General features: G+C 35.1%; 2 protein-coding genes across 2 annotated transcripts; one reads left to right on the forward strand and one right to left on the reverse strand.

Moving 5' to 3' along the window:
- Positions 1–11231: 11231 nt before the first annotated feature.
- Positions 11232–13281, forward strand: LOC145679329 (zinc finger MYM-type protein 1-like). Its single transcript, XM_081749913.1, has 2 exons — positions 11232–12242; positions 12583–13281. Exons 1-2 carry the CDS (start codon positions 11232–11234, stop codon positions 13279–13281), a joined length of 1710 nt encoding a protein of 569 aa, XP_081606039.1.
- A 3186-nt stretch (positions 13282–16467) lies between these two features.
- LOC145679330 (uncharacterized) lies at positions 16468–43043 on the reverse strand. The gene is made up of 4 exons (XM_081749914.1): positions 42769–43043; positions 40926–42396; positions 19704–19749; positions 16468–16474 (listed from the first exon to the last, which is right to left on the reverse strand). The coding sequence occupies exons 2-4, from the start codon at positions 42394–42396 to the stop codon at positions 16468–16470; spliced, it is 1524 nt and encodes a 507-aa protein (XP_081606040.1). The 5' UTR covers positions 42769–43043.
- Positions 43044–72089: the final 29046 nt, after the last annotated feature.

The raw sequence follows: 72089 nt of genomic DNA on the forward strand, positions 1-72089 counted from the left end.
TCCAATGACTACCAATGTAAAGCATCAAGCAAGTTGATGCAATTTGATACATTGGTTGTAGACAAAGTTCTATTTAGATGTATTGTAAAGCCAATGTCGAGACGTAATGTTATTTTAATTTAATAAATAATACAAAACGATAACAAAAATACATATTTTTTTATCACATTGAACCAAATAATTTACAATTACAATATTAATTTAATATTGAATTTTTGTACTGTAATTGAAGGGTTCTGACTCGAATCAAAACTCCCTTTCTTGTATAAGTGACTAATGCACATTTTTTTCTATACTCATGTACTTGCGTTCGATTCCCGGTGGGATACTTCATACATAAATTTGGATAATAATTCGAATCCTATTCAAAATGACATCACAAAGCCATAGCTTGAGATGGATATTATGTTCCAAGATTCATTTTGTAACTGTTCAGCTTTTTTCCGCAAGGTGGTCAGAAACAACAGAAAACGTCTATTTAAATATGATGAAATAAATTAGAAAGTATGTATGGCAAACACAAAGCCTAACAGAGACATTGATAAACAAATATTGATAGATAAGTAATTTACTCTTGTTGAATAAATATATATGAAATGACACAATAGTGATACTCTTAAACTTTCATGAAAATGAAAAAATAATTCATTAACGTTTTCTTTTGTCCACCACCAGTTTATCAGAATTGCCGTAATGATTTCATATGTCGTAGCTTGCGGAAAGAAAGCCTCACTCCAAATAAATTTCAATACTTTTACTATAAGAATTATATTTCTTAAGCAAGATACTAGTAATTTGATATTATTTATCAGATTTTCAACAGTGACTAAATAAACCTTAAACTGATATTTTAGCTCATTTTTCAATTGTTAAACATAATAGTGATGTAATAACTTCAATGTATAGAATAGTACTTCTTGCACAGATATTTCATGAAAGCTGAATTACAGGGTCAAAAGCCTTAGTAATAAATCGGGACAATGAACACTATTTATTCGAAATAACAAAAATAGTATGAATATATAATCACAACAATGCGATTTTTGCCTAATAGACAAATAAATTTAATAAATAAGCATAACCTATTCCAGCAGAATTACAACTATGAACTGTATCTGATTACTAATATTATACATTTTTAAATTTATGTTAAATAAATTATAATACAAGACATTTAATTACAGATGTTTTACAACAATGCACATCATCATGAAATTAGAACTACAATATTATTTTCAACAAACAAATCACAATCTATCTATATAACTACCAGACAAACTAATACACTTTTCTTTAGACTGATGCTACAGATTCTACTTTCTTCAAGTTGTCTTCAGGTTCTCTTTATGCCAGGTTAAAGTGTTCTATCTAAGGTAAAAGATTTCTTCAAGCTTATGGGAAGAAGGGAAGGAACTCAAAATACTGACAGCATTGCCTTTTTGTATGGCTATGCTTATACGTTGCAGCAAAAATTGATAGCTTCTAGGGTCTCCTGTTTTTGCTGTCAGACTTACTCCTAGTTCTTTCAAAAAATCCATTGCTTCTTTGCTGAAGACACCTGTTGTTTCGGTAGCAAAGGCTATAAAATGATGGTCTTCTTTAAGTTTAGAGTATTTTGAGTGTTTGCGTGAACAAGCCGCTTCCGCTGCACTCCCTGCTTTTATACTTGTGGATTGTAGATAAGATGGAGCAAACGTATCCACACATGTGACATCCCAGACTACTCTTAGACCCTTTTTCCACGGAATTAATGTTATTCCGTCTGGCCGTTTACCATCGTTCCTGAACATTCCTGGAGGTTCTAATATACTCGGAAAGTCGATGCTTGCAAGAGTTCTTTTGCTTATGTTGTTTAATTCGCTATGACGTGTAAATCTTCCTCCACTTTTGTTGCAGCTCAAGGCCTTTCTTGTCCATCTTGTTGTTGCGGCAAATATTCAGGCCTAAGCGCAATCCTATGCAGATTTCGAAAAAGTTGTCATTCAAGAATGCCCCTATGTTTATAGATGGTGTTGACTGTAACCATGCTCCTGATTCCTTCTCTCTTAAAGCTTTGATGCGTGCACTTACAATGTTGTTTTCAGCGACTATTTCGTGTTCAATTACCTCGTTTAGAATAATTTGATTGCATTGTTTCTGTGACTCTTTTAAAACCGGGGTTTTTCCACCGTAAATGCCTTTCCAAATTTCCAAAGCCTCTGCCAAATGGCTTATTCCCACTTCGTCAACTGGATAATTTATAATTTTGAAAACGAGTGGCAACGCTCCGTGGCAAGAGGAAATGAAGGCAGGAAGGCATAGGTCTGAAGCCTTTCTTATGCCTAAACCACCAACTCTGATGGGAAGGCTTGCTTGAGTCCATTGCGTTTCGTTGATATTAAAGTTTATTGTTAATTGTAACGCTTCCTTCAGTATGTGATCCATTTGTAGAAGTCTGGAGGGATTGACCCATGTTGGAACTGTTCGAAGAAAGTAGGTTTGTTTAGGAATGCCGAAGCAATTTTTGAACAAAAAGAAAGCAATGTGGGCTGGTAAACTTTCTAATCGGAATGATATTCTTTTGAGGTCATTCAGGTGTTTCTCGAAATTATATTCGATTCCTTCTTCGTGTAGTAGTGAACCCAACAATGAGATCTCATTATTTTTCACTATTCGTATTCCGGGTAATATGTCTGAAAATTCAGATACAATTTTAGGATCGCTTTTTTCCGAATTGAAGAAAAGTTCACATTTTTGTGGGTTTATTTGTAGACCTATTTTCTCTGAATTTGTAATCAACTTCTTTATATCTTCCAACACGGTTTGCGGTGATCCTCCAAGAGTTCTGTCATCAAGGTAGAAGACATTTAGCTCTGAAGAAAGAGAAAGGGCAATTGGATGTATTGCTAGACTAAATAACATCGGGCCTGCTGGATCGCCTTGCTGAACTCCTACACATGAGGATATTTTCCTTTCTTTGTAAAATAACGTTTGCATAGTTTTGCCAAAAATATGAGTAATATTGAGGAATGATTTTTTAACTTCCTTTAAAATGATGTCTCGTTCAACTGAATTAAATGCATTTTTGTAATCAATTTTTAGAATGACTTTGTTCGAATTTTTATTTGCATGTATAAATGTTCGAGTGGCGTGAATGATAGCTTCACTGCCTTTTGGTGTTGCAAATCCCAGTTGATGAGGCTGTAGATACTATGAGAACATTGATTGTAGACTGAGGACACTACTAACTTTGATGCCAAACGTCTGAAAACACTGCCGATGGCAATAGGTCTGATTCCCCCGACCTTCTTCTTTAGGACGCAGAGGTTAGCTCCAAACAAGTATGGACACACCTCTTGATTTACTCTTCCATTAAGGATGAGATTCATCAATTTCGTGATCTGACTCAAAAGAAAAGATCCTGCTTTACCGGCAGATCTCGAGATTAAGTCTTTATGATGTTGAGGGGAAATCCAATCTATCCCAGACGCTGAGCCGGACGCAAAATTATTTATGGCTTTCTGAACCATTTCTTCATTTACGTATACAGATGAATCTTGATTAGATGGGGGGTCCGGCATTTCAAGGGCTCTAGATGGAGCCGGGTGCTTGTTCACCAGACAGTGAAATGTTTCTTCATTGGAAGGTGCCAACGTATCTTCAGAAGTTAATAATCTTAAGGCGCCTCTTGTATCAAAGTCTGATATTTTAGATATTATCCTTTTAGCCAAATCAAACTTTGGTTTCGGCCTTTTGGCTGTAACAGGAGGTGTTTCGGGCGCATGCAAATCATTAAGGTTATTTTTGATAATGTTAGTGATTGAAGTTGCAGCAAGCTTTTATTGAAATTTTAAAGTGGTAGAAAGCGAAAATGAAGAGTTTCTTCCAAGTGCTGAGATCGTTTTGGTCTACACAATCAACGATGGTTGAGGCAAGTTTGTTCGCTACAGCGCTTCTGGCTCCTCTAGGTATTCTCTTTATTATCCATGTATTAGATTTTAATAGTGTTAATTCTTCAGAGAAATCGTTCGAATTATTATTTAGCTCCTATGTAGAATGCTTCCTCGATTTGTGTATATTTAAACCCTTTCTTGTAGGAAATGTTTTGTTACAGTGAGAGCAATCAAAATATTCGTAATCATTGGGATCCAGGTCTTTCTGAGATTGTAGAAGGATTTTCGTTGAAATATTTTTGTCCATTTGTTTGTTGGAGAAATTTGAATTATTCTTCATTGATCTTTTTAATTGTTGGATTATTTAAACTTATACTTAAAAGATATTGTTATTGTTGAAGAATTCGATATTTTTTTTAACTGACATGCAATTTAACGAATAATAACTGACATTCATTTTGCACTATGAAACAAAACACGAAAACAGCACAAAATGAAAAAAAACATTCTGTTCCCTCAATCACCCACACAGGGCCAAGCACTGCACAAAGAAGACTGCTTCAATTACACAAAAATGCAATGAACGACAAAAGGAAGATGACACCAAACACCAGACTCACTCCCAGTGCCTATCAGTGCCTGCAAATCATGCAATGTTCTCAGAGTCATCGGAACATGTTAAATGTTAAATCAAAACACTCTCCTCACCAATAAACACACTTTCCCACTCAAAATGAAGCAAATTCACGGAGCGGTTCTAAAGCACGTCTATAACGTTTAACAATCAGATATTTATTCGAAATATTATTTTTATGAAATGAAGACTTTTGATCAGGCCTCGAAATGGACCGCAGCAGATCGGGACGGCGTTCCTGTTCGTGAGTATTCGGAACCTTCCCTTCTGCTTAGTAGCGTTCCTGTTCGTAAATTCTTTTCGATACAGTATTTCACTACACTTTCGTTTTCAGTATGGACTCAATTGTGACTTAATACTTTTAAATATTATTATAACATTCATATAAGCATATAAGCAAATTATGAAAGTTGTAAGAAGAAATGGTTAGTATTTGATCTATTTTTCTAAAGTACACATATTTTGTCACTCTGATCATGTCTCATGAATGCCTTCTGTATGTAGAAACTGACTTCAGTGGAAACATGCAGTGTTAGATTTGGTCAGAGGAAGTATAGTTAACTGTTCACACTCATCAGATGGTATTGGAATTCAAACATTCACCCAGCGTCGTGAGGAAAACTGGAAGCCTGTTTGAAAGAAGGAAGTAGCGAACTCCGGTCTACAGAACTAGCATTATCGGCGAGTAAGCAAAAGCACTGACCACACCTAACCACAAGGCATGAGTGTCATGAGGCTATTATGATTTGACTTCTAATGTATCTTGTGTTAGTAGTTTCGTTTAGTTTATACAGAAACTGACCTGCTTTAACTTCTTGGTAATTGGTTTACTCAACAAAATTCTAGTCATCTGCAATCATCTTCTTCCGCGGTGATTTCTAAAGAGAATATAGCTTCCAACCTGAAAGCGGTGTTTTCCACCAGTATTTCGAGTCCCATTGTTATGCGCCTGAAGTGAATCAATAGAGGAAAAGTATATTTATTTCCCTGGTAAAGGTTATTTTAAATGAAATACTCGGCAATCAAAGTGTAATATAGTCGTCATTCTTTTTGTTGTTGTTATGTTTAGAATATGACTTTACAACTTTTAACCAAAGATGTACTTTGCGAGTTTTGTATCCAGTTTCATTTGTCTGACGACTGGCCAGGAGTTTCCACTAAATTGTTCTGTCTTATTTAACTATGAAAATTCTTAGGGCGGCAAGTGCGGTAGGCAGGAGGAGGGAATTCAGATTCCAGATGTTTAATCATTATATACTCTTCGATAATTCGAGTTTTCGTGTAGCTTGCTATTTATTTAGTTCGGGGGACTTTTAAATAGATTTCCAGTGGATAATAGTAACACAAATTGATTTTTAATTAAAGAAGTAACCCACATTGAATGTTGGAAAAAGAAAAGTAAATAGTAATTCTGTTTTATTCTGGAGGGAAGTTCAGAAATATACACATCCGGCATTAATGAATAGTACTAGAGCAAATAAAATGAATTACGATGTCTTCGTTGTGTTTGGACCAAAAATTAACAATAATTCATTAAATACATTCCAGATCTTCGGTTGGTTTTACAAGTAAAATCTACTCAAAATATTTATTGTCAACTAGTGAGTGCATTAAAGTGATAATTTGCTTATTGAGAAAATAACTGGCATATTTCCATAGAACGAAAATAGGCATGCGAATGAGAAGTATTATATCCTTTAGTCAACCCTTGTATCGATTTTTGTACCATTATGGCCTATTAGAATTCCAAACTATGCTATATATAAATGTCGGAAGTCTTATAGAGCGGGATTGTCCGTCCATCTGTGGACAGATGTCAGAGCAGAAACAGTAACAGATATCGAGACACTATTTTTTGCAATCGACTCAACGTCTCTAAATTGGTTCCATCTCCTCTGTTAATTCTCTGGTCAGACCGCAATTGGTTCCAATTAGTCGTTTACGGTTTCTACGTTTATTGCCATAGAACAAAAATGGTAACAGATAGCAAAGAGTGTTTTTAAAAGCGATTCAGAGTCTCAAGACAGCATTGACTATCCACAATATTTTATCAAAATCAGAAGTGGTTCAAATTTACTACTGTTTTCAGTTTCAATACCTGTTTCAACGTCTATCGCCATAGAAAGTAAATGGTAACAGGTAGTGAGAAGCAATTTATTCTAAACAACCCGACGTTTCAAGACAACATACCATGATTACTCACAACACTTTACGAAGACCGGAAGTAGTTCAAATTTACTATTATTTCATGTTTTAATGCTAATATCCGTAGAGCAAGAACGTTAAATACTATTAAGATTCAGATTTTACAATCGATTCAGTCTTGTAACGATAGGTCCCACCTCTTTCATTAACTCTTTATTCAAACCAGAAGTGGTTCAGATTAGTAATTTCCCGTTTCAACGTTTATAATAACCACATAACGAAGTTAGTAAGTGATAACGAAATACGTTGTCTTTGTAAACGATTCAACGTCTCAAGACAATATATCATGATTATCCATAACACTCTACCGAAACCGAAAGTGGTTCAAATTTATTATTACTTTCGGTTTCGATACTGATTTTTGTAGAGTAAATAGGGAAATCCTATCAAGATACGATTTTTCTTTGTTTTTTTAAATCTAATCAGCGTTCAAAGAACAGGTTTAATCTCATCCGTTGAAACTATTAAAACCAGAAATGGTTAAAATTATCCACTACCGTTTCAATGTTTATAGTCACATAAAAGAGTTGGTAATTGATAGGGAGAGGTGTTTTCTTTGCAAACAATTCAGCGTCTTAAAAATCCATCGAAACCGAAAGTTCAAATGTACTATTTCTTACTATTTCAATACTGATTTAAGTAAAACGAAAGTTATAAATACTGTGCAGATGGGAATTTGGAATCGATTCAGAATTGTTCCACCTTATTCGTTAACCCTTTATTGAAACCGGAAGTGGTTCAAATTTGTCCTTTTCTCAACGTTTATTCCCATAGAACGAACATCCAAGCAGATATACGGAACCATTGTTTCCTAACGATTCAGATGGCTCAAATGATTATCCACAACTCTCTGCCGAAACCGAAAGTGCCCAAAATTTATTTTTACCTCCGGTTTCAATACTGATTCGTGTGTAACAAAATTGATAAATAATGTTAAGATACTGTTTATTTGTAATTGGTTCAGCGTCCCCAAAACAGGTTCCATCTTCACTGTTAACCCTCTGCGCTGATCGGAAGTGATTCAAATAAATCATTTCCCATTTCAACTTTTATCGTCAGATAGAGAGAGAGAGAGAGAAAAAAAACAGTAATATAACCAGAGTTTGTTTTGAAAAGCGATTCAGAGTTTCAAGGAAACATGTCTAGTAGGAAGGCTATCAAAACCAGAAGTGGTTCAAATTTATCATTAGTTCGGGTTTCAATGATCATTTTCACAGTGCAAACTCTGTAAGAGATACAGTGATTGATTCAATGTCCTAGAAATATATTCAATATCCTCCACTAACTTTCTGTTGAAACCAGAATTAGTCCAAATTAACTATTTCCGATTTCATCATTGATGGTCACAGAAGAAAAGGTGATAATATCTCTCCGTAAAGCAAAACTCAAATAGAAAACAAATTCAAAATTCAAACCAAGCTGTTTTCTGCTATCGATTCTGTGTCTCAGATAGCATGTCGTTACGATCCGCTACACTTTACCAAAGCTGCAAGTAGTATGAGTTAACTTTTGCTTCCGCTTTCAATACTGATTTCATAGAGCTAAAACACACCTCGAGATGCAGTTTTTTTCAATCGACTCGCCTTCTGAAGAGTAGTTTCTGTCTCTTCCTTTAATCATATATTTAATCTGGAATTAGATTAATGACTTCCGCTTTCAACGTTTATCACCAAAGAAAGAAAAATGGTATTAACGAGCGACTTTCTTTAAAATGATTCTGAGTACCAAGTGAACATACAATCACAACCTGCATCAATTTACAAAACCGGAAGCTGTTATAACTTACTATTTTAGCCGGTTTCAAAACTCATTTTCGTAGAGCAAAAATAATAATAGAAATCGAGATGCAGTTATTTGCAATTGACTCAGCTTCAGCTTCCATTGATTCAGTGTCTGAGTAAGAGTTTCTATGTTTGATTTTATTAATTTATTTCAACGGGTACTTATAGATGTACTACTTTAAGAGTAAATATTGATTTCAGATAGTTTAGAAACCTATCGTAGTTTCATGTTGCGAAACAAAACTTACTTCTTTTATACATTTTCTGTTTCTATTCTGAAAGTAGAAAGCTGTATCTAGAAAACTGTTGGTGATCAGAACTTGGTGAACTGTTGAAGTTTACAATGAACAAAATTGTACTACATATGAAAACGTTCCGTGTTGCATGTTCTTTTTTAATTTTTAATACAATCTCCCTTTGTTTATTATTGCCGCCTAAAATGGCTTTAAACACTTTCTTAACATGCCTTTCATGATGCCTTCGAAGGTTGGAAATTCTGCTGACAAAGTTGCATCAACGGAGGATGATAATATTTTGAAACGTTTTAAAGTACAAGTAAGGCGTATATTTTCTAAATCCGCCATCTTCTTCATAAAATGTTTCGAGAAAAACAGGAAAAACTGATAACTCAGAGATTATGTGAGATAAAATTTTCTTTTTAGAAAGACTTTCCTGCTTTTTGCACATTCATTATAACTACCAAATGATAAAAATCTCTCTCATCGTGTCGGGCATGGAAAGGAATACCAGTAAATCTACTTTTTTTTTTTAAATTGGAGATGGCGGATTTAGAAACTATACGCCTCAAGTGTTATTATTCTTATTACGAGTATTCTGTAAATATATGATTTTTCATACTTATAGATTTGGTGACGTTATTTTCCAGACAGACCTTTTATAACTTCCGTTAAACGCTAATAATATTCTAGCATTTACTTTAGAATTCAATAAAAAAAAAGCAGAAAGAACGTTTTTTTTTATTCAAACATAAGTATCTGCCATAGAGAGGAAACATGTTTTTCTAAAACATCGGTTAAGTTACTTATATAACATTTTGAAGAAAATTAAATTGAGTCAACGACTCTTTCTTCCATCTAGATACCGTAACTAGTAGCGTGTATATCTCACTTTTATTTTAGTGTAATTTTGTACAAGTGTTATTATTCTCCACAATGGTTATGCCTAGATAATATGCAACACGGACATGGAATGATTTCTTTCTTTTCCTTTTTCCTTTCTTAAAGTGGATCTAGACATATTTTGAAAAAAATGAAATGAAATCTTTAAGTTTTACGTCCCACGGTTATGCCGGTTTGGCTAAAGGAGACGGTGAAGATAAGTAATGAATGAAATGGTGGAATGAAGAAAGTGGGAGGAAACGGGAGAACCCCGAGGAAACCCACGCACACGGTGTTTGTCTAGACATATTTTGAATTGAGGTGTGTCTGTGTGGATTATTATTGTATTACCAAACCGTGTATTCATCCACCCCTGTGTTTGGAGTGGCGGCATAAGATGTGTTGCATAACTGCTTGTGTAAGTAAATCTCCCTTCAGTGCATTACTTTATAATCATTGTATAACCACAGGGGATCTGAAAATTCTGCTTTCCACCATGCATTTTGAGAAAATTGAAGTTAATGTTATTATGATAGCATTTACTAGTGGTTCACAATACATATTACAAATTTCTGCAGCTTCATCCAGACAATGAGTCTTAGATGTGGATGTGTATCAAGAATAACACATAACCATTTCAATAACTGCAGAACTTGTTTTCAAAAATTAACATGACACTTTCATCTTCTAGTCCATTCAGTTATATCGGATCGTCTAAAACTCACCCTGCGGGGGTTGATGGTACATGTAAAAGGACAAGAATAATATGACCTTTAACCTCGGGGGTCTTGTTTTGGCTGTAGAGTCCGCTAAAGATATATAATGTGGCAACAAAGTATGGAAGAAACCAGTGGCGGCTGGTACTATATGTTGCACGGTTGTGCAACTGTATATGATTTTTACCTCCAAAGATTTTTTTTTAAATTTTAAAATAATGTTTTCGTAAAAATAATCCTTTGCTCTTTAGCACAAAACAGTATTGATGTATCTCTTAAAAAATCATGTCAAAAAACTGAAAGAAAGAGAGAGAAATACACATCCAGTGGCAAAAAGCGTTGCCACTGGATCCAATAGCATTGAGCATACGGCAGAGAGCTCCTATTTCTTAACATTGGAAAGCACATTTATTCTTGCATCGCTCCTATCCTGTTGTATGGTCTCCATCCAGTTGCAGAGACCTTGGCAACTGCCACTCAGCTTCTGTAATAGTTATGAATTCCTTCACTCACCAGTGATGAAGGCGTAGGTGTTGCGTGGGTCGAGACAGTTTGGAAGAACAAACCACAAACACGTAATAATAATGATAATAATAATAATAATAATAATAATAATAATAATAATAATAATAATAATAATAATAATAATAATAATAATAATAATAATAATAATAGAATAGAGGGAATGATATGCAGAGTGTGTCTGAGGTTTTGCTCATAATATTGTTACAATTGAAAATCCTATTGTGCTGTTTTATTGTAAGTGTGTATTTGAAGAATGTGATGGTGTTTTTGTTCTTAGCGTGTGAGTGATATTTTTAATATTAAAATATAACGCTAGTAACAGAAAACTCAAAATGAATTCAGTTTGCAGTCTTCTCAGGACCCCGTTTTCTCGTAGGCCGATGGAGGAGAAGGTTGAAATAAAAAGGTTAGGGCGTCCAACACCAATTTTAACAATCAATCAAACAGTCAAAACAGGTAAGAGACAGTTTCAGCGCTCTTTTAAAATCGAGTATTATAACAACACAGACTGGCTTTGTGGTTGTGACGAAAAAAATGCTTTATTTTGCTTTCCTTGTTTACTTTTTGGGGGTGAACGTGCTTGGACTGAAATAGGCATAAAATATATTAATCATTTGAGTGAACGAATTAAGGGACACAAAGCTACAAATATCCATATGAAAAATGTATTACAGTTAGCTTTATTTGGTACTGCCAATATAGCTCAGCAGTTAGACAGTGAGTATAGGCGAAATATAGCTTTGCATAATGAAAGAGTGAAATATAATCGTTATATTCTAAATATTATAATTAATTGTGTACGTTTTTGTGGTGCATTTCAATTAGCGTTGCGGGGTCATGACGAGACAGAAGGATCTTCAAACCCAGGTATTTTCCGTGGCCTCATTGATTTCAGTGCAGAACTTGACACAGCCATGAAAACTCATTTGGAGAAGGCTACTGTCTTTAAGGGAACATCTAAAACGATTCAAAATGAACTTTTAAATATTATGTTAGAAGTTTGCCAGAATAAAATCTCACAAGAAATAAAAGAATCAGAATTTTTAGCTGTGATTGCAGACGAAACTAGTGATGTGGCTAATACTTTTCAAATGGCCGTCATTTATCGACATTTAGTGAATGGAAAACCAGCTGAAAGATTTTGGACTTTCCTCGAACCTCCTAAACACGATGCAAAAACTTTGGCCTCATGCCTGTTAAAAGAACTTGAAAAACATAGGTTAGAGGAGACCCCACAGGAATTAATCGCGCAGACGTACGATGGCGCGTCAGTAATGTCCGGAACGTCTGGAGGAGTACAAGCAATTATTAAACAACAGTTTCCAAACACCGAGTACGTTCATTGTTATGCCCACCAACTGAATCTAATTATGCTCAATGCTGCTTCAGGGGTAAGAAATGTTAGAATATTTTTTGCCACTTTGCAGGGAGTTTGTTCCTTCTTCTCAACAAGTCCACAGCGTACAAAATTACTTGATCATATCGTAAAGAAAAGATTTCCCCGGTCTGTTCCCACGAGATGGAATTTCCAATCACGCGGCGTTAATACAATTTATCTGTACAGAAAAGAAATAATTCAATGTTTGAAATATATTCTAAATAATGAAGACATTAAAAATTCGAGCACAATCGAGAAGGCCGCACATTGACACACTTACTAGACGCAGCTTTGTGTTTTGGCTAACTCTGTTCCACAAAATTTTACCTCATGTTGACATCTTGTATGGACAGTTCCAAAGAAAGGACATTGATGTGATAGGTGCTCAAAAGTATGTTTCAGTTTTTGTAGAAAGTGTTGAAAAAATAAGAAACGAAGAAATAGATATTGAGCCTTTAGTTTCGTCGGAGACATCGAAAAGAAGAAAAACTGATAACACACAACTAAACATGGAAGCGAAGGAAGTGTGTGATGCAATTATTAGTAACGTTAAACAAAGATTTAGTTTTACTGGCCATCTTGTGGCGGGCACTTTATTCTGTAATGAAAAGTCTGGAGAATACAGGAAGGAATTTCCAGAAGAAATTGTTCAAAACGTTTGCAACTTCTATCCATTTGTCAACGCAAAGCAGCTTCATTTCGAACTTTCCATAATATATAACACTGCCGAGTTTTCATCAATATCTGGACCAATTAGTTTATTAGAATTTTTCCAGCACAATGACATTGAGAAAACCTTTTCTGAAATAACCAAACTTCTGAAGGTTTTGCTCGTTATTCCAATGATTTCATCGGAGGCAGAGAGATGCTTCTCTACCTTAAAGAGAATAAAGACTTTTCTACGGAATACCATGACACAAGAGAGACTATCTGCCCTGGTAATGTTATCTATTGAGAGAGACTTGGTGAACAGCATTCCAGATTTTAATCAACAAGTAATAGAAAAATTTGCAGCTCGAAAAGAACGAAGGATTTACTTCCTTTTCAAATAAGGTACGATTTATTTAATTAAATAATTTTGTTTAGCTTTATATATATATTCTTTTTCTTTAATGTTTCCGTAATGCTCTCATGCTGTTTATATTTCCGTGCCTTACAACACATGCTACATTCTATTTATCTCTTGTTTAAAAGTGTCGTATATGCATAACGTATAAATGTGCAATGACAGTGATTGTTTACCTTGTTCGGAAGGAAACAGAAAAGATAGTTTAGTTCAGTAATTGTTAATATACAGGTTGGCCGTAAAGTACGTATACACCCCAGCATTGATCAAAATAATAAAGAAACTAAGTCTACCTGTTTGATAACAATAAGAAATGATATCAAATTCAGTACGGGAATGAATACCTACTTTTGGGCCACCCTGTACTTAAATCAATAAACATAGCAGTAGAGCTTGGAGGCAAAGACACAAGAGAAGGAAGGTTGGGGGTGGAGTGGAAGTCACGCGTAAGCATGTACCTTTTGATACTGCAACTGCTGGTTTTACAGACCACGAACCGCTACTCGAAGAAAGTGTTTAACAGGGCAGAATTACCTCCGTTTGACGTGGGGTAGGGGTAGAAACATATATGTGCGTAGCAACCAGGTATTCCATATTCAAATCCCTGTATGTGTTCTATTTTCGTACTGTACAAACATTAATGTAAACTAAGTGGAAATGGAAATAATAAAACAAGTTGCGCATTGTATGAAGAAATAGAAATAAGCATACTGTCTTACCACATGAAAGTTTAGTCGTGCCAGGATTGGGACTTAAATCAGGCTTATGTCCACTTGATGGTTGGTTGCTTTTGAGTTTAGCTTGTGTTGAGAACGGATGCTATATGAGACGTCGATCTACAGCTTAACATAAGATCCGAACCACATGAGCACCCACTAGACATTGAACTCGGATTTTCCCTCCAAAGGCGCGTACGCTAACCATATAACAACAAATGGAGTTCACGCAAATTGAAGGTGAGCCTCCTGGCCATTTAATTTGTTTAAATATGGTTTGATTTTCAATTTAACGTCCTTTTTCAGCAGCGAAGCTATATGAGACGTGAACCTACGCTGAACGTGGGTTCCGAATCACACGAGTTTCCACCCAGAATCGATTCCGGGTGTCCCATGCTTAATACGCATAAGATAAACGCTTAACCATACCTGTTTAAGTTGCTTGTCTTCGACAGAACACCTAGCGGCATATGTCCACTTTGTAGCACGAATTCAACCCGTTAACACTTTTAGGTAGTTCATTAATGTGCTTATTTCCATTTCTTCACATTATTCTCATTTAGTTCCATAGTTTCCATTAACATTTTGCCTGGAATAATGTTTTCCTTCGTAAAGAAAGTATAACCAGTGGTGTGATTTGATCATAAATTAACTCGTTGCCCGTGTTCCTTGCCGTAACATGGTAACTTTGATATCTTATATATATATATATATATATATATATATATATATATATATATATATATATATATATATATATATATATATATATATATATATATATATATATATACAAATTGTCTCATACCGCCTGAAGCAAGGAACCGGATGTTGAGGGTGACATTATGATTCCATCTTCCTTTCTACATGTAGCATCATTTCCGCTGAGCATGCGCGTAAGATTTATTATATCCAATATTGTGTCTACACATCTGGGTAGATCCTTTTTGTGTATCTATTAGCCAATAGCCAAAAATAGTTTAGCAAATTAAAGTGTCGAATACCAAGCCAATAAGATACCCTTATGATTCGAAATTTACAATATGTAGATGAAATTCAATATATATCTTAACTAAAGCTTGTGCTTAAAATGAACTTCTTAATTCTGAACACTTATGGAAAATGTGTAGCCGTTGAGCCGATCCCATGCGGATGTACTTACTTTGAACGCAACACCAACTAAAGATTGGATTCTACATTAAATATGTTTATAGAATGCATAGCAGATGCAGTGGAAAGGGTGTTAAACTCCAATGAACCAGTAAGAAAATGTAGTACCGTAAACTGGGGTTATTTGGAAAATCTGGGACTATTTGGAAACTGACATTGTTTGTGTTATATTGTATAATATTCAGGGATCTATGACAGACATGTCTTTTCTACCAGACAAATGAAATGTAGGCACGTAAAAGAAACAATATGGATGGTCATAAGTGTGTCTTATTTATAGATTGGTCTAAAAATGCTCACAGCAATTGATACTTTTTTAAAGTTTTTTTTTAATTTTCTGTAAATTGTCCCTGTGTTTCCATAATAAAAAGTGATCTTGGTGTGCTAAATATCATTCCTTTCAAAAGTTTATAAATTAGATGAATTAGTGTTATATTTCCAGTTCCTTTCTGGGACAATCTGTGGCCATTTTTTATTTCCTCGAGCCTTTCTACTAAAAATGATGATTTTAATCAGGGCATAGAAAACGATAAGTTATTGAAGTTTTGCCTGACCTAACCAACAACCACAGAGAACAAGTTATTTTACCATATGACTTTGCATCAAAGAATTTCAATATGTGAATTTTTGTCCTTATTGCATTGTGTTACATTATTATTATTATAACAGTACAATATGATGTTTTTGCAGAGTTAACGTAAATGTACACTTGTAAAAATGGTACCAGATAAATTTGTAAACCAATATAAGCCAATTACTGATCTGACACATACACAAATTTCATAAAATTCTGCAGGGCATGTTTTAGTGTCTTAAAGACGTCTCAGGAGTTTATGCGTGTATTGACGTTTGCCAAAATTTCCGTTACATGTTTGAAAAACTACGTTTAGAAAAGCACATAGCAAAAACAATTTTCTTACTGGTTCTGTAGGCCTTCATGAAGACAAGTTTACCATTGTAGTTAGTTTAGGTTGGTTCAACAAATTATTTTTTTTAACTAAAAGGTTGTGCAAAAATAATTCTTTTCTAAATTTAAAACAGCCTAAGAACACATTACTATGAAAGAAATATGAATGTTGCATATCAATCTTCTCAGGAAAGTGTGATCTTCCAAGTGGTTCTTTCCATATAGTCCCATCTTTCACACAGCTCTTATTACTATGAAAAGATATATATTTTACAAGTAGTCCCCCTTTTGGGGGTACTTGGAAACAGCACATTTTGGCTCCTGGGAGGCTTCAGTCTCAGTAAAATTTTGTTATGACTGTAGGAGAAGGTAACATGGACTAAAGTCTAGAAACACAAGAAGAAAAATTAATAATTGCAAATGAAACGGTAGTATGAAAAATGAAGGGGTAGTATGAAAAATAATAAAAACAGCTTTCCAAGTAACCCCATTTTACGGCACTAATTTGATATTATTTACGAGCAACAAAATCATAAATCAATTTTCCTGTAAGAGAAAAATTGATAGTGGATACCGTAGATGATTGCTTCATTTAATAATAATTTAATAAGAAAATTACAACGCACAGATTTAAAACAAGTTGCTGTAAACCAACATTCGAAAATAAATGTACCAGTATTTTATTTTCCTCTAGAGCGATAATGAAGCGAGGTAGAAACGTTATAGTTAAAATTTGAATCTAAATACAAAACAATAAAAATGTTTGTGTATGTTATGTTTTCAGCAAATAGTAGACAATGAATAATGCTAGATGTATAATTGGATGGTGTAACCACAATCTATATTGGTTTGCAATTTCGATACAAAACAATATGTATGAAACATCCGGATCTTTGTTCCATCCAAGAACGAAAGTGCCTATTGTGTTCCCGTTAACATGATTACTGAATCACGCAATTCAAAATCGATTGCACAATACGCTGTTCACCCATGGTTTGCCATTGATTGATATTTTCCTTCTAATGAACATTGTATGTTGGCCATATTGCCTCCAGCATTACATTGTTGACTTTGAGCAAAGCCACATAATCTATTTGGATGCCAGATTCCAAAAGAAATATTCCACCCGGTTAACCAAATACACAAACATAAATGTTACTTTACGACGTCATTTATTATCTTTCGACCTTCTCTTCTGTTTATGTATGATAATCTCATATGCGTGTGGCGTCTTTCAATCAACGACAAACTATTGACTGATAGACATATAACTCATTTATTTAGTAAGTTTTAAATTAGTGAGCAAATCAAATTCAATTTATTCTATCAGATAATACTTCTCTATTGCTTAAAAATGCAGTGGAAAGAAATTTGTTAACGTTTCGCCATTATGTTTGTTATTTTAAAGGAGATGAATGTAAACACGTATTTACATATTTAAACATTCACAATTATTAAACTATGTGAAATTAGGGAAATCTCTAATCATTTTTTCACCCGTTAATGATATATAATTACTACAAATATTTTGTTAAGTACTGATAATAGTGTCACTTCATTCACCTCAAATAACTTATTAGTGGATGGATTTTATTCCAAAAGTATTAGGTGAGGGAAAGTCCCCTATCCCCCGAAAATTTTGTATAACATTTGAAGCACTATTAAGTGGTAAGAAATCGGAAAATCTTGAGACAATCTTAGAACATTATATTATGTATCAAATTGAAAGGTTGGCAAGAATCTCGTTGCTGATACTCCATGTCAAAGTGAACATATAAATAAGGATTAATGAAAATTGAGATTATTATTGATTGAGATTGTTAATTGCAACGTTAGCACCAAGATTACAGTATTAGAAATACGATTCTGTTTGAAGCTCACAAATACTACTTGTGAGGGTATTGCATGTAATTACACTCATTTATTTTGTGCTGGGTTATGGTGGCCCAATATTAGAGCATTCATTTCAGGTACGGGAGTGTCCTTGTCTGTTCCCCGTCACTCAAGTCCATGGTGGACAACTTCGTGTTCGTGAGTTTTCCACGACTTTTCTCACATTTTTATTCCGCCAAAACTTTCATAATCATTCATTTTCATAAAAGTAGGAGGCGAAATCTTTAAATACTTTGGTGGACATACATTATCTTTAAGATAGCTTTATGTACATAGGATCCTCCATGTTATCTCCATTATGACTCTTGATCCGTGATTCCCGTCACTAGTTGTGAGTATAAAAGTCCAAAGGAAACATAAGACAAAATACTCTTTCTGGTAGTTGAGATCCTAGTTTGTTATATTGTTATATTACTTCGCATTGTTCTAGTTATGTTGCAAACCATTGTGCAATACTCACTCTTGACCCAAACTGTCTACTTCTAAAATTGAATTTAAATAATGAAATTGATTGAATAATAAAATTGATTCTAATGTAGTCAATCAGCCAAAAAATGCAATTTACAAATTATAAAACGTGGAAAATACAATGTAACAAAACAGTAGGGAATTTACTAAAGCTTTGAAATAGCTTATTTTCGAGTTGAAATCGATTATATGCATATCACAATGTTATTTTCTATTCAGTGCAGGCTTTTTAAGTCTTTGGTCGAGATGAGCTATTAAAGAACTCGTGACGGAACATAAAGTAAGGGAGTCCTAAAACGGCTATGAATTACTCCACGGGTAATTTAACATCTGTACCTTTTAGAAGTATGCACTTCGTTGAATTTTAATATGAGAAATAGGGGTAAAAATCCTTTCAAAGGAACGTTTTTCTTAAAAAATGGATGAAATATGGCTGATCTATATTGTTCTTATAACGTAAGTAGAATGGTCCAAATAAATGCATGAAAATGCAAATATAATTTCGCACAAGTTGTAACGCCAGCAGTTCGTTATAGCAAATGAAAGTATGAAAGTGTATACACCTACATTATAATACTCATTAAGTTACAACTATAAGTACTCATATGACAACTCGAATGGACTCATTCTGCATTTAAATTACGATTTGTTCCAATGATTATGTTTCTGTACATGTGAATAGATACAACATGATTATGCAAAGTACACACATTACAAAACACAATATTTCTTCTTAGAATCAGTGTCTAGTGTTTACAAACTTGGTATAAATGAGTTGTTATCGTTCTTGACTAGCAATTATGATGCCCGATATTAGAAGTTTGGAACACAACTGATATTCTTTCAGTGTTCGAAAAGTACCAACAAACAAGTAATGAAATGACATTAAATATTTCAGTTTTGTTTCACAGTCATGCCGACTAGGCTATAGGAGACGGTGATGATGAGAAATTAATGCAATGCTGGAGTGAATAAAGTGGGAGAAGACGTTAGAACCCCGAGAAAACCACGAGTGTTTGTCCATTACAAAGCCCATTTGGCTAGATCTGGGATTGAACGAGGGACTCCACACACCAGAGCTGTATCATTGAGCCACCATGTCTCCCTCAGACAAGTAATGTTTTGGTATTTTTACTATGTCTGTTTGGAGAGCTATTCTTCCTTTCCCACAAATGCTATCCTTTGTGGCCATTCGTAAATTTGAAATAGATGTCCAACACGGTCATTGCTTTAGTGATGTATCAGTTGACTTACCTTGCTTTCCGGGTGACTTCTACATGGTGCCTCATAATAGACATTCCTGTGGAACAAAAGTTGTTCATTAGTTAGATTGGGGTTTCCTTTCCTTTCAACAACGATGTTATATAGATATAGGTTTGCAGTTTCGCATGGAATTCAAGCAAAATCAGTTCTCCCCGGAAAATCGAACCCGAGTCTCTCGGGTCAAAGATGTGTATTCAGTGGGATAAGTGAACACTCCACCATGCACCCTATGACCACTACCTATAATCAATTTTGCCTTCAGCTATTATACAGAGTGACTGCTAACTCGATGGATTCCTTGGGAGGGATTGTTCTACAAGTATTGTTTGAACTTTTTCACCTATATGAATCGGGGATCGCAAACCAATAGATTCTGAGTTGCACATGTGCGATTTCTTTGAAATTTGCCGGCTAACGAGAGGTATGGAGAAAATTTTATCCTGACCCACTTTCACGTAGAGCGATGAAATTTTACATGTGTAATCCTGCGTATCAATGTGAGTCATGTGGCAATGTACAGCTCGTAACTCTGCACCGTTGCTGTTACAGGTCCGAAGTGCAGTACGGTGTAGTGGTTCAAAATCCATTACTGCACCTCAGAAAGTAGCGTGGCAACATCGTACAAGTACTTGCCTCTAAGAAATGACTACATGATTGATAAAAGGTGGGATGAAGATGGTGTGAGGTGAAGAGAGAACGCGAGCTATGACGAATTTCAAAACCAGACTGGTGCATCTGTCTGGCCAAGATTCGGGCAGTGAACAGGTACATTGTTTTCCAGGAGGCGACACCTTTTGTCAGCATGCACGCTCTGGGATTTCACAAAATCCCGCAAAGCACGCAGAAGTGACGCATAGTATACCCTGGTAACTGTGGCACAATCTGACTGGAAAGCAAGTAGTAATTTCCAATGCTGATCCCAAATAAAGGTGATTATAACTTAGCTTGCTCGCTCAGAACAGAACACAGACTGACTTTGCTGGTGGTTCGTCGGCACGATGCCATACTGAACTACACCATTATCGCTTCGTCGTGGAACTACATTCAAATATTGTTAGTGCAATAGCTACTATCAGCTTACATCTGAAACAGGCATGTTCTTAAGAATTTTCGCGTTTCTCTCAGAGATAATGAGTCTGAGAAGGCCTAAGCTTAAACTGACAGTTTATTTAAAACGAGGTTCTACAAAAAGCTCTGCCGCAAAACAGAGCACTCCATACGAAAGGCATCAGCAATCTATAGAATTCCTCGGGTACCGCTGATGGATAAACATGGTCAGAGTCCTGAAGAGCGGAGAATGGGTCCAGAACAATACTTAACACAGAAAGAAGAGGCATTTGCAAGCTGGATCATCAATATGAGCAAAAGGAGCTTTACACAGAAGAAACACGAACTTCTTAACAGTGTTAAAAGAATTGTCGATGTAGAAAAACGTAAAACACTGTTCCAAGACAAACGATCTGGTGAAACCTGATACCACACTTGTATGAGAATCGTGTCAAGAACTTCCGGAACTTTAAACAAGGCGCGATATGCTGTAACCGAGGAAAACTTTCTCTTGTGATTTCAGGACCGTGAGAAATACTTGGAAGAAACGGGGTAATCTGATGTCCTGAATGATTCTGAACGAATATTTAATGCTGACGAATCCAGCTTTCAACTGTTCTAAATCAGGAAAAGTGTTAGGAAAAAAGGAGGAAAAATGTGTACGAAGTGAAGGGCAATGAAAATGGAACATTAACAATTGCTTTTCGCTTTCTCCGCAGCAGGAGAAATTGTGAACCCAATGGTCGTATATCCGTATGTAAAATATCTTCCAAGACACGTCATCAGTGCAGTTCCTTAAATGAATTTGTTATTCATGTTCCTTTCTTGACAAACTATCCTAAAATTACTTAGTCTCAACGACTGTTGTGCGAAACTGCAAAGTAATACCTGAAAACCTAATGATGTAACATCTAATGATGTTATTAGTAAGGTAAAGTTATGCTTTATACTTCATACTGTGATTAAAAACACATTAACAGTGTAGTGGTAGATGACTAAAAAGTATGTGGTCGAACATTAACGAAAAGTGATCGATCACTAAAGAAAAAGCAGTTATTGGTGTTACTCCGACTAATATTACATAAATAGTGTAAGTTATCTCAGTTTTGGATAAAATAAAGGTTTAGAAATACGTATGAGTTAATTGCATCTTCCTAAATTGTTCCACGTTGTGAACAACGATTAAAGACCATACGAAAATAGGTTAGGTGGTCGAAAACTGGCACATTTACCTTATATGATCCGCAAAAGTAAGTCTACTGTCAATAATAACGCCAAGATCTCTGAAAGAAAAGAGCGGATTTATGTTCTTATGATCAATTTTGTAAATGTGGTTAATAGTTTCCTTTTTTAGAGAAATCGTAAGAGAAGCACATTTTTCGATGTTTAAGGTAAGTTTCGAAGAGTTACACCAGTTGAGAAGAATTGAAGTATCATGTTGAAGAACAATAGCATCGTACTTGTCTATAGAGTTTGCAGTCATCAGCGAATAGAAGAATATTGGTAGAACTGTTTGAGAACAAAGAAGACGGATCATCCATGCATAATAGAAATAGAATTGGACCCAGAACACTGCCTTGAGAAACTCCAGAAGTTAGAAGGCAAAGACTCAGAACAAACAGGTTGAAGAGAGTAGAGGAAGGAATTCGAGGTGGGGTGGATGAAGGAAAGGTACTAGCAAAACACTCGTTAAACACATTAGCCCTGTCTTTTCATCTACACAAGCATTTTTGTAGGTCAGGAGCTTCAAGTTAGATCACCTATTGAAAGTAATGTTGTACAGTGTGTTTCAGAAGTATCCTCGAACACAATGAGGTGTTAGCGATTGATAGTCATGTTACTCATAGATTAAGTAATAAATCATCTGTTAATCAATTAGATATTACAAATAGAAAATTGATTTTGGAAGATGTTGATAATGAACTTATTAATAAAGATAGTACTTTACCTTTATTTGTACAGGGTATTATAAATAATTATACAGATGTGATTATATCAAATAATGGAAGAATCAAAGAATTTAAGTATAAGTTTCGCGTTAAGAGAGATACTGTGCCTCGTAAAAAATCTTTATCTAGTAAAGAAAACAGGAAATGCGTATAATTTTAAAAGAGTTATTGGATAACGGGGTTATCATAGAGACTACTAGTGAATATCGTTCCCTTGCTTTATTGTTAAAAATAGCGCAGGTAGAGGGACGGCTTGTTCTCAACTTTGGAAAATTATCCAAGCTTGAGGAAGTTTTTAATGTACTCTAACATTGAAGAATCCATTGCTACTTGACTAATGCTCGAATTATATCAAGGTTCTATTGTGAAAGGGGATTTTTTCAGATAATTTTAGATGAATTCTGTCTGAAAAATATGGGTTTCTTGTTTGAAAAGTTACTATTTTCAGGTACATCCTATGGAGTGTGTACTGGGACGGCGGATTTAGCGTGCTCTATTGTTAGTGTATTAGGAGATTTGAAGGAACGAGGTGTCGAAGTATATGCTGATGATATTGTTTTCTATTCTGATACAATTCAACAACACAAAACATTACTTGAGACAGTACTTGATCAACTTAGATCACGTGGTCTTACAATTTCGCGTAGATGGAGGAATTATGCAAATGATTTCGAATTGACTTGAAGCTATACGAAATTTACTTACTCCTTGAAGTAGGAAGAGTGTGAAATCTGTTGTGGGGTTTCTGTCTTTTTATACTTGCTATATTAGTAATTTTGTTAAGATTATACGCCCCACAACAGATTTAAAATCACATAAAATTCCCTTTGTTTAGGGTAAACAACAATCTGAGGCATTATCTCGTATTAAGGACTCATTTGAAGAGCAGTTTTTCTTAAAGATTCCAAATATGAGTTAGTAAAGATTTTACATAGAGACAGAAGCAAATTTGCGAGTTTTCGAGTGGTCCTACAGAAGGATTCTAATGGTTGCTATCAACAAATTGCGGTCTATAGCAGAAAATTGAAATCTTAGGACTATAGTCGACGTATACTTGCATTGGTGTTGGCTAGTTTGTATAATACTGTTACTTGTTTACGGCATTATCTTTTTTCGAGGTTTACAATATCAACTGATATTCATGCTTGAGCTTGCGTCTTGCGTAACCCAAAAAATTAACATCATATAGTACTATGATTCTAGATTCTTAGATTTTAAGTTTGATATCTTGCATGTACCAAGCAACAAGATGATTAGTGCCGAAGAGCAAATAAGGAATCCGGATATCTGACAGATATTCATACGAAAATTGAAGCTGGAGAAATGTTAGAGAAAATATCATTTGTCATGAGATTTATTATATAAAAGAAAGAAAACACGAAATAATCCATATGAGGTTCCTTATTACGACCATTAGCATTGGGAATAATATCATTCTGGAACTTTGGTGGAGACACATAAGATAATTTTAAAACACTTAGTAAAATTAAACGTCATTTTACATGGCCTACTTTCATTCGTGATGTCATCAGTATGTTCACTCATGTCATAAATGCCAGCTTTCGAAACCACGTTTTGAAATGTCCCAAAGTCTCGTATCATCTAAAGATATCTCAACCCCAAGGACATTTATACTGTGATTTGGCTGGTCCATTAATGCCAAACAAAGACTGTAGGTATTGTCTGTCAAACAAATAAATGCATGTTTTCTGCTGGATAGTATCTTGCCCCTTGCTACTATCAAAATAAAATACTACACATTACCCCATATCATTTCGCCAGTAGCTTTCTATTTGCTGATCAGTTAAAACAGTGTTCCTGGGCATCGTTGCAAAAAATGTATTTGCTTTTCGTGCATTGTACGAAAAAAACAGAGTGAACGCAACAAAAAAACAAGAAACCAGATACAATGCAATGTAAAGTGTTTGGACTCTTTCGATAAATCACTCAATATAGCGCTTTCCTTGCAAGCAGGTCTTGATGGTGTAAGCGGTAATACTGTAGGCTCAAGTTCACGAGGTCCTCAGATCGATTCCCCGTGAAGACATACTTTTTATTCTCTTTACAATAATAGAAGTTTTTATTTTTTAAATTATCCAGTTATCCCAGAAAAGGAAATTGTGTAGAAACACATTTCACTTTTGTATTCACATTATCGCGAAGAAATATGATCATTTCTTGTAGTTCAAACCGTAGACAATAAGTTAGTGAATAATGTTTTTCGGTCTTTTTATAAACAATGTCCAGTGTGTTGTCGTCGGCAGAACTCTACACTGTAGACCTTAAAGTCGCAAGTTTCTGAGGAAAACAATGTCCATTTATTATTATTATTATTATTATTATTATTATTATTATTATTATTATTATTATTATTATTATTATTATTATTATTATTATTATTACTAGAATGACAAAAGAAGGAAAGAAAAAGACACATAGTTGAAGCTATTAATAAGAACAGAAGAGATATACTTTATGCCAGATTCTTTTTAGGTTTACACATGAACGTAATAATAGCTTATTATTATATTTATGGATTAATAGACAGAATTATTACTTTTTGAGAACAAGAAATGGAGTACAAATATTTATTAGCTGGTAGCAGTAATGAATTTTGTTTCTCCCTCCTTCTAGATAGGTTGAGGTGATTTTGAGTTTAACGTCTCTTCCAGCAGCAAGGTTATACCAGATGGGACCTACTGATTAACGTAGAATCTAAAACACATGACCTCCTGCCTGGATTCGAACCCGGGTCTTTTTCTAGATAGCAAGGTGAGGTGACACCTTGAATAGAAACGTTCTGGTGACTAGAGTTCTAAGTTTGATCACCATTTGTAATTTGTGTTATTCCTTTAATGCTTTATCAACGTTGCATGTAGAGTTAAATTTAATAATAACTTGTTGGCGAAATCACGTGTAAAATTTGGAGATCGAGTTAGTTGTGTAAATTCGCACACAGATCGAGGTAATAAAGCCAGACTAATATGCGTATGTCTCTTGAAAAAAGAAATCAGTTTCTCTGCTGTGGCAATCATCCCTCGTAGAGTATTCGATAGCAAGGTGATCTGAAGTACTTGTAGTCCACGTATCGATTCCCGCGCAGAACCACTTGTAATTCTTGAGCACAAATAGAAAAGTCAAAGAAGAAAAAAAAACGAATCCAGGCACAAGAAATTTAGAGCTAACAAGTAAGGCCGAACCAAAGGCATGGGTCTTACATGATTTGCTTAAGAACAATAAAATGGAGAAAAGTTATTTTGTCTGTGTCTAGGAATTGAATGTAAATAAAAGAAGAAACTACACTTCTGTCCAGAATTTCTGTCGCATGTCTTTCGAGATTATATAAATAGCATTAACTCTCTTTCTTATGATAGAAAATGTTAAATGTCTTCTTAGAAATATGAAGAAAAAGGAAACTACATATTTCCAAAGAAATTGTTCTGTAAAATTTTAAGAAATAAAGAAGTTATAATTAATAAAAGAAATCTCCGAAACTCATCGCCAAATTCTAAGTTCCATTTTCGTAAGCGTGGGAAACGCGCGGCGAAATTTACAGAGAGGGAGGGAATTTTGTGCTTTATTAGAAATAGAACGTAAATCTTTCATAATGTTAGTTAGTATACATATTGCATAGCTCTAATTATAATAGATATTAAACATTTTATACGTAAACAAACAATGAAAAGGAAATGAGCTACAAAATATGCGAAGTGATCCGGCAGTTTGTGGTAGGCATTTTCTAATGTGCGTTTACTAAGAGACTTAACCTTAACATACCTTCGTAGAATAGGCGGTTATCGCACGCTACCCGAATATTTTGTTTTTATCCACGATCACCAGTTCGAATCTCATACCTACGCTTCCCTCTTTCTTTTTAAAGAAAAGCTTGATTCTGTCAATTTCTTAAATAGCAATCTTTTGATCTAATAATGTTGCTTAGTATTATCTCTTCTTTCTGGTTTATTTGAATATTTTCAAATAGTCCAGAATTACGTCCTCTAAATAAAGTATTACGATTATGAAGAATTTTATAAAAAGAGGAAACTTCAGTCCTAATCATTGTCCTAGCCGGAAGGGGAAACTTATAAATATTTGTAAAGTAATTAACACATGACTAAACTTTAACGAAACATTACTAAAATAAAACATTTATTCCGAATAGTCTCTGCAAGTAATTTGTAGAAATCGGACTGAAATAGTAAACATAAACTCTTAGTTGTCAATTAAAGGTGTAGTAGCGATAGCTCTAAACCCAACTCTCTGCTTCATGTAAATAATAAACATTTTACATAAATAGTGATCTTTTGGCTGTATCGTAAATCTTTTAGTAAATAAATAAAATACATATTATGTATCATTTAATCAGCGTGACTCGATAGCTGATTGCGAGGGCGAAGATAATGAATATCACTACAAACTGTTACAAAGCTAGGGGGCGCAAGTGGCCCAGTGGAAGCCGGTGCGTGTTGCTGAGCAGCCTGAGGTGTTAGGTTGTAGTGTTGTCAACGGCTCGAGCGGCTCGGCTCATGGCTCAGACACCAACTAGCTGAACCGAGAAGCAAGCCGATAGCTTATTCCTTACCCTACCGAGCTGGCTCGAGTCCTCGGCTCTGTTGGACCGAACCGAGCCGAACGTAGTCCCCTCGAATGAACGGCTCACCTGAGCCGAACCGAACCGAGCCGATAGCTTCTTCCAACCGAGCCGGCTCGATCCAATGGCTCACCTGAGTCGAGCTGAACGGAGTCGATGGCTCGTCCCAGTAGAAATGACTAGATTTGTCAACGACAATAGATTTTATTGCCCCCTTAATTGCTTTTATGACTGTATACATTTGATGTCAATATGGCCGTGTCGGCCTTGGGGAGGTTTAGGGGGAGGTGGTTTTATTACCCTGTTTGTTAGGTGGTTAGACGGGTTCCTGGAAAAGGTTGAGTGTTAGGATGGATGGAGTAGTTTCTAGAAAAGAGGTTGAAGGACATGATTTTGATAGGGTTGTTTCTAACAGCTATGCTATGATCAAATTAATTATTCTTTTATTTGTATTTTCTTAATAAATTAGTCGGAGCAATTGTACTGGTTCGCTTGCTAAGCAAGCTCCTTATTTATTGGATTGTATGCTAAAGCATACTCTGCTTATTTATTGGATCGTTTGCTGTGCAAACTCCTTATTTATTGGATCGTATGCTAAAGCATACACATTGTTAAATTTGATTGTGATTATATTAATTAATTCGCTTCATTAGAAGCTCATTCTTATTTGCATTCTTTTAATAAATTAATTGGAACAATTTCTATTGGATTGCTTGCCCTACAAGCTCCTTATTATTTTTTCCCAAATCGTATGCTAAAGCATACTCGTTGTTAAATTTGATTGTGATCATATTAATTAATTCGATCATTTGCATAGCAACTTGTTTTTTTTGTTCTTTCGTATTATTTATAATAATACTCGTTGTTATAAATTGGAGGGAATAAACTTTATTCATGCGGGACTTCTTAATTTGACGGATCGTATCTTTATTTTCTCGAACACTGTGTGAGCATACTAGAAATTTCGTGTATAGAATATGTATACTGCGGTACGATATGCATTGCTGGTACATATACAGAGCGTGGTTTTCGTACGTCTTTCGCTGGTGAACTTAAGACATGAACTGAACTTTTCGCGCGCTTTTTTGGAAACTGGTTGTGCAACAGGGAAAGATGGCGTTGTTGGGTAACAGGTGCGTGTTAAAACATGAAGACAAATACAAAGGAAAACCGACGACACGTTTAGTATACATCACAGAGTGCCGACAGAGTAATAAAAGAAGTTTGGCGTCAGGGTAGGTGAACACAACACATTGTCGGCGAAGAATACAAAGAAGATTGACGTTGTGGCAGGTAAACATGTTGAATCATGCCCCTATGCTAATTGGTAATAGAAAAGAAGTTTTGCGCGGCGAATGATGAACACGTGATTGCCTTGTGGGTATGAAAATACTTTAAATACGGGCTATAGCGGAAAATATATATAGAGACACCATGCATCTCTTTGAGAAAGAAGAACACTACGAGGTTAACACTGAAGCAATATCCGATGCTGAAACAGAAATATACGAATCATCGTCAGATGATGAATATGATTTTGATGCAATAGATTCACCAGTGCTAACAACAGTTTCACCAACGCCACCGTCATCTCCAGCAGTATTATCAAGAACATCACGATTTTGGGGTTTAGATTGTTGTTGTAATAGTCAAAAGGTGGACCGTGAATGTATAAAGAAGGCTATTGAAAAATGGGATTTCAACGATACATTAATATGCGATGGATGTAGAGAAGGAGCCCCTCATGATTTTGCGCATGATTGTATGAATGTACACCCAGAGTCATTGGAAACCCGTGCATGGAGTATTATTGCAAGTCCTAGTGTTGAAGAAGATGTGTTTTACTTGTATGCAAACACCCATATTATTGGAATATTAACAAGAGAAAAATTCTATGAAACGTATGTGGAATTATTAAGTGATACAGACTATCTTCCGGAATTACTGGACATTTTCATAAGAAAAGACAAACGGAAAGCGAATATTTCAGATTGAGAAAATGTATTCGAATAGAGTTAGTGTTTCATGTGTGTTATGCAGTGATGAAAACATTAATGTGAACTGTGTATTAAAAACTATAAAAGTATACTTACGTAACACCAATCCAATTGAATGCATGGAATGCAAGTTAAATCTTCCTCATGATTGTACTCATCTTCATAATACTGGAACATTTGCAACGAAGTACTTATCTCTTGATAAAACTCTTAGTGAACTTTTTGAAGTTTTTGAACAAGAACATAGTGAAATCTCATTTATATGGTTTATGCGTAAAATTTGTGATCTTTTAAAAAATACAGAATTTGTTGGACAGATTATTCCGTTTTTCATTTATCACACAAATGAAATTTCACCATGTGTAAATCAATATATTATCGATATTCAAGGTTTTAAAATGTCTGATAATGAATTTATCATTCGTGAGTTTTGTTTAACTGCATGCGATGATACAGTAAATTTCCATTGCTTGGTAAAATCACCAATAGATTATAATTTATTATCATTAGGATGTCAAAAACAAATTGATTGGTTAACTTTAAATTTACATGGTTTGAAATGGAATAGCAAAACTGGATATACTGTATCATGCATACGAAACCTTGTATATCAATTATGTTCAAAGAATTCATCCTTTTATTGTAAAGGTTTAGAGAAATCTCTTTGGATTAAAAGAATATTTGCATTAGATAATGTCATTGATTTAGAAACAAAACATTGTCCACCATTAAGTGAATTATGTGGAAACACATTTAATGATTATTGTAATTTTCATACAAATATTGTAAAGAAATCAGGATGTGCATATCGTAATGCACATCAGTTGAATTATTGGTGGAAATATGAAAGATCAACAGCATTAACTAATGCATTATCAAGATTGTAATGTTTTTCTTAGGAATTGTAAATAAAATGCAGGGATGTAAGTTTAAAAAAAATTTATTGAAAATTTAAGAAAAAAAAATTGTATATATGATAAAAAAAATAAAAAAATTGTAAACATATAATAAGAAAAAAATAAAAAAATAAAAAAAAATTATTTCTGTTTTCTTTTTTTAAAAAATTTGTTCACATGTTTATAAACGATATCATCATTCTTTTTCAAATTTTTCTTGTTAAACATTTTTAAACACTTTTGAAATGATTGAGTGCGGATAATATGATGCAAAAAGAACAACACAAAATACCCGCACAACACAGAATTATCATGTTGATATTGATGATTATTCGTAAAGTACATTTTAGTATTTTTCGACAAAAAGTTTTTTATTTCTTTGGGAATGTCCATAGCAAGACTGTCAAAGTAGTACCCATGTTTTTTCTTATTGATGTACACTGCGACCCAGTGGGAACCAGCAGAATCAGATGTATCAAGATTAATCACAAGTGCAGCAGGAGGTTCTACCGTTACAGGAAGTCTGTCAATAGGGTAAATTCCAGTAACACTTGCACCAGTCACTTTATCACTTAGTAACACTTTTAACAATTCGTCACTATACATGATGAAGATTATTATTTTTAATTGTAGTAGGTATGTAACTATCACTGTTATTCACATGTAAGACATAGTCATACACTTTTACATATTCACTATACAGTAATGCTTCATGAACACTGCACCTATATTGTCCGAAACGATGTTTATTATGTGCACACCGATGAACGTGAAAACTTAATGCAGTATACTTTGGACAGTTTATTTCTTCTAAATTTGTAACTTCTCTTTGAAGAATTTCTTGAAGAAAACACTTTCTATTTATTCCGTAGGTGTATATTGTTGTAGTATTTGAACAATATGATTGAAGTATTTCTTTAAGATGGGAATATTCTACATCGCCTTCGTGCCAGGTAATGCCATACACATTCTCACCTAGATATTTGTTTGTACTTACGATCGGCTCAGCTAACTTATTTAAAGGAAATGGTGGTTTAAAAATCCAATTTTGGAAAAAGGGAACGTCAGGATTTACAATGGCTAATTCTTTTACAATAAAGTCATCTTCGTTATCATGATACGCCGAGAAGTGTACAACAACCCTCATCCTACTCAACTGAATAAATTAGAAGGTGTTATCAGTATAAATATTTCTATCTTTGTCTACTTGTGCTAAAGAATCGAATTGTGCATACACAATGCATGTAACAGGTTCAGTTAAAGTTTCTGAAAATGATACTTTTAAATTTACAGGGGAATCGCGTACCACATCCCACGTGTTATCGTCTAAAGTTCCTGTTGGAGATAGAATAAAAGCATACAGAGCATATCCGTTTGGATACTCATCAAGAGTAACAGTATGTGAATAATTTTGATAATATATACCAGTACCTGAAATCAAAGTATAGTAACTTAGAAGATATAAATTGTTATTAAAATCAGGAGTGAGGGGGTTGGGAGGAAATGATTTTGAGCCGACTTGTAATTGCAGTTTGTTAACGTTAAAGTTTCGAAATTCAAAGGGATTAAGATGTGATTTCCCATTGAAGGCTGTGTTGGAGATGAAACCAATAACCAGGCCTTTAGGAACATTACCCAGGAAAAGATTATCAATGTTGTAAGACTTTACTTGTGCAGGTATAGTATAAGATCTTGTCTCCACTCTCGTCAGAGGTAACTTGGCCGTTTCCGAACCCATTCGTGTATTTAATTGCATAGCTAAATCTGCAGCTACATCAATACGTCGTACATGAAGAATAACTTCCTCAAGTGCAACTTTATAACTTGTATTTTCAGGAGACATTAAGCAAAAATTATCTTTACTACGATGTAGTTTTACACGTAAACTTACTTTGTTAGGAAGCATACGATCTAAACTTACAATATCAGTATGAAGACGTCCATACATTTCAAAAGATTTACTATTTTTCACCTTATTAGCACGTTTTTGAAAACCAGCATTTGTATTATCTAATTTATTAAAATTTTTTGCAGTATCTTTATGCCACAACCCACATGCTAAATGTGTTTGAGAAGCATCATAAGAATAATTTAATAATGTTTCAATGTATGCACGATAAGGATAAGATCCTGATGAAGAACTAATTAATTTATCATTTAACGAAATATCAATTTGACTAAATAAAGAATGTAAGAAATTATTTACTGGTGCAACAGTATCATCATTAGCTAAAGTTGTACCATCAGCTTTAGTAATTTTACAACGTACATAAAGATATAGATATGCAGGATGAATAAATTCCCCTGTTTCTCCTGGAATAACAAATTCAATAGGTCCTTCTGAGGTTAATGTGGAAATAGGACGATATTCAGCATTTGTAGTTGCTTCAATAGCTGTTTGTGTCATTGGTATAGAAAAGAAATCAAATTCATTGGTACAACATTCAAAACTACTTGAATTTAGGAGCGCCATTATGAAAAGATGTCGTGTATATGTTTACGTTTTGTTGGTGGTCCAAACTTTACAATTGCAGGAGCTTTCCTCTTGCGTGACCGTCTCTTGCCGTTACCAGTTAGCAACTGCCCAACTTTATTAATTGCTTTTGTCTTTAAACTATTACCAGCTTCTTTTACACGCGCACGAACAGATTCTTTAAATGGTCGATTTTCTAATACATCACCCGCAACTTGCATACCGGTTTGTAATGCTTGACGTCCTACAGTTTTTGCACCTTGTTTAAGAAATGGTAAAGCAAAACGAAATAATCCTTTAAAGAAACTACCTATACCATGTCCCCTTTGATATACAGGTCCTGAAAAATATGGTATTCCGCGCCCACGGTGATAAGTAACACGTCTTGCTCTCATCTTTTTTTTTTTCTATAATTATTATTTAGCAGATGCAGGAGAGCGTTTAAAATGTAGTGTTACGGTCAGTGTCCCAGAACGAAATGGCAAATTTCGCCCTGCATGATCTTTTAATAGTATTTCAATTGTGTTAAAACAAAATTTTGCAAGTGGCATATAATGAATATCTTCAAAGGTAATTGTTTGAACTTTTCCGTATTTAATATCAGAGATTGTTGCTATACGTAATAATGGTGCTTTTGTATCACCTAAAAATTGATATTGTATAATATCTGTATATATAAAAATTTGATGTGGATATCCGATATCAACATATGGTTGTTTGAATCCACGAGATTCTTTAACAAGATCTGATTTTTCAGAAAAACCTAATTGTAAAGCTAATGTAGGCGACAATGTCACTGATTCTACACGTTCATCACATTCAACATGCACAACATTTGAAAAACTAAATTTTATAAAACTTGATATTGCGTTTAATTCCTCTAGTAAATGATGAATGGATGGATAATATCCAACAAGAATTTTACTTTTCATAGGTTCTGCATTTTTAAATTTGTACCATATAACATTTTCACCTTCAGTAACATTATAACATGTTAATGGAATATGTACTTCACTTAATCCTACATACCAATCGGATTCTGATAAACGAATATTATTTTTTAATTGATTAATAAAATGTGTTGGACTATTTGTAGGATATACATCTGTACTAGCATTTGAAACTAGTGTAATGTAAAAACTATCATCAATACTTTCAGAAATCATTTTCGTTTAAAGTGAAGTGTTAGGTTTGAAGTTCCAAAACGAAATGGTAATTTTAACCCGTGTTCATCTTTTAAGTTTACTTCTATCGTATCAAAATATTTCTTTTCAACTTTAACATAATGTGGTGAGTGAAACACAAAAGATTTTACATGACCGTGTTGTACATTATATACACTAAGTTTTCGAACTAATGGTCCTATATTTTGTTGTTGTTTTACAATATCAATGCAAACATTAATTGTATTGGGAATATTATAATCTAAATCACATGGAAATTTTCCACGTGCTAATATTAAATCAACATTTCTAACTTTTGTGTATATAACTTTTTTAACATCATGCGTATTTTCATTAATAAATCCGAAAATGTGTTGTAATCCTGGTGTAACACCAATCATACATTGATCTTCTAATTTCAAAGAATGTTTAATAACAATTTGATTTTTATTTTTTAAATAGTGTAACATACGAGCATTTTCAGGAATTAATTGTAGAATAGATTCAATTGATGAATAATATCCAGGTGTAATTGGAACATGGTGGCGTTCAACTTTACCTTCGATAACACTAGTAATTATAATTTCTTCATTTTCACCAACATTGTAAAAACTCCACGGAATATTAATTTGTGTTAATGCAACACCCCATTCCCCATCACGTAAATCAATAGGTTGTGCCAATTTAACTCGAAATGATGATGTTGTATTATTATCAAAAAGATTGCTACTTGCATTTGAAGGAAGAGTAACGTAAAAGTCGTGTGTAAAGTTCGAATTCATTTTGCAGACTGAATAGAATCTGATCTAATCCACGAATTCATACTTGATGGATATCCTAACCATTTTACATACATCCACCCATTTTTACGTTTCAATACTTTTTCAATAAGATATGTTTTCTTTGAATTTATAATTACTTTTTGTAATTCTTCTGCATAAAATATTCCTTTAATTTCTTCACCGTTCCAATCTTTTAATTTGTAAGTGACAGGATCTGACTTTATACATTTGTCAACAATAAATATTTCTTGTGACCATTTAGGTAAATATCCTTTTTCTAATTTATGTTTATACTTACTAACACGAACATAATCACCCGAACTAAATTTGCAAGTTATATTTTTCTTATTCTTTTTATTTCCGTATAATGTTTCCCACACTTGATTCACATTGGAATCATTTACTTGTGCAGGTGCCATTTTAATACTTGAATGGTATGAATGATTATAATTTTTTACAATTTGATCTAATACATTAATATAACGATAAGTATTCTTTGCAGTAAAATAACGATACAATCTTTCTTTTAATGTACGTATAAAGCGTTCTGCTAACGCACACTTAATTTCGGAATGAACACTATAATGATTAATTTCATATTCTTTAAACAATTGTTTTACATGTCGATTATAAAATTCACCACCTAAATCTGTTTGTACGTTAAACACAGGTAACTTGAAATTTTTAAAAATTTTTGTTATTGCTTTTACCATTTCAGGACCTTTCTTTGTTTTTAACGGAACACAATATGCATAACGTGAAAAAATGTCAATACAACATAATATATATTTATAATTATTATTATACTTTGCAATATTTTGCATATCTGCTAAATCCATTTGTAATGTTTCATTTGGTGCACTAACATAATACTTTTTACGTTCAAAAACTTTACGAGCTGGTGCATGTAATGTATAAGCATCTTGAGAAGCTAACCATTTTTTAATTTTCTTTTTAGATAACTTTGTTTTGCGTTGTAATGTTTGTATACTTGATAAAGAATCAGGATTTGAATAATCATAATATATTTTTGATAATTTTGTCATTTTACATACTATATTCTTTCCAATGTTTAAATAAATTAGCTACTACTGCAGGACTAGGAGATTTTCTTACTTTACGAATACGTTGTCTACTACTACTACTACTACTTTTCACTTTTGATGCTGGCGTGCTAATAGGTGTACCAATAAATTCTTTAGGAACATTAAGATCTTCTAATAAATTTTTAAATTCATGAATACCTATAGGATTTCTTGAATATTTTCTTGTACGAACAACATCATTTACTAAATCTATAATATTTGAACCTGGTATTGTTTTTTCATGAATACGTACTGTACCAGACTTATCCCACTGAATTTTATTACAACTTGTCAACTGTTTTAATAATAGATCTGTTTTCCTACGAAGTGTTTTCGGTACTGATTGTAAAATGTCTGATACAAATGGTAAAATAGAAGTATTGCTATCTTGTTTGGAAGTTGTTGATGATGATGATTTTTCTTCTTCTTCTTCTTGAATGATAGGTAAAGTAATAGGTTTATGTGAAGAAGATGTATACTGTAAATAACGATGCAAAGCTTGTTGATATAATTTCCACTTTTGTTGTACACTAAGATCACGACGTTTTAAGATGTTATTCATTTCTTCATCTAAACGTGACTGATGTGAATCTATGGATTTAAGATTCGATTGAATTTCATGTACAGCATTTTCAGGAACTAAAATCATTTTACGTAATTCTGACATACTTAACGACTAAAAATACTGCTTCCCACTGCTGCAAGAAGTGGTCCCAAGATTAACGGTAAAAGAGCACCACCTTTCTGTAGTAACAACTTTTTCTTTTTATTCAATGCAGTACGTTGCTGAGATAGAGCACGTAAGATCTTTTTATGTCTACGTAAACGTTGCTTCTGACGAGAATTTAAAGGGATGTTTCCTTTTATTGTGTTCTTAGCTACTTGAGATATTGTTCTTATTAAATCCCCTGAAGCATTTTGTAAAATTTGTTTTCGTTTGGTATTCTTGCATTTGCACAGTGCACGGAGCGTGCTGTAGTGTTGTTTCACCTTCAACATCTTGATGCAGACTAAACAAAAATTTCTGTATGCATGTCTTTTACGTTAGCGTACACATACATGATTTCATTCGAAAAAATATTTGTACGTATTCGCAATGCATCGTTTGTTTTTTGTGTCAAGTCAAATAATAAATAAGTGTGAGGTTCTCGTGTTACTTCTTCGAACACACTCACGACTTCTTTACTATACCGAGGCATAATTTGCCTTGCTAAATATTGTATTTGTAATTTATCACGTGGATTTTTAAATACTATAATATAATGTGCATTTAAACTAATATCACGTGCATGTTTTCCTTTTGGAAATAAATTTTGAATAATAAATATTACAGTTAACTTTTTGTGATGTGCATACTTTGTAAATAAATTAGCAACATCACCATTAGTTTCTGACATTAAATCATCAAGTATTAATAATGAATTTTCGTTGATTTCAAAATTATTCATGTCAGGTATTCCCTCTACAAAACGTATTTTTGCATTTGCATCTAATTTTGGTATTACTGCACCATAACACCAAACAATATCATTAAACTTTATACTAAACATTTGATCATGTTCATTAAGTAAACGATTTACAAAACAAGTTTTACCAGCCCTTGAAGGACCAGCGATTAAAATAGTAGAGGGATGTTGAAACTTTAACATCTTGTAATCAAATGAATGCATACAATAGAGACTCTGCTTTATATACACACTCACACTCACACATTGAATTTTAATATTTTCACAATCATTGATTGTTCGGAGTATACATAGTAATGAAATGGATAAAAAAATCACTGGGATATAAGATTAAAGCTGAAGTGACTAGTTTATACATTGTTTGCACAGCAAACGAAAATATAAAAAAGAATAAAATAAATTAAGAATAAATTAAATAAATTAAGAATAAATTAAATAAATTAAGAATAAATTAAAAAATAAATATTTTCACATATGATGATGGTTCGGGGTTTCATTACACGAAAGAGACACGCATACAAGTCACATTCACTCATTCGTGGGCCTATAACCGTAAGGTACACTTGCACGTTTTCGTATTGGTTCATCGTCGGTTATGTCAGGTTCGTCAATCCGTTTTCGTTTTTTGTTGACCTCACGGTGTGTCTTTGTCTCTCTACAGCTAAAGATACGGAACCCCGGTCTACGAACGATGCTATTTGGGTTTTCTATTACTGTGGACTCTAATTGTCCAGACACTAATTTATAGAAACTCTCAAAGTTAATTTTCTGAGAGGTCCTATCATTTAGTGTTATCCCCCTAATTTTGTATATATGCCGAACATCCCCTTGGGCGTTTGTTAGCCGCATTGCATAATTTTTACAGCCAAGACCAATAAAGGTTGTAAACTCCCAACCTTCAGGAATTTCATTCGTCAGATCACCCAAATAGTTTCCGAGCGGTAACAAGGGTTCCTCATCTTTTTTCTGTAAGTACATGATACTGTCAGTGTCACAGTAGATTACTCTGTCAGGTCCTACAGTCGTCAGTAGTTCGTAAAGTCTAAGTCTAGCCCACGAAGTAATAAATGCGGCTAGTATCACATTGGAAAACTCCAACGGAACGTTTTCATTTTCAATGTCTCTGTACGTGAGAATGAGATGGTCATCATCAATTGGCACCACACTTTGAATTTCATACCTTGCCGTAGTTAAATACCTAAGAAAGGTAACCTCATCACTAACGATTATACTCTGCGACATGTCTGTGCGTTGCCCCCACTTACCATACAATGAATTGAGGTATAGCTTTGCACATTGCCTCAATCCCGGGTTCATCCTTATATTGTCATAATTTAATCGTATGCCTTCATGGGCATAATATTCATCGATATATTTTTGTTTGTCTTCTTCAGTGGTACAGTAAGCAGGAAAACCAGAGGCTTCCTGCTTCATCTGAAGGAAGGAATTCACGTAGGTCCCGAACAGCCCTCCTGAATTCCCCTCTTCAGGATCTAAAAGTTCAAATTCCCATATCTCATGTATATCGATTATTTTGTAACCTTTTTTAAGAGCAAGGTGTAACTCTGGTGTACAAAATGTTCCTGTGAGAGCACACTCAGCATCGCTATGGCTACATTCGTTAGTGTTTTCTTCTTCCATGCATGTGCGGCAAAGGCCGAAAAGTAATCGACCTCCCGCAACGTATGGTAAGATCGGAAAGTAGAGGTCCTTTGGAGGGACGATTGTGCATTTGACTACACCGTGAATACTTTCCACATCTGGAAAGTCCGGTCCCGTGTGAATCTTAGGTGATTTAACCGGCATAGGTTTACGTGCCATCACCCAAGGGTATAACGATGTTACATCGGCGTAGGAAATTCGCTCATCACTCGCACAATTGACGTAGGAACGAAAGACCTCCGTGCGACCACCGTTGTAACAGTTCTTAGGAATAAGAAAATCAGGTAGATTAGTACAACGTTCTTGAACAAACTTTTGCACTTCCTTATCCATCTTTACCTTATTGTCCCAAGAACATTCCCATATTTCGTATAGGTTTACACCTATACTTTTCAGGTACCTACGGCGGCGCATGGTTTGCTCATATCGTTTCTCCATCGTATTGTACGAGTCCTGGGCATCGTGCAAAACCGCGTCACGGTTAAAGGGGAAGCAAAGGCGGCAGGCATGGAAATAACACCCGTAAAAGTCGAAGGCAGCGTTGAGTCCTTCGTGCCATCCATCGACCTTGTACCTACCAATATACTTTTCCCCACCTCTCCTAGCATGCTGGATTTCTATCCCCAATTGGTCTTCCATATACATAAGCCATTGCATAGCTTTTGTACTATACTTGGTCTTATGATGAAATCCCAACGCGGGAATGATAGGAATAGTATTCTCCGGTAAGTGCAAGGTACGATATGTCCGCATCGCAAGACTTGCAATAGTAGATGATGTTATGAAACATTGCAAACCCTCCGTTTTCTCTTCGATGATAGCGCTAAACTTAATGACCGCTTCTGTTAGAATTCTAACATCATTCTCACAATATGCCAGCATATCCCTCTGCAGGTTAAACTCCTCGCCACTTTCCGCACGTTCTTGGTGCCAGGCTTCCAGTTGTTTTCTTTCTTCTGTGCTTCGCCCTTCAGGGTCATAGTACTCAATCGGAGGGTAGGGACCAACATAATTTTGATTTTCTTCAGTATTGAATAAATATGGGAAATCTCCCTTCTTTAAATTTTGACTAAGGCCTAACGTTTTTGGTAATTTGGATAATTTGACGCCAATATAAAGGTAAGAGTCGCGGAAAAAGATACGATTACCTATGCTGATATTAAAAATCTTTTGACCCTGAATAAGGACACTGGGTACAATATGCTGGTCTTCTATTAGAGTTCTAAGACAGAAGAGACCATCGTAGCGACTACCATTATGGGCGATTGCCACGATTTTCTGAAAGACAGGACGCTCTACTAACACATGGTTAATAAAAGCCGTCATTGTCTTAAAAGAAAACGAACGATTTCCAACATTGTCACCGCACGTTTTACAGGGCTCATCGATACCTTTTCTTATACAGGCGTGACAAACATGACGACAGCACACCAGTACAACTTCGTGTTCCCTTTCACCGCGATCATTCGGTGCCTTCAACATCGTCTCTACATCATAGGTGATGTACATAAACCTTTTCGTATGAACAGGTCGCTGTCTCTGAACAAAACATGTATGGTTTGTATCAACATATGCGTGGCACGTTGAACAGAAATGTTCACCACACATGTGATCAGATTTTCGACTTCTCTTATCAAAGATGACACCGCAATTGATGCAGAGCTTTACATTATCACATACAGACCTAGCCGCTTTATTAGGTGTCAGATGATTATTAAAGCATTCACCTTCAGCAAACTCTCTATTGCATGCATTGCATTTAATTCTGTTCGCAGTATAGTCCCGTTCGTGAGTATGTTCGCAATAAGTACATCGAGTTTTACACTTGTGTGCACGTGACCTTTCATCATAAGCTTCCAAACAATAATAACAATACTTTCGTGCCTTGAGGAAAGTTCTAATGTTACGAATAGGTTCGAAATGACCAATAGTGTTACCTCTTCGATAAAGGATAAAAATCTTATTTTCTGCCGGTTCTCCCGGGTAACGTACTATATATTCCCGGTTATTCTTTTCATGCTCCTCATAAACTACGATTTGATATTCCCCTTTCAAATATGTTTGAAAGAGGATCAGATCGGAAAAGTCACAACCTTGTTTACTTTCAACGTTAACACCTGCCATCTCGCAGAGAACTTCTGCTTTAAGAAGCCATGTATCTTGGTCTCTTGTTCTTAAAAGATGCAAACTCTGCCTGCTTGATGTATGCTTGGTTATCCAGTATACAATGGCCATAGGGAGGCAGTAAATATTTCTATTTTCAATACGAATTAATCGTTTTTCTAAGTAATCTTGATATTTTGCATATTTGTCAACGGCACTCGTTGCATTTCTTCCCTGGCCGTGCATACTCTCAGCGATATGGAATCGAAACAATAGTTCTTGCCCCAAAAGGAACACTTCATTCGAATTTAATACACGTTCGATTGAAGTGAGGACTGTCCTAGCAGAGAAATTGCCCTTTCTTCTAAATGGAACGTACACTGGTTTGTTGTTGGTACTATTACTACTCTCTATGTATAAGCCAATGTAGTCCGAGGGGCGTGCATTGGAGATCACATGTTCCAACGCAAAATTAACTAAGCTTTCGATATAAGCCTCTGGGTTATTAATATTCCTTTCATCACCCACAGGTCTGACGGCAATTTCATGTCCCGTAAGATGAAACTTACGAAACCTTTTTCTGCTTTCTCTTACAACTTCGAAATTACTATTTCTTTGATTATCCCCGCCATTATTATTATCACTACCACTACCACCTGTACTACCACTATTAGGACTACTAATAGTACCAGTTGTACTATTGTTGTTGTTTATGTTGCCATGTCCAACCATTGCTGGAACATTGGCATATGACGGGTTAGGCTGAGGAGTAAAAATCATTTGGTCCCCATAGTCATGATTATCCTGTACACAGTATTCAGGCGGATTGTATACAGGATTTTCTCCCTGGACTTGTTGCGTGGGTATGACCACAGCATTGTCCTCGTTTTGAACCAAACTCCTCATTTCTTCAGCTGGTATTTCATCGGAATTTTGAGTGCCAATCCCATTTACTTCATCCAAGAAAGCTAAATCTTCATTTGTTAATTGATATAGATTATTAGGACTCAAGTTATGATTTTCTTGAGGGGGCATGACTATGGCATTATTTGTGGATGGGATTAAGCACGGTTCCGAAACAAAGCGCGTGCCAAAATCAAAAAAGTCCGATAACTCTGTATCTTTTATCCTATCCACCTGACCTTCCCCACATGATAATAAATAAAAGAGTTTTGACTGCGCCGATTCGTAAGTATCACATGTACGGAAAAATCCATACAAAAATAAATCTAATATATCAGCACTGCTTACGCAGTGCTGGAGAAGTAATGTATCATTACCTTCGAAGGCACGAAGGGCGCGTAGGAGTGCATCGCATCTCCCCGAGCCCCGATATCCCAGCCTGTTCAATTCCATGATGGCTTTCCAGGTACTGAAGACCCTCGGGTACTCGTTGAAACCGCGCACCAATTCCTGGAGATAAATTTCATCAACCATATTCAATTCTTCGGACGGGCAGAAGAAATCCATCTGAAAGAAATAAAACAAAGAAAAAAACTATTTTGAGTTATCAAGTTGACGTTAATATATCACTTGAATATAAAAAGAGAGAGAGAGCACATTCAATTACTTTCAACCTATAGTTATATTTTAATAATATGTACATAAAAAGCATTCACTTATTTTCAATCTATAGTCAAATAATGATATGTAAATAGAAAACAATTTGTTCAATTTATGAAAAAAATCAGTAAAATATATTCACTTATATTCAGATGTAATCTATTCTTTTAAAATATCCAGACACAATAAGTCTCTCTCTGTTCATTAATATTGGTTAAATACAGCTCAAACATGTATAATTTCTTTTTAAAAAAAAACAATAAGTGAAGAAATACACACCTTTCAAGCCTTAGTTGTTCGTTCACAACACCAGAAAAAGAAGAAAAAATGTCGACTCTGTGTCGCTGTAAGTCTAAACAAAAATGTATGGGTATTCTATTTGTGCTGCTACCACCACTCAAGGTTCGGCAAAGCTTCAATGTCTGGAATACAATAGGCTTGAATCAATTTCTTTATACTTTATTTAATAGTATTAAAACTATATAGTTAATTAATTAAGATGCGCTAAAGCTTGTCCTTGATCTTACACGTACGCTGCCGTGAAAGGAAATGATACCCCCACACGCCAAATTCAAGTTATATCATGTCCTATCATGTATTGCACAATCACTACTACTAGTGACACCTATCGGCAAAAGTCATAATTAAAGATTAGTTGTGCGTTGAAAGTCCCGCAGTGCTGACGCGTGTGCGACAAAGTTCCGTATATTTCTCAGGTGAGTATAGTATATATGTTTTCAATGTGTAATAAACCATAGCATATGCTTGTATATTCTGTTGGTCTTAATATTCTATCAAAGTATTGAAGATCAAGCAAGTATAAGTAAAACTATTGGGTTAAATAAGGAATATAAACCCATGTCTTTCAGTGACAGAGCAAATATTTACTTAAGTGGTGCGGTACCACATCATTTCTGGGATATGAACCCCAGTCTTTCAGGGGGATAACCCCCTCTACTAGTACTGCTGCATATATTTACATTGAAATCCTAGTGCCAAAAAAAAAAACGGGATAAAACCGAGATCTCTCACTCCAAATCCATATATAAAACAAGTAACGTTCAGTAATGGGAGGCATTACTCTTAAGGACGGGTATACCCCCTTTTCTCTACGCAAAAAAGAATGCATTCAGTAATTAAAAGTTGTGAGGGGGAATTCAGTCCGGGCATAGTGTCCCCTCTTCTCCACGCAACAGAGCGCGTTCACTATTTGGAAAAAGTTATGAGGGGAAATTCACTCCGGGTATAGCCCCCCTTTTCCTCCACGCAAAAGAGCGCGTTCACACTGCATTGGATTCTCTTTCTGCATCCCTAACAAAATATTTCGTATTTCATTTCATTTTTACAAAGCCAATATTTATTTTTTCTCACTCATTACCTTGCTTAATATAGAGTTAGTATGTACAAAAACCATGTGACTACCATATGATTAAGATTCTGAATACTGCATCACATGTTTAAATACGCAAGTTCATTTTTCAAATATATTCCCAACACTTCTCACTCAATTATATTCGTTTATTCCTCATGTCTTGGAAAAAGATCCATTTGAGTATTCACTACGTTTCGTGATAGCCAAGCTATTCTAACACGAATTCAAAGGGAGAAGTCCACTGCTATGATCCAAAATGAATCAATGAACCTAGTTCTTTTCTTTGGAGTCTAACTGTGGGAAAGAAAAGTCTACACATTTACGTAAAATTGCAATATTCGCATGTATCTTGGAAAATTGCATCCACTACAATTGAGAACTCTTTATATAAGTACATTTTTCAGTATGAAAACACATTAAAACACTTTTTCGCGGATCTAAACACTTTTTGTTCACTTCTGAACACTTTGTGAATACATCTGTACACTTAATACTGACTGATTTTCTAAATATTAGGGATACAAGCAAGACAAATGTCTATCTTTTCTGTTGAACTTTATTATTTTACACTAAACAATATATTTTGAACATTATCTGTAGTAAATATTGAATATGTATCTGTTCTAAAAGTGTTCTTTATGTGTAAATTGCTTATTTTCCGAAAAGACAATCCAATATGAATACATATTCATGACAAATCATTCAGACACAATGTATTTATATAAAATCTACCATCAAAAATATTGGACAGTACGCAATTCTGTTTAATCACAATTTCAGTTATAAAGATTCAAAGAAATTGCGCACTTGATTTTTTGCCGTAAAGTCCATCAGTGGCGGTTCTTAAGGGATGTCACCACGCATTTCTAAAACTATAAAGTATCTCATTGACGGATCTTAAGGGACATCACCACGCATTTCTAAAACTATAAGTCCAACCGTCATTGGCGGTTCTTAAGGGACATCACCACGCATTTCTAAAACTATAAGTCCAACCGTCATTGGCAATTCTTAAGGGATGTCCCCATACATTTCTAAAACTATAAGTCCGTCCGTCAATAGCGATTCTTAAGGGATGTCACTACGCATTTCTAAAACTATAAAGTATCTCATTGACGGCTCTTAAGGGATGTCACCACGCATTTATAAAACTATAAGTCCAACCGTCATTGGCGGTTCTTAAGGGATGTCACCACGCATTTCTAAAATACCAACTAATATGTAAAGTATCTCATTGACGGTTCTTAAGGGACGTCACCACTCATTTCTAAAACTATAAGTCCATCCGTCATTGGCCTTTTCTTAAGGGATGTCACCATGCATTTTTTCTCTAAAAAGATTAACACTGCCAAGATATTTTTCGTGTCCCCACATATTCTTAACTATAATAATAATAATGCTAGTTCCATTCTTCACTCTTTCCTGTGGTTAACTTGTCCAAAAACACAACCGAAACGGAATCAAAACTCAAACATAGTATTCAAACAATTTAAAAAAAAAAAATATATATTTCGTTCCTTCGTGCTGACCGTTCAGGAAGCTAGCTTTTCCGGTGTTGGTAAACCCACTGTTTGGCAAACACAAAAGGCGATATAAGTCGGACGCGATTCCCTCAGGTTTGGGGGCTATGCCCCCATGTATGCTTCCCCATCGGTTTTCGGTAAACACATAAGACAATATAAGTCAAACGCGGTTCCCTCAGTTTTGGGGGCTATGCCCCATGTATGCTTCCCCTCGGTTTTCGGTAAACACAGAAGCTGTTATAAGTCACACGCGGTTCCCTCAGGTTTGGGGGGCTATGCCCCCATGTATGGTTTCCCCTGTTTGGCAAACACGTAAGGGAATGTAAGTCAAACGCGGTTCCCTCAGGTTTGGGGGGCTATGCTCCCCACAAATTGAAACATATTGGCAAACTCATAGCTCGTTTCTACACCGTGTTAATTATTTTCATAAGAAAAACAATATGTGTTAATTTTCTAGGAGGAGTCCCACCATTCGATACTTATGCAAATATATCTAATCAATTATAATGATATAAAACTTACTTGAATATATTATCTTCTTCTTTGAACAAACACAGAAAAATCCAGAAAAACACTTTAAAGAAGCAAGGCAGAAGCAAGGCAGAAGCCTTCACGAGCAAAATTGTTAATACAGGAAATGTGTACTCCATTTATATAATATATTTTTTATTTATTCATTAACATAAGGGGAATGGAATAGGGGGAGAAAAAATAAAGTAAATGAATTTGCCTTGTAATACAGCATTGCCTCAGTCTGCAAAGAATCAAAAAGAATTCCTTTGTCGGTCTCTTGCCGAATCGAAGGAAATATTTCTTTTCTATAGAGGTAATAGCAAGGAATTTTCACACAATGCCTAAAGTTTGAAAAAAACATCGCCAGCATGTCTCAATTCATACCTTAAAGACGCCAAATTGTCGTATTTTTCACAGCAAATAGTTGTTTACCAAGCAATAAAATTCGTTAGTTGGGTTCAGCCGACAATGTTCCTAAATTTTAAAATTCCGGCTTTATTCAGTAAGCTAGATAGCTATCATTTCAACAACTGTTTCAATAACCTGTATCTTGCCGAAAAGAACAGCATAATTATTGTATGTTGTAATTCTACAGGTTCTTTTTTGTGTGTGTGTTGTTTTGCAGTAGTCAAAATGAAGGACAACCATTTATTCATCAGGTTATTGGCAATGAGCACAAGGACATCCTACTTGTTTGTTTGTCTAAATGGGCGGGGAAGAGGTTGTTGTCCGCAAACCATCCACCAGAACTGGTTTGAAAAACACCCTTTGTGAGGAAAAATGTGTCAGTTATCGCCGTTGGGGGGAGAAAAGGTATAAGCATGTTCACACAGGATGCAACCAAAGAGTGGCAGTGAGGGGTGGGGAAAAAATGTGTGTCACTTGTCGCAGGGTAGAAACCTGATCACACAGAATGCGGTCAAGAGATGCGGGGGAAGGGTGGGGAGCGGGTAGAAACTTGTTCACACAAGACATTGATGATGGAAAGAGAAGCGGGGGAAGGGTTGGTTCTACCGTTCACTCAAACTAGAGGGAATGATTGGTCCCCATGGTTAAACATTGGAGGTGGAGCAAACTGGTTTTTCCTGGCCAATCATATCGCAAGGTTGTTTGCATAGGGTGTGAGAAACTGAACTTCAATCTTCACCCTCAGTATTGCAATGGCGCTTTGAGAGAACACAGAACCTTGCGTATCTGCGAATTTCGTACTGAGCAACGCTGAAAAATAGCAGAGTTAAGTCTGTCATTTAAGAGCCAAGCAAGCTAAACGAAAGAAGTGCAGTTCGCAACAAGAAAAATAAATAAATATTTCTTCCTTTCCTTCCTTTTTCCCTCCCATCTTAATACTTTACTCCGTAAAACAACGCACCATTAAAAATCATTGCTAAACATTGGAGCTTAAAGGGTGTAATCATATTCATTATTCATAATTTTCTAGTTCAAATAAGAGTGTTCAATTAGTTACGAGCTTTACAAGTCAGATCATAATTAAATTAATGGGGAAAAAACTTGTGGGAGCTAAGGAACGCGTTCAATAACGTATACCATTGCTCTAATTATCTAAATCATAGTTTTAATTCTAATTTGATTATAATTTCGATTCAATAAACGTATTAAATCATGTTTAAAGCTAGGAACAGCATTCAAAGCCGTATCCTCAATCAAAATCGTGTTGGATTGCGTTCAATGACGTATACCACTGCTCTAATTATCTAAATCGTAGTTTTAATTCTAATTTGAATATAATTTCGATTCAAAAATCGTATTAAATCATGTTTAAAGCTAGGAACAGCGTTCAAAGCCGTATCCTCAATCAAAAATCGTGTTGGATCGCATTCAAAGCCGTATACCAATGCTCTAATTATCTAAATCATAGTTTTAATTCTAATTTGATTATAATTTCGATTCAAGAATCGTATAGGAGCGTGTTTCAACAAGAAAGAAGGTCATTCCACTTTTCCAAACAACCTCTATTGCACAACTAATAAAACCACTTCCCCCAGAAACTTCCCCCAAGCCCGGGGACCGGTCTCCCCAAGGCCGACACGGCCATATTGACATCAAATGTATACAGTCATAAAAGCAATTAAGGGGGCAATAAAATCTATTGTCGTTGACAAATCTAGTCATTTCTACTGTCCCAACCTAACTGGGTCGAGCTGCACCGAGCCGATGGCTCATCGCAACAGAGCCGGCTCGAGCCAATGGCTCACTTAAGCTGAGGCGAATCTAGCCTGCTCGAACTGTTGGCTCTGTTGAACCGAGCCGAGCGGGTTGACATCGTTATTAGACTGACGATCGTGAGGTTTTCAAGTCTCTCTGTAGTAGGATGGGAAGAATTTTAATTGTCTTCGATCTTTCTGAATTCATGTTCCTGTCGATTTGAGGAGTCGTGAAACGTGATTGAAATAGTGAATAAGTGAGGAAGTCAAAAAATGTGTAGCGGTCCCAGGTTCGATCCCAGCTTGCTCCAAGTGAACTTTGTGGTGGACACGGCGTGTGTGTGTTGGTTTTCTCGGGGTTCTCGGGGTCACTTGATAACTTAACGCGTTGTATCGTATATGCTGCGAGTCAAAACTTTAAGACGCTTTTATCTACTATTACTGGTATTGCGCTCTTCTAGTTTGTAATATTAACATTTTAAATGTGCACTACTACCTCGCGAAAGATGGCCTCGATGTTCGTTCACCAAAATCTACTTTCCCCTTATTAGTTTTCAACAATTCACTTGAATTGAAATACCCATTCTACGGGGAGGAAGGAGGTTTAAATGAGTCTTCCAAATATTTCTCAAATAAACCTCTTCCCGATCATTAGAAAGTGCATACGGTAGAACTCTAAAATAAAGTAAATGTACGAGCGTCATTTTGTTATAAAATTACATGCATCTCACATTTTATATGATCACAAACAATTATCGTCGAATATACAAGGTGAAGGAAGCACTCGTATTAACAAAATTATAAAGACCTCAATAATTTATCCCTCTACAAGCCAGGTTTTCTGCATCGCCTCCGTGCCAAATCGGAAGAACTCACAACTAGTAATCATAAAGTTGGTTGTTCGCCCCCACCCAAGGGTAGTGTTTGTTTCTCCTTTAGTTCTTTTAAACTCACTTTAATATAACAAAATCATGCTTAGGGGCGGTTTAACATATTTTCACGAAATAATCTTGTGATTGATTGGCGTTTCGTCGCGTCTCTACCGCTGGTAGGCCGTTAGTGGTATACTAATTTTCAAAACGGAAGTGGGGCCACCGCGGATCGTCGCTGCGGGGCCGCCAATTTTTGGCAAAATGTCGCTAGTTGCCCATCGGTAGTCCACTACGCTTACACCATGAGTATATTTATGAATAATGGTTACAACAGATTAATAAGATGAGAGAATCTGTTTCTTGGTCTCTGAATCCATATCAGAAAGCCATTATTCGCTATCCTTTACTGTTTCTGTTCTATGGCGCTAAAAATTGAAATCGGAAATTGTTAATTTGAATCGAGTCCAGCTTGAATGGATGATTAAAGGGAAGATAGAACGTACTGTTGGGAAGCTTAATCGATTAGATAATACTATATCTCGATATGCCTTACCGTCTTGCTCTACGGAAATCGGTATTGAAACCGGAAGTAGTAGTATATTTAAACCATTCCTGGTTTTGGTACAGTGTTCGCCATTTTCATGATACGTTGCTTTGAAACGCTGAATCGTTTGCAGAAAACCGCTTGTTGTTATCTAAAAACCATTTTGTTCTATGTAGATAAACATTGAAACCGGAAATGATTAACTTGAACAACTTCTAATTTCAACAGAGAGTAAACAAAGGTGATGAAAACTATTCTTGGGACAATGAATCGATTGCAAGATCCGTTATCTCTTTATCTTTTACCGTTTCTTCTATAATACCTGTCAACTGATGGACGGACGAACGGACATAGCTGTTTTATAAATCTTTAGATACTTATGCATAACACAGTTTAGATGTCTCATACCGAAAGTGAACCTAATGCCAATTTTCAGTATAAAACACTAGCTTCTGCCAACAATCAAAACTGGATAATAGAAGTTCGTCTGTAGTGAATAACGTGAAAACTTTGTCGTTCCTAAATACATTCACCTATATTTGATTTGTGTGATTGACTTCATGTAGAAAGGAAAATATTGCTTTATTCGTATTAAGACTACTGTGTTAAGAACAACACAGAACACGTAGTCACAAGCTAAAGCTAGTAGCTAGATGATTTCACGCAGGTAACTGCCTAAAGGAAAGACAGCTTGCCACGGGAGTAGTGACAAATTAACACAAACAAGCATTGAATCTTTGAACAACAACAAAAAGAAAGCATTCAAATTCGGATCAGCTGCGACAAGCCAATTGTATACTTATGGTTGTATATAGCACGATCGCAACAACTAATGATTGACACAATGAAATCACTGGACGATATTGAAACGGAATTATTTAGTTTAATGTTTCACGTTTATGCTCTTCATGTTAAAAATGATAGACAATTAATAAGATTAAACGAAAACGAAATTATTTTTTTTGTGTGTGTTCTAGCGGAATGGAACCCGTAACCGCATAGACCATGGCTTACATGCAACTTGCTAGACCAACCTGAAGTGTTGAAACCTAATATTTTAACTGAGGAAACAAAATTCTATTCACAATTCTTTACAGTACTTTACTTACAGTCATTTACCTTTAACAAGAAAGAAAAGTAATCTAAGTTTTATGTCCCAAGTTATGCCGACTAGGATAAACGAGGCCGTGGTTATGAGAAATAAATGAAATGGTGGAGTAAAGAAACTGGGGAAAACAGTATAACCCCGAGAAAACTCCCACACACACGCTGTGTCCACTACAAAGTTAACTTGGCGCAATCTGGGATCAAACCAGGGATTCTATGCACCAGAGGTGACCTCTATACATTTGTTATAACTTCCTGACTTATTCTCTATTTCAATCACATTTCAGGACTCCTAGAGTCGACAGAGGCATGAATTCAGAAACATCGAGGACAATTAAAATTCTCTCCTTCCTACTATAGAGGGACTCGAAAACCTCATGATCATCACTCTAATACTGATGTCATCCCGATCGGCTTGACCTCCAGCTCGGCTCGGTTCAACTCAGCCAACAACTCGAGCCGGCTAGGTTCGGCTGAGCTTAAATGAGCCATTGTCTCGAACCGGCTCGGTACCAATGAGCGATCGGCTCAGTTTGGCTCAGGTGAGCCGTCGGCTCGAGGCAGCTCCGCTGGGATGAGCCATTTGCTCGGCTCGGTTTGGTCCAACAGAGCCGAGGACTCGAGCCGATTCCGTAGGGTAAGGTTTGGTCTCGGCTCACTTCTCGGTTCGGCTTGATGGTGATTGAGCCGTAAGCCAAGCCGCTCAAGTAGTCTAACACCTCACGCTGTTCAGCTACATCCACCGGCTTCCACTGGGCCACTGCGGTCCTAAGGTTTGTAACAGTTTGTAGTGATATCCATTATCTCCACCCTCGCAATCAGTTATCGAGTCACGGTGAATAAATTATTCATAATATCTATTTTATTCATTAATTTACTGAAAGATTTACGACACAGATAAAAGATCATTATTTTTGTAAAATGTTTAATATTTTCATGAAGCAAAGAGTGAATATTCTACTTGAGTTTAGAGCTATCGCCACACACTTTTCATTGATAACTAAGAGTTTATGTTCACTATTTCTGTCCGTTTTCTACAGATTACTTGCGGAGATTATTCCAAGTAAATGTTTTAACTTAGTAATGTTTCAATAAAGTTTAGTCATATGTTAATTACTATTTCAAATATTAATGTTTTATCTTTTTCTAAAATTCTTCATAATCTTAATACTTTACTTAAAGGACGTAATTATGGACTATTTGAAAATATTCAAGTAAATTAGATTGAAGAGGATGATAGTAAGCAACATTATCAGAACAAAACATTGCTGTTTAAGAAATTGACAGAATCAAGCTTCTCTTTAAAAAGAAAGAAGACAGCGTAGGTATGGGATTGGAACTGGTGATCGTGGATAAAAACAAAATATTCGGGTAGCGTGCGATAACCGCATATTCTACGAAGGCATCTTAAGGTTAATTCTCTTAGTAAACGCACATTAAAAAATCCCTACCACAAACTGCCGGATCACTTCGCATATTTTGTCGCTTATTTCCTTTTCTTTGTTTGTTTATGTATAAAATGTTTAATATCTATTATAATTAGAGCTATGCAATATGTATAGTAACTAACATTATGAAAGATTTACGTTCTATTTCCAATAAAGCACAAAATTCCCCCTCTCTCTGTGAATTTCGCCGCGCGTTTGCCACGCTTACGAAAATGGAACATTGAATTTGGAGATGAGATTCGGAGATTTCTTTTATTAATTATAACTTCTTTATTTCTTAAAATTTTACAGAACAATTTCTTTGGAAATATGTAGTTTCTTTTTCTGCATATTTCTAAGAAGACATTTAACATTTTCTATCACAAGAAATAGAGTTATTTCTATTTATTTAATTTTGAAAGATATGCGACAGTAGTTCTGGACAGAATTGTAGTTTCTTCTTTTATTTATACTCCATTCCTAGACACTGGCAAAACAACTTTCCTTCTTTTTATTTTTTTTAAACAAATTACGTAATGACCCATACCTTTGAATCGGTCTTACTTATTAGCTCCAAATTTCATGCGTCGATATTCGTTTTTTCACTTTTCTACTTGTGCTTAAAACTTAAGAATGGTTTTGCGCGGGGACAGAGAAACTGATTTCTTTTTTCAAGAGACAAACGTACATTAGACTGACTTTGTTACCTCGATCTGTGTGCGAATTTACACAACTAACTCGATCTCCAAATTTTACACGTGATTTCGCCAACAAGTTATTATTAAATTTAACTCTACATGCAACGTTGATAAAGCATTAAAGGAATAACACAGATTACAAATAGTGATCGAACTTACAACTCTAGTCGCAAGAACGATTCTATTCAAGGTGTCACCTCATCTTTCTATCTAGAAAACACCCGGGTTCGAATCCAGGCAGGAGGTCATGTGTTTTAGATTCTACGTTAATCAGTAGGTCCCATCTGGTATAACCTTGCTGCTGGAAGAGACGTTAAACTCAAAATCACCTCAACCTATCTAGAAGGAGGGAGAAACAAAATTCATTACTATTACCAGCTAACAAATATTTATACTCAATTTCTTGTTCTTGTAAAATAATAATTCTGTCTATTAATCCATAAATGTAATAATAAGGTATTAGTACGTTCATGTGTAAACCTACAAAGAATTTGTCATAAAGTATATCTCTTCTGTTCTTATTAATAGCTTCGACTATGTGTCTTTTTCTTTCCTTCTTTTGTCATTCTAATAATAATAATAATAATAATAATAATAATAATAATAATAATAATAATAATAATAATAATAATAATAATAATAATTATTATTATTATTATTATTATTATTATTATTATTATTATTATAAATGGACATTGTTTTCCTCAGAAACTTGCGACTTTAAGGTCTACAGTGTAGAGTTCTGCCGACGACAACGCAGTGGACATTGTTCATAAAAAGACCGATAAACATTGTTCACTAACTTATTGTCTACGGTTTGAACTACAAGAAATGATCATATTTCTTCGCGATAATGTGAATACAAAAGTGAAATGTGTTTCTACACAATTTCCTTTTCTGGGATAACTGGATAATTTAAAAAATAAAAACTTCTATTATTGTAAAGAGAATAAAAAGTATGTCTTCACGGGGAATCGATCTGAGAACCTCGTGAACTTGAGCCTACAGTATTACCGCTTACACCATCAAGACCTGCTTGCAAGGAAAGCGTTATATTGAGTGATTTATCGAAAGAGTCCAAACACTTTACATCGCATTGTATCTGGTTTCTTGTTTTTTTTATTGCGTTCACTCTGTGTTTTTCCTACAATGCACGAAAAGCAAATACATTTTTTGCAATGATGCCCAGGAATACTGTTTTAACTGATCAGCAAATAGAAAGCTACTGGCGAAATGATATGGGGTAATGTGTAGTATTTTATATTAATAGTAGCAGGGAACAATATACTATCCCGCAGAAACATGCATTTATTTGTTTGCAAGACGATACATAATGTTCTTTGTGGATAACGCCTTCTGTTTTTTGCACTTAGTACTATTGCGTAATGCGACTAGTTGGATTATTATTAAAGCAATGAAGTATATACAGTATTTTGTCGTTCTAGTAATTGCTTTGCTTTATCTACAGATCGAGCTGTTTACTTTTCTAGTAAAGAGGTTCGTCCTTTTCTTTCTGGACTGGATCAAACAGAGTAGTTTAGAAGTACTTCTGATCTGAAGAGCTAGATCCTTTATTAGTTAAATCCTAGATCCTTTATTACTTAAATGGTATGTGAAGGATTCCGACCTTGTATAATGCAGTGTAGGTACTGTCCAATGCCTGAAATAATATGTATAGAGCTTCTGAAGATGGAAGGCATCATTCCCTATAGCGTGAAAATCCTGTTACTTTCCAGATAGGCCAGTTAGTTCTTTGGAAATCTAATGTAAATCGTCCATAACAGGTAAAGTTAGTACATCTTTATCTCCGCTGTGGCTTGGCCCTTATCACATAGACTCCTTTGCTGGTCTGAATACTGCAATTGTTTCAGAGGAAAATAAAAAAACGAAAATTATCTTCCATGTTAGTCTATTAAAAAGTATGAAATTCGTGAAACTCCTGATATCTAATTGTAAATTTTAAGTGTAATATTTGTGAGATTTTTACACTTATGTCTTTTTCAGGTGTAAGGAAGCTGTTTGTTTTGTAACAATATATACTGTTTGTTCCAATTTGTAGAGACTGGCCAGTCTGCACTTCTACTTGAATTATATTATATACTACGTCTTTTGGATATCGATAACATTGCTTACAGATATTTAAGGTTTTTCCGAGCAGATGTTATGTTTACATTCTATAGCATGGTATAACTCCACTCTGCTACTTTGTAATAAATTTAGTAATATATTTTATCAAATTTAAACACATTTAATGATGAGTTTGTATATCTTGTTTTTTTACTTGGCTTCATATTGTTTGAAGTTTATATATTTTTATCTCTTGGTCCCTTTCATTACTTATTTATGGTTTGGTTTCGTCTTTTCATACTTCATTTATCATCCTTACTAACAAAATCGTTTTCATTTCCATAAGTGTTTCATATGTCTAGTAATTTAAGAAATGTTTCTTACATGGTTTGAATTCTTGGGCGACCTATCATGTAGTGTGTTCCACTTGAGTATCAATAAATTCAGTTGGTTGCATTTTGTGCAATTGATTTACTGTTCTGGTGCTACTGAATAGGATATGATGTCATATCTTGCTCCGTGATTCGAGTTCCTGCCGTTTGTCAGAGTGACTTCAATCGGGTGCGTATTGGTTGGAGTCTTATTAAGTGTAAAATTGTACTTCGCAATTCAATGGTCAACAAGGGAATTGATCGTTGATGGAGGTGTTCAGTTATTATGTTCTGAATTTTAATTGTGGTTATTTTATATTTTCATTCTTTTCCTCAAGTGTTTCTTTTTTTAATATGTTCTATTTCGTGCTTGGGAAACTTTCTGCCAGCGTTCGCTCCCGAATAGAATATTTGAAGTTGCCCTTTTATCTACACGTAAAAGTAGTGTTAACGTATAATTAAATTCAATTATTTTGGTAATTTAATATAACCTACTGTTACTACACTGTCATGTAAATATATGGATACATTTACATTTAAATTTGGGAGTATATATTTTAATTTTGAAAACCCTCTGGTTTATATGATATCTGCCTAAGTGGGGTATCCAATCTAATAATATGCCTTTATGTATGTATCGAATATGCTGCTGCTATGATGCGGAGAAGTATTGCCTATTATTAAATTACCTAACTGCTGGGATCGTGCCTTCCTTGACTTCCGGTGGGGCATTTATGATACAATGTTCAGGAGATGTACCCCATCAGGAAGTCGCGGTCGGAAAGAGGGTATTGCCGCCGTCGACGGTGGCGGGCCGCCTGAGGCAGCCGGCACTCGTCCGCGGCGGCACGACAATCTACTTGCTCAAAGTTGCCGACCTTTTGCCCAGGCGGCAAGCCCTCGAAAATCGTAAAATAAAATGCCATTTGCCGACTCTTTGTCGACTGTTGCCGATCGTCAGAGTCGGAAAAACAGTCCGAAAGGCCTCTTTCTGGCCCTCTGCCGCCTCCTTATGCAGGCCTCTTTTCGTCGGCGGCGCCGGCGCATTTAATACTCATTTGAGGTTGTTTGCTGACTGCTGGGCAAGGCAACGATACATCACGGTCGAAAATCTCGTTGAAAGACTCCGGCGTCCGGCGCCGGCAATTCGACCCTGGCATCTGGCCGGCATGGACAAATTATCCAACTGTAGGCGGCAGAATCCTGATGGGGTAAGAGCACAAGGGATGCAACTGGATTATTAGTAGTGATCGGTGAAAAGTTTACAAAAAAACGAAAAGAAGTTTATGTGGTATATATTGATCTAGAAAAGACATTGAACCGCCTGAATTGGAAATTGTTGTTGGAAATTCTAATGAAAGTTGGATAAGAATTGAAAGATCAGACTCGTAAGAAATTTATATATTAACCAACAAGTAAGTGTTAGAATAGGGGAGGAAGTGACAGAGGAGAGTGGATTTCGTCTGCACTATCTCTATCTGAAACTCTTCTCAGAGCTTAAAAATTCATTTTTAGATATTGATAATGTAAAAAATGTGATAACTTATCAATGCTCTTAAGTGTACCTTACAAACTTTGTCTCTTCTTCCTACAGTTCAATTGAACATTATGCACTTGTAGCCACAAGTTTTGAGTTCGTTGAATCATCTCTTATTTGAAGTTTGTATCGTTTCATGCGTAGAGCATAGTTACATGACAAGATATCATAAACTCCATCCTCGAATTAGTAATAAATCTCTTTGATCTTCTAAAGTTTGGATACCAGAAATTCTAGTTACGACCAACGTCCAATGTAAATGTTAATAAGAAAGATAATAAATGGATGCTTGTGCTTCACCAAACTTGGCTATTGTGCGCTGCTAGTAGATATTATACTCTACTGCACTATTTCCTTTGAAAACTGTATCGTCTTCAGTTTTTTGTCACATAGTCTTATGCGATTTTAATATTGTTTTCATTCTTCAATTTGGGGTAGGCACATCTTTTCAGAAGTTTTTAGTATCTGTTGAGACCTTTGATGTGATAATCTCTAAATAAGTTCTCCAGTGCGTTCGCATCGAACACTGTCACTATATTTGCGACTTTAAACTTCTAATCACTAGAAAGTTGAACTTCAGTTGCACTCTTCTCGCAATCGAGCTTCCCGTGATACTATAACCTGGAACATTATCATCCCTAGCATCATAATTTGTGTTAATATTGGAAGAGTAACCGTTTGTAATCGTGATTAAATTTTTGCACGACAAGGAAAGCAGAAATATATGAATGTTTTAATTTTTACACCAATATCAACTTCACACATTAGCTAGGTTGATATCAATCGTTGACCTATTTGTCATTTTGCTTCAACAGTAAGGCCTACCGCTCACTGGCGACAAAACAGTTGCGCAACTATCTCGTCGCTGTCGCCTGCAGTCAGCAACTTCACGGAGACAAAACAGTTTTGTTGCCATACCCTCGCTCACTGGCGACGTCAACAGAAAAGTTGCCGAGCATTTGATATTACAATTTACATAATCGGCAACCGGAACAGTTCACATAATCGCTGGTTTCGGACATTTAAAAAAAGAAAAAAACTACAGCCCATTCCAATGGTTAAATAAATAAATTTAAATAAAGTTTCGAAGGTAGCGTTAACAGGTGCGTTATTTCAGACTTCACTTGAGGGGGGCAAGAGCACCACCGACATAAGACTTTCACGTTTTGTACTAGTATATTAGTAGACACTTGATTAAAGTATATGTATTCCTCAAACTCTTGTGGAGCAATTGCACCTCCTGCCCCCCTAAATGACGTCCCTGAACGTCAATGAGTGACAAAAGTAACAGCATTGTGTAAGCTAATATGAACGGAACAATTATTCGAATCAAAGGATAACAAGAATAACGAAAATATAAAACGACTGGAAATAACTAAGAGAACGAAACTAACAAAAGCGGCAATCCGACAACACTGTACCGTAACTGTACTCTCAGGTTTTCTACGTATAGCCATAAAATAAAAATTGGCTTTCTTCGTCCTTGCCGCGTATTCTTCACGTTTTAAAATCGGCCATATTTATACAGTACAGTTTTTTCTTTTTTATATTTGAAATGGAAAGAAAATTGAGAATGATAATTTTATCTGTATTTTTTTCTAGTTGTGGGAAATTAATGAAAGTAGTAGTGTGTAGTATGACAGCGATATGTCATTATCGAAAAATGTACCTACCTGTGTTGTTTTTTCTTGGCTGGAAACCTCATTCTAGTTTCTTATAACAGCGAAACACACTTCCTTCCATAGTTTCTTTTTTATATATATATTTCATCTTTAACGCTGAGCGTTTCTCTATATCCTCAATTAATTTTACATAGTCTTTATCACTAAAAACATGATAGCCACTAATCAAAGAATGTATTAGTTTCCATTGCGAACACTTCTTTTCACATGGAACGAACTGTTACGTGAAAAAAATGTAGAAAACATTTATTTTTTTACCTTTCTATTTGGAGGTACCCCGGCAACTTTTCTGTCGCCGTCGCCTCAGTGAGCAGACTCCCATAAGACTCAATGCATTTTTAGATGTTGCGCAACTGTTCCGTCGCCGAGCTGTTGCCCTGCTGTCGCCCTGCTTGGCGACACCTCGGCAACTTTTCTGTCGCTGTCGCCTCAGTGAGCGGACTCCCATAAGACTCAATGCATTTAGCCAGAGCAACAAGATAGTTGCCCGACAAAATGTTGCCAGTGAGCGGTAGGCCTAACTTCACAAAATGAGAATTCGCATGTACATTGCACTGTCTCGACTGGCGTAGTGGAATACAACACTCACATCAACGGTCTTAAATGAATGATTTAAGATATATGCAGTCAAATGAATGTCACCATTACGATAATTAGCCATGAAGTGGTCCCTCAAGAAACTTTTATGATAATGTGATTGTTCGAACCCAAGTTGTTTTTGTAAGTGAAAGCTTATCAACCATAGCCACATTTGATAATAATGTGATAACATGCCCTAGTTATGTTCATCAAATAGTTAGAAATTTGTCTCGATGGCGTTAATAGTTGCAATTAAAATAATCTTCAAGTATATATTTCAAATACTATTTTCAGTTTTCTTTGTTTTCATCTTTTATAAGTAATTGTTGTTCTGTTGTGAAATTGATGTTATATTCAATGCACACTTTCTTAAAATCTTAATTTTAGTCATTGTTTGTATTTCAGTACTTTTGTTTCATAAGAATCATTTGTCAGTTTATCGTCTCATCGCTATGTGGATACTGGCCACTGATATCTTCATTAAACTTTTCAATCAATCAATCAATCAGTATATATATTAACGCCAGAAGTGCAAGTTCAAAATTTAATATAATTCCCTTTTCAGTACACAGAATACGAATCTTGAAAATTTTAAGGAATGTTGGACAGTCCACCACGAAGACAAATTTCATTGATCGAACGAACAAAACAACAGACGGAAAATAGAGTTCGTTTAAAAAGAAGTCCTTGGATACATATCAATATACAAACATTTAATTCACTTTTAAAATTTATGCCACTTCAATCCAGAAAGAGTAAGGACATAGATGAAACATTTACTGTTAGTTTAGTCCCGTTCTTAATCTCTAAATATAATAAATTGCATGACATTTTATGATTCTTTCTTCCATAGACACAATGTGCATTCAATCTCTTGCATGTATTTTTAAAATTTCACACAAAAGATTATATTTGTTCTGAATTGTTGGACATGAGGTATGAAATTTGACTTTTTCCTGTACCTCAGAGATGATGAATCTTTCTTCCATTTGAACAAATTTAATAATAGAGAAACAGAGGGACGGATATAGGAGAAAAGTGGTAGAAAATATTGTCTGAAATGATCCTCAGGGGCTTACCAATGATTAAATAACTTTTTTACTGATGGAATGGCAGGCGATATAGGTAAATCAGTAATTGATTTAATGAAAATATGTATGAGAAGAAAGAAGGGAAATATTTCAAAATTTATAATGAAATATTTGAAATGATTTGAAACGAGAGATTCGGCAAACTATTTATTAGAAACAATTATGATTCTATTGATTAAGAATTGGCAAGATAATATGAGAATTATAGAAATGCTGATCTTACGTTTCAACAACACAAAAATTCTGAGGAGGTTACATGGTCGAGCAAAAGAGAAGGTTGAGAAGATCAATTTGCCCTTGAAAGGGAAAAGTACTATTAATGTCATTGGTTTACTGTGACAAATCAGTGAAAAGTTTCTGGAGAAAGAAAATATGTGTATGTAGTGTTTGTTGATTTAGAAAACCGCCAGGTACTGTTTGAGTAAACTGAGATACTTTGATGACAATGCCAAAAGAAGTTGGGGTGGAGTCGACGTATTGAAATATGAAGTAATACCTGATTATGACCTAAGGCATGAGTATCAGAATAGAAGAGGAAATTAGAGAAGGAAATTCGGCATTCGTTTTGTCTTTCACCAAATTTACTCTCTATTTATTTTAAAACCAGCATTAAGCAAGAGCTTAACGGAAGATGTGTTATAACTTCTGTGGGAAGTACAAAACTATATGTACAAACTTTGTAGATGAGGCAGCTATTACACGTATAGCTACATTGGAATTGAAAATTAACACGATACTAGAAGGTCAATACTTGGACGAGCATGGAACCAACATTGATGAAAACAGGAAACATGTGACTAATTTCCAATATCCAAGTAGTATTGTTACTACAGATACATGATAGCGAAACTAAAAGTAATAAGAAGATAAACTCTATCGAAGTGATCTTAACAGAGAAAATATATTATAGAGGTTGGTAAGTGAGAAGTTGCAAAATATTTATACGGAGTATTTGACTATTAGAAGCAGAAACACGAACATAACGAAAAATTCTCGAAATCTCCTAAAGATTTGGAAATGAAACTGAGAAGACAAATTTAGAACATTAGATTGATGGAAGAGAAAACTAATAATGATATGTTAGAGGGAAGAAAATAGCTTGGTTTGACGTAGTAAAATAGGAGGATACTAGTTAAGATATTGAAAAGAGGTTGTATTTTAAGTAGCGATAGAATGTATGGTAGAAAGAAAACAAGCGAAACGAAAAGACAACTACTGGTGGACAGTATTCAATCTATTAGTTCCAACGTCAAGACGAGTAGATAAACTCAGAATTGCATAATAAATTGATGAATATTAATATTAAAAAGAAAAAAGAGTTAATATATGAAAAAATGTTTTTTAAGTATTCTTATTGGTGAAACTCCGCAAGAACAATTTATTATAACATTTTCTTACTGAAATTTATTAAGTACTCATGTTTGACTCGAATCATGAAATCCCTATCTAATTTATGAGACTTACAGTTTGATTAATAGTACTTATAGCTTGTCTGTTAGACCTCTAATCTCTAAGTCAATCTTACTAAGTTAATTGTTTTCATTTCTTTAGATTCGTTTTATACATACTTATCTTTCAAACTTACGCATTACTTTCCAATGTTATTGATCATGTCCAATGTGCAGTAATATTTATCTATAAAAATGTTCAGTTGTGACAAACTTTCATAATAGCTATGATATGTGGATAGCGATAAAATTTTATGTTGCTTTTTAAATCCACTCAACCTATCCTCTTGATAATTCAAAGTTTTAGAAATGTTTTATAGGTACATGAATTGTAGCGTATGAATCATTGCTGTAACAAGTCCAATAGTGACAGGGTTTCCTCAGCCTTTCTCTAACGTTTTCATGGACATTTTAATTATATGTTTGTATACAAAGAACAACTAAGTACTGTATTGACTACTGATTACACAGGGACATATAGTACCTATTATATTTTAATAGTATGTATTACAATAAGTATTGCATGAAGGGGTGGCTTCCAAAAGAGCCTAAGCCATTTTTTTTTTTTTTTGTCAATTTTGAAATACTGATTTTGTTAAGTTCCATTTTAGTATCTCCGTATACTGAACTGGGTTTCATGCCAAAACTCCATAAATCAAATTAATTGTAGGCAAAAGAAAACAGCGTTGTTTTCCAAAATGTCCTTAGTGAACAGTATCCTCTAAAGTTATTTTCTGACTCACGCCTAAAAACACTTATAAAACTCTTGCTATAGATAATTTCACCGTTATCTTACGAAAAATAAGCAATTATAATTTTCTTTCATGTACAGCAGATTACTTTCATTTAACAGAAATAGAATGTTGGAAACACACACACAAAAAAATCTTCTCCTGAAAAACTTACTTTTCTGACATAGGCTCTTTAGGAATTGAGCTCTTCAATTAGTTTGTGTACTAATAGTATTACAATATCGATTTCATGTTTCCAAGTTCTTTTGTTTTTACTTTTTACATCGTACAATGTTTCGAAAATAAAAATAATTAATTTATTTAAGACAAAGTTAAATCCAAATAACCCTAAGGTATATATATTGCTGAGTCATAGTACAAACAAATATTTTGTATGTTTTATTGTCTTCTTATCAGAAGTCGAATTACAGTGATTTACATAATTTTTATACGAGTAATATATTGACTACTCAGAAGACTTTAGACGTAATTAAAATAAATTAAATTATTCATTCTAATTAACGTAAAAAATATTTCTTACTCCAAATTGCTCTGATCTTACATAAACTATAAACTAAATAATGTGTGTTGTGGTGATTGCCCGTTCATGAATTTCAGACTTTTCCTCGAAAGAAGAATATTGTCATAGCTTTTTCCCGTTGGTTTTGCTGAAGGCACAAAATCAATCTATATATATAAAAGAGAACGTACAAATCCTTTGTCCGCTCATCACGCTAATACGGCTGAACCAATTTCTTTTATTTTTGGGGGGGTTATTAGGATTTGGACCCTAGATGGTTTTTATCATATCACTTTAATTTTCAATTACCAGTGTCTTGAGATAATTGACCATTCAGGTGTCCATTACGTACAAATCCTTTGTTAGTTCATCATAGGTATAAAAATAAACGTATTTATATGCAACCCGCATGACCGTGTCACTCGGCGGGTTAACATACATGACAGGCGTTATAATGGTTTTTATCATATCACTTGAAAGCGAAAAAGTAAAAATTATCTAAGTAACAAAGTTTATTGCGTTCGGGGGTGACCGCAGCGAAGCGGGGCGGGTTAACATAAATGACAGGCGATATAATGTTAACATTTACTGCAATCTTCTATGGTTTTTATCATATCACTTGAAAGCGAAAAAGTAAAAATTATCTAAGTAACAAAGTTTATTGCGTTCCGGGGTGACCGCAGCGAAGCGGGGTGAACGCTGCTAGTCATAATATAATGAAGAGTTATACTTTGTAATACATAATATTAATCCTTACTCCATTTAAATTTGCACTGTCGATTACAACCCAGAGTTATGATTTGAAGTTAAACTACGTCTGTGAAAACAATTTGTCACACACCGGTACTTTAAAAAGAGTAAAATTGCACATTACAAACTTTGCCAATCTTTCACAGCACTTTAGACCCCTAACTGTGATGGATAAACGAATATCTTGATAATATGTATGAAAGTGAAATGACTATTAGTATGAAACGTCGCACAAACGCCCCAGTGCGTACAACCCACATCAGGGCAATTATTTTTTTCGTTTTCTCCTAAGTTTTGTGCATTTCAGATAATGGAAATGAAACCTCTTGAAAGTAGTTCATATACGACATGCTGGTATTTGTATAACACAATTTGGGGCTGTGGTTACATCAATCATTAGTACATATTTTGACAATTTTGTGCACCACATCCCGAGTATTGTACTGGTGCAACAACAGAGATATAGCTCCTTGAAAATAGTACGTATCCGGAACGTAGGACTGCGAATAACGATTATCAAGTGACTGTTATTTCAAATATTAGAACTCATATTGTGAAGTCTTGTGCAGCTCAGATAACAAAGGTATAACCACTTGAAAATAATACGTATCTCAGTTACGTGATTTCCTACAACGCAGATAACTACGGTTAGTTGTTAATCCAAATTGTACTTATCTTGTCTAGATGCCTATAACTCGGAATTTCTTGGGGTTAGGGACATGAAATTCGGTATTTGTACTTGTTATTTAAAATAATAAAATACGTATGTGTTTCAGCGTTTATTGATATTTTTCCAAGAAAAGAAGAAATGATCCTAACAAGGAAAAAGGGGTGTTTCCTTTTATAACAAGAATTACAGAAGCGTTTCTTTGTAATGGTAAACTTTCAAAAAAACACTGTTTTATAAAACCAATTATGCAATAGAATTATCCTCTGACGTTCTTTGTGGCATATTGTGGTAGATAGCCGTACTATAATCCAACATGGATCCAGTTCCAACAATTTTGAGAGAACTTGTGCACACGGTAAGGGAGATAGCATTGTTTTCACATGTTTTGATCACAAGTATTTTTGCATATCTGTATCTGATTTTGTTTCGATGAACCAACTGACTAGTTTTTTTTTTTCTGTGTAACATATTTTCATACAACACAATCTTCCACCTTACTGAAACACCCGAAACAAGCAAGGGTAGTGAACGTTAAAACTTTGGTGTGTTAAACTTATTATACAACAAATAAATTAACTTACGTAGAGCAGTGTGCTTGTAATAGATGTGGAAAGTTGAAAAAAGTTTTCGTGATCGGGGACGCCCACATGATGTTTTCCAAGGTTAGCAAACGATCGTTTTCCAAGGTTAGCAAACTATCTTTTCTAAGAGGATCGAAAATGACTGATTCCAAGGAAAGGACAAAAGAGTGACACATAAGCACAGTGCTGAAACAACACCATGATGCGCACATACACAGAATATATAAGATGAAACAATTATTTCCTCACATTTATTAACTACGGTAAATAAACAATAGTAGTATAGTATTTATTATAAACATATTACATACTGTACTATGTAAGTACAAATTAGTATGAGTTGACATATATTTCCAAAACCTGGACACCTTTCGAAAATCCAGATGGTTACAATTGCCCACCAAAGCCCCGATTTGAGCGATCATGTTCGTGATACGTGCTGTATAATTAAAATAAAATAAAACATATGTGCAAAGGGGTTAATCAACTAACTTAGAATTTTTCGACATGATAATTTTCCATAATTTTTACAATTTGAATTCCATTTCTAAATTTCCAGGAATTTATTACGAAATTGTTGGATAGAATCATATCCCACAGAGACTGGGATAACTAAAGTTCAAGAAATCAATAAACTGTAATTGAATAAAAGAAAACATGAGAATTATTATTTTAAATGTTCTCACAATAAAAATGAAAAAAAAAACCTTTTGTATGTAGTTACCTCGTGTGCTTGGTTCTTCACACACATCTAATTCATCAGTTAAGAGGATAGGTTTCTCTTATGTTCTCCTACAATCAAATATATAGGTATCTAATGAAAACGTTTGGTCTTCCGAGAACTCATCTAACGGCTTAATTTAAGCACAAGAGAAATATTTTTCACTTCAATAGCTTTATTTGATTGCACGCTTGTGTAAGCAATACGAAATGTTCTATCGATTACAGTAATTGCATGGTTCAAAAGACAGTGTGGTAATTAGAAGGATGAGAGTGATAAGTGAAACGATAGGTTTCCCTTCTCTTGCAGACATCCTTTCTCTCTATGCCTTGTGGATTTTATAGTTAGAAGAGAAGCAACCACGTATATTATGTGGTATCTCAATGAATTCTAAAGATAGGAATTTCTCATTTCTATGAAGTTCGCAACCACGTTTAACTAAAATTAAACTAGCAGGAAACTAGAATGCTTTAGAGACACATAACGTGAAAGTAACATTATATATTGGACATAACAGACATACTATTACAGATAAATGCCATAAAAATATGTTGGCATGCAGCTTATGTTATTGTAACGAACCATTTTATAGTCGTGGTTTCGGCAAATCAACCATAAATGTATGCATGACGTCACAAAAATAAGGCTTAAAACTAGATGAAAAGTTCCAACTCAAGAGGAAGGTGCCTAAAGAAACCAAAGTATGCAAGTGTTATTTTCATGATACTCAGCATACTAGATTTACTATAGTATTGAAAAAAATTACATTGGTATTACTTTTCAGCTTTCCTGCTATTGAATTTATGAATACCAGCTGAAAGCCTTTCTCTCGTCTGCTAATTGCGTACATGCTAGCGACATCTCTTCGTATTAACTAGAAGGCACCACAGGAAGCGACAGCTATTAGCATGAGTGCAAACTATCAGCAAATAGCATGACTAACATGATGAAGCATCTTGCGTTTGTATTAAGAATTAAAAATATTTCAATATTTTGCCTAGATGTTTGTGCAACCCGTATACCTAATATGTTTTGCAGTTTGCGTATTTTACGTTACTTACAGATTGAACTTTGCATATTATATAATATAAACTATCAATTGAGTTTATGTTGTTATAGGCCCGTATAGCCCAAAAATGTAGGGGGGCCCGGCTGAAGTTAGGGGGGCCCGATCCAACAATATTATAGTTCATTACCATATTACAGTTCATTTGCAATCCTACCGTGAAACTTTTAGGGGGCCACCAAAAATTTAGGGGGGCCCAGCCCCCTAGACCCCCTGGATACGGGCCTGTGTTGTTATAATAATTTATCTATTTATTAAAATTCCTTTGCATTCTTGATTGATTTAAAACTTTACCCAAATAAAATAAAGTGCTTCTCTCTAAAATGACTTCAAATAATGAAATATCAACCAAAATTCTAAATTAAAATCTATCTAGAAACATCCTAAGAAATAATATATAAAGGTCACTTGAAAGCTCTGCCGCTTTTTCATCCACCACCTTCGAACATCTACATGTCATCTAAGATGTACCTGGAAGATCAAAAGTCGACGAACTCCTGTCAACATTCTGGTAGGTCATGGATTGCATCACGGTTGGGGTTGAACTTGGTGGGCCATGAAACGAAGAAGGTATCAAGTGCATTTTGCACCTCTACTAGGGATTTGAACTGGTGTTCTCTAAGGTGACTGCACAAGGAATGAACAAGTGATAATCGGACTGTGCAATGTGCGGGGAGTATGGCGGATGCAATAGTGTTTTCCATCCAGGGCGTAGAATAGGGTCCCGGCTCATCCGAGCTAAGTGGAGCTTAGCATTGTCCTGTAACAGGACGACCCCTTTGCGATTCAGAAGTGTTGGCTCCAGAGTTTTGAGTTTTTCTTGAGCACGGTTCTATTGCTGAGAGTACACAGTTGCATTGATGCTCTGACCAGCTGGTAATAGTTCCCGATGCACGATAGCGCGAGCAGTCCACCAAGCACACAGGAGTTTCACTTCTAGTAAAGTGCTGGTTTTGGCTGTTTTGGAACCGGTTCATGAAATGCTAACCAATGATAACGGCGCAATGGAGCTTCGTACAGGACTCACTTCTTATCATATTTCAACATCCTGTCCAGAAATGGCTGCTTTCTCAGATGAGACAGTAACCAAACACAAGTGTCTGATCGCCTTCTGGCCGGGGGGTCAAATCATATGGGACCCAGCGACCCAACTTATAGTGCTTCCCAAGTTGATGGAAGTGCTGCCGAATGGTTTCTCCACTCACACTAAATTGTAGTTCCAATTCCTCAAATGTCTGGCCACTGCTTGCCTCAATTGCTGCCGAAGATCTTCGTTTTGTATATGTATTGGTCTTTCGGCAGGCGGTACGTCCTCAAGTGTTTCGTCACAGTCCTTAAACTTGTCAAACCACCGCTGCACTGTCCGCGTAGTCATGACTCCTCACCAAAGGTCTGGTATATAATCCGCCCCGTAGCCGCGGCGTTTGACCCCAGTTTGAACTCGAACATACACGCCCTTCTAATGCTTTGTGGAGGTCCCATATTCACTCTGTCCTTACAGAAGTTTACGATGAAAATTAATTGCCACAACCAGGTAGTACGTTGGATATACCGACACCAACAACTGACTTTCGCCTTAATCTCCATACACATTTAACTCGGAACGAGAGCAAATGAACACAGCCTCCTTAGAAAGCAACAGAACTTTCTTGGTTACCTTTATAATTAACAATATTCGCTGTATCATCATTTCAAATTTTGCTAGATTGTGCAAGATTCTCTACTCAGATGAGAATTTCACATGTTTATTAGTATGTTAGTACTGAAGTGATTAAAATTTATGCATCTCTTAAACTCACAGCGACATTGCCTAGTTCTGACGCTTATAAATGACGCCCTTGAATAATAAGTAGGTCCAATTAAGTTCTACGTAGGGAGTTTTACTTCGTACATAGTGTGTTCTCTAAGTGAAATGAGTTTTGTTTTGTATTTTATAGGTAATTAGGGAACACTATGACAACATAGAAATAATAATAATAATAATAATAATAATAATAATAATAATAATAATAATAATAATAAAAGATAAAAATAAATACAAACATCAGAAAATTACTAACGAACTCTCATCTCACTAACAGAAATTTTGATTGTTTGATCAATACACAAGAAAAAAAAATCTTGTCACGTCAAATTCGGCACTTACTAATAATTAAATTAAAAATACAGAGTAGCCCCAAAAATAGGTATACAGACATACATGTATAAAACACACAGGACTGTATACCTAATTTTGGGCCACTCTGTATACTAATCGTTAATGTTACGTTAGTACTAGTTAGCAAGCACTACGTTAGTATTCTCACCCATGTAAAGTTATAAAGGAATTAACCTGGCGATGTTCACTGGACGTCAACCCAGGATCGCCACTTTTGTAAATGTTGCCCAAATTATACAAAAGTGGAGCCAATCGTTAGTACTGGTTACTGTGGTTAGTATTGCAAGCACTACTTTGGTACTCTCACCTATGTAAAGTTATTAACGAATTAAAGTTGCGATATTCATTTGAATTCAGGCAAGAATCCTCACGTTTTTAAATATTGTCCAAAGTATTGTCAATCGTTAGTACTTCGTTAGTACTGGTTAGTGCTGTAAGTACTACGTTAGAACTCTTACTCACATAATGTTATTTACGAACTAAAGTGGAGTTATTCATTTGGCGTCAAGCTAGAATCGCCAGTTTTAATATTGTCCAAAGTCTGCAAATATAGTGTCAATCGTTAGTGCTTCTAACACAACATTAGTGTTCTCACCTACATAAAGTTATTAAAAAACTAAACTAAACAGTATCAAAATCATGTCAAGCCAGAATCGTAACTAGAGAGATTCTCGTAGAGCACTAGAGACATTATTCTTAGCATAACCTCCATGAATTGGCCTCTATTTAAGCACTAATGTTTTCTTTAAGTGCAAATATTAGCGCTTCGTTATCGCTTATTAGTGCACCAACCCTCAACAGTCGTGGTCCAATAGTTTGGATTCTAGTAGCAAAACCTTTGGAGGGGACTAACTTCACTTTAGCACCCCGTAGAGAACACTAACGATGAAACCCAGTACAATCGCTAATGCATCTTTAGTGATTCTAGAAACATTAGTAGTTTCGTTAGTACTTCAATATCAGTGTAGACGTGTTCAATTGTATGTTACGAAATTCTCGTGAGAAATACATGGGGAGTTATTTATGGAGTCGAATTCTCGCCAAATTCTAAAGTACTAATAATCTCTTCCAGTGCAGTCGTTAGTGCTTCTTTGAGCACCAACTTCGAACATTAATGCTTCAATAGTTTGGATGCTACAGGGTGTCCAATATACAATGCAACCTGGTGTTTGGGATAGTAGAACTTTTGAACCTGAAGTGATACACAAATAATGGTTATTATGATAATATGGCCTTGTGTCCATCTTGAATAAAGAAAAACACAGCTTTCTTACAAGGCTGGCTAGAATATTTATTATAAAAAAAAGCTGGAAAAGTGACGGTTTCGGAAGTATAGCACTTCCTTCCTCAGACTACCCTCTACAACTGAAATCAGATATAAAATTATATACAATAAAGAAAGGAGATCACTAGTTCTTTCACCAATCAGGAATCACTCCTCATTAAAAGTTGACTTTTCTTTTTTAAAACACTACCTCCCCTCCGGCTATTACCAGTTCATAGTTGTTTGTTATGTTGTTACTCATCAATTTTGCCAGGTGAAAGGCAGTTACCCTCGCCCACGTAGGTAGTGCGGTTCTCCTTTATTTCAGTTGTAGAGTGTAATCTGAGGAAGGAAGTGCTATACTTCCGAAACCGTTACTTTTCTACTTTATTTTCTATAATAAATATTTTAGCCAGATTTGTAAGAAAGCTGTGTGTTTGTTTTAAATAATAGTTATACCAAAATGAAGCCTTGTTCATGCATATATTTTTAAACTAGGAAGCAACGATTGAAGTACACTAGGAATCACACAGTGTTCCCAGATGTAATCAATTTTTTTTTTTTTTTTTTTTGCAAAACTTAAATTGTTTTATAACTCATACGTATGGATGTTCTGTCATTAATTTTCAGTTTGTTTAGTTGGAGTAGCTTTGAGACTATGGAGTAGAAAAAAAGAATTTTTCATTTCCACCGATAACTAACCGGATGAGTCCTCTGTAAGTGGGAACTAGGAAAATAATAGTTTTCATGAATTAACACTCTCAATTGGCAACTGTGCTGTTATTTCAGTGCATCAAATTGTGCAGTATGGGTCTGTCTACATTATGTAATTCCTGAAAATAACGAAAAAGAAATTTTGAAACTATCATGATAAAACTGTTACTTACATTCACCCGGAAAAACTGCTATTACCACGTAATGAATTATCAGCTCTACAACAGATACTGGAAGTATTCCCTGTTTTGATTCAAACACAGGTTCACACATTTAACCATGTTGGCAGCAATTTTACGAAGACTAGAAGTGTTGATGTTCTCAATGGTACTGCGAATGTTCGTTTCCAGATCTTGTATAGTTCGAGGCAGGGCCGGCGCGAGGGAGCGTCGAGCCGTGCCATCGCCCAGGGCGGCAAGTCTAATGGGCAGCAAAATTTGAAAAGGAAAAGTATAGGCCCTACTAAAACTAACTAACTAACTAAATCTATGGCCTATGGAACCCGGAGGTTCAGTGCCGCTTTCACAAAAGCTCTCCACTGACTTCTATCCTTAGCTAATTACACCCAGTTTCTACTTTGTATTCCTATCTCTGCGAGATCCATCTTAATATTGTCCTCCCATCTGCGCCTAGGTCTTCCTAATGGTCGTTTTCTATGGGTCTACCAGTCAAGACTTTGAAAGCGTTTCTACTTTCTTCCATTCTACCTACATGACCTGCCCACCTAAGCCTCCTAGACTTGACGACCCTAATAATGTTGGGTAAACCGTATAAACTATGTAGTTCCTCGTTATGAAGCTTCCGCCATTCCCCATTCTCGTTCCTCTTGGGTCCGAATATTCTTCTCAGGATCTTGTTCTCAAATACTTTCAGTCTATATTCTTCCCTCAGAGTAAGCGACCATGTTTCACAACCATACAGAACAACAGGCATGATTATCGTTTTATATATTTTAAGCTTCAAATTCCTCGACAGAATTCGCGACAAGAGATTTTGAACCGAATAGCAACACGAATTCCCTGCTTTTAGTCGACATTTAATTTCTTCATGAATATGATTTTCGTCTGTTAATATTGATCCTAAATATTTGAAAGTATCCACTTTATCAAAAGCATTATTTAATATTTTAACGCCTCCACAATTTGCCGTATTACGGTCCCGACGCACTTCCATGTATAGGCCCTACTATTAAAATATAATGCTTCGTAATAGGCAAACATGGTGAAACAAAATTCTGTTCACCTGAGAATGTAATTGAACTTACTTCACTCACATTCGAGGTAATATTCACTTAGGAAATTCGGAACATTCTCCTTTATTTTCAATTATCAAACTACTACCCACAAGTATCTCGTTCAATATTTCCCTTGCAGTGGCGTAGATAAGATTTTCAGCTAGGATGAATAAGACTATCAAAGTTTCTTTTATATTT

The sequence above is a fragment of the Thermobia domestica genome, chromosome 2 (assembly GCF_964235325.1).
Source record: "Thermobia domestica chromosome 2, izTheDome1.hap1.1, whole genome shotgun sequence".
Lineage (NCBI taxonomy): Eukaryota > Metazoa > Arthropoda > Insecta > Zygentoma > Lepismatidae > Thermobia > Thermobia domestica.

What these genes read in the sequence shown, in the direction of transcription:
- LOC145679329 (XM_081749913.1), top strand. Translation starts at nt 11,232, where the DNA reads ATGGAGGAGAAGGTTGAAATAAAAAGGTTAGGGCGTCCAACACCAATT. An exon ending in TGCTCAATGCTGCTTCAGGG is followed by an intron (nt 12,243 to 12,582) that starts GTAAGAAATGTT and finishes TTGTATGGACAG; the next exon opens with TTCCAAAGAAAGGACATTGA.
- LOC145679330 (XM_081749914.1), bottom strand. Translation starts at nt 42,396, where the DNA reads ATGGATTTCTTCTGCCCGTCCGAAGAATTGAATATGGTTGATGAAATT. An exon ending in GGCAGGTGTTAACGTTGAAA is followed by an intron (nt 19,750 to 40,925) that starts GTAAACAAGGTT and finishes TTTGTTCCACAG; the next exon opens with GAATGTCTATTATGAGGCAC.